Genomic DNA, 72,089 nt, shown 5'->3' on the forward strand with positions numbered 1-72,089 from the left:
TTTTTGAGGAGAAAAATAACTACCACTGAGTCACCAACAACAAAAAGAAGACTTCCCTTTCTTTAGCCTCCGAGAGTAGATGCAAATATCAGTGTCATTCATGAGCAGTTTTGTGCAGATATTAAAGCCACTGGCTAATATCCCGATTAAATTCCAAACATGATGTTGGTACATGTGGGGCTTTCCTAATTCTTAAAAGTCATTAATCATTAAATGTTGCCATGTATGGGCTAATGCAGGTTTCAAAATGCATTTTGTTGTGTGGATATATCTTCAACACCAAAATTATTTATATATACATATATATTCATAATATAATTTAAAAGAATGAATAAAGGAAGGCAAAATTCATCCTTAACCAATGAAAGCCACTGCATATATATTCATATTTACCTGTGTGTATATATGTAAATAGATATTTGCTTTATATATCTTAAATTATTTTATATACAGATAATATGTAAATATATTCTTGGAATTTTTCTGGGTATCTTTTTGCATTTCAAAAATGCCACTTATGTTATACATTCTGAATTTTAAACCATGGAGCTGTTTTAAAATAGCCTCAGTAAATTAAGGAATTCTTCCCATGACCTCAGGGTTTCTCTATGTTTTGGGGATTTGGTGGTCCCATCCACTCCTAAGGATTTATTCAGCAAGCCCTCCTCCGTCAGGTCCTTAATGCCTTGACTTTGTAAATGCTGCTGAGTGCAGGGTGCACAATGCCTTTATCAACTGGGGACTGTCTTTGTAGGCCGAATTCTTGCAAAAGTCATTGTATGGGTTTGTTTGGTTTTTTTTTTTTTTAAGCTTTTCTGTTAAATTTTTTTTCTTTCTGCTTTTTAACCCCTTTCTCTTTTCTCTTCCCACTCCCGGACATGAGTGATCTTGGGGAAGGGGGGTTGTTTCTTCTTCTTCTTCTTCTTCTTCTTCTTCTTCTTCTTCTTCTTCTTCTTCTTCTTCTTCTTCTTCTTCTTCTTCTTTTTCTTCTTCTTCTTCTTCTTCTTCTTCTTCTTCTTCTTCTTCTTCTTCTCCTCCTCCTCCTCCTCCTCCTCCTCCTCCTCCTCCTCCTCCTCCTTCTCCTTCTCCTTCTCCTTCTCCTCCTCCTCTCCCTCCTCCCCCTCCTCAACCAAAACAGTAATACGCTTATGGCTTTTTAAAAATCCAAGTACCCCCCCCAACACAGAGAGAGAGAGAGAGAGAGAGAGAGAGAGAGAGAGAGAGAGAGAGAAAGGGGGAGGGAAGGGAAGGGAAGGAGAGGGGAAAGAAGAGGAGAGGAGAGGAGAGGAGAGGAGAAGAGAGGAGAGAAGAGAAGAGAAGAGAAGAGAAGAGAAGAGAAGAGAAGAGAAGAGAAGAGAAGAGAAGAGAAGAGAAGAGAAGAGGAGGCAAGGTTTCCACACACCATACACCATACACCATACACCATACACCATACACCATACACCATACACCATACACCATACACCATACACCATACATACACCATACACCATACACCATACATACACCATACATCATACACCAGGTTCTTTCCTGGCCAGTTTAGCATAGTGTTTTGTTTTGTTCTATTTGTTTTGTGAGTTTTTTCCTTTTCCCTGTACAAATTTACAAGTAACACATATGCATACGTTGAAAAGGTAGTGGTCATAGATAGTAATAAAATAATTCAAGCTGCACACGTTCTTTATTATGATCTCTCAGATGAGCTGAAGGAAAGCAGGGAAGAGGGAGCAAAGGCTTTGGGGGGGGACAGAGAGAGGCGTGGCTAGATGTCCAGAAAGCGGCAGCCTGTGCTGTATAGTCCCTTCTTTTTTTCTTACTTCCTGCTTAGAATTTTTTTATTGAATGAAAAACAAAAACTATTATCCAAACAATATACTCTTTTTTTTTTTTTTGGTTCTTTTTTTCGGAGCTGGGGACCGAACCCAGGGCCTTGTGCTTCCTAGGTAAGCGCTCTACCACTGAGCTAAATCCCCAGCCCCCAAACAATATACTCTTAATATCGATGTTGGTCCCAAAGTCATTCCACAGCTGCTAGGGACCTTGGGCTTCCTGCGCTGGCTGAGCGGTCTAACTCCCTGCTGAGGAGACAAAGCCCTTCCTGCTCTGCATGTCAAAAGTTTCTCAGCTGAAGCCGAGCCTTTGATAAACAACTTTAGAACTAAGTAGAACTACGTCCGTAAATGCAAAAGGGGTCAGAAAGTAGATGTCAACGTTTCTGATTCTGTTTGTCCTTGATGCGAGTCTCTGGGCAAGAGATGTGCTCCAGCAGGGGTTTAGCATTGAGAGGTGCCGGCGCCTTGGGCTTACTAAGGTAGGCTTAACAAGATCCCCAGGGTGATCTTGTGGGGTGCGCCTCCCACCCTACACACAGGTGCAGTGCCCAATTCTGAGCCAGTCTGGAAGCTGGGGTATCGCCATCAGGGCGGCAGCTTATTCTCTGTGCACCTACCCACCATCCTTCCACAGAAACAAGTCTCCAGCTTCCTTCCTTCCACAGTCCTTCCCCACCTCCCGAGGAGGGCAGTTCTTTCCTAACAAAAAAGGCTACTTTGGTGGCAAAGGAGAATTAGGAGATGAGACACTACGGAAAACCCTGAGAATCAAGTATGGGTGCGTTCGTTTCTGTTTCTTTGGGGATTTTTCTCCCTACAGGTGAGTAAAGAAAATAACCGAGTCAAGGGATAACACAACAAAGGAACTGACCTTTCTCGTTTCTAAGTGTCAAGGTGGCGTCTACACAATCCGTGAAAACAAACTTCTTGTCAGTTAAGGAATGGGCTTCAACCGTTTGGAAAATACTTTGGAGACGCGCGCTAACCATCAAAAAAGTGCTTCAAACCACTCTGATATCCAAGTCTGGAAGTATCAGAAACAGATGGGCTCACTTCCTCTTTGTATTCCAACAAGCTCCAAAAATAAAGGAAGAGGTGGGAGGAAGAAAGCGTTTTTATTAATTCAACCCATGTTTGAAAATTCTGACTAACACCAGATCAATTCTAATTATATGGTTTATTACTTTAGAAAAAATAATTACTGTTCTCCATGAGAGGTGCTGATAATTGTTTTATTTTTCAGAAATGCCTGCCTCTTCTACACATAGTTTCTCTTACAAAGACTTGAAGCCTTTCCAGAAAAGAAACAAACAAACAAACAAAAACTTCGAGCTTCTGGCGGTGGTGGAGACCTTAGTCATAGCCTTCTGGCTGTGGCTGTCCATCTCCAGACACAGACAGGAGAGATTCATTACCTTGCTGATTGAGAGGAACAATACTGTTCCTAACCAGGGGAATCCCTTCTCTCAAAACAGCTACCAAAAGGTTTCTAATGTATTCCCCATCATATGTGTTAATAGCATTTTTCAAACTGCTGCTTCTTTCTGGACTTAAAGGAGACACAAGGACCAGTATCTATGCCTCTGAATGCATAGTAGTATGTCAGTATGTGGGTTCCTCATATGAAAATACTGGGAATGTGAAGTAGCTCCAGATTCCGTGTTACAAACACTAAGCCTGCAAAGTTAAATTTTGAGACAGACTTATTCTTAAAGGTCTCAGCCAATCGTCATCCACTGTCCTCTTTAATGGGCTATTTTGTTTTTTGGTTTAGGGAAATCCATCAAGGGCATCAAAGATGGAGAAGCCAAACTTAAGCTAGCCTCTTCTGCTTATTAAATTGGGAGCCAAGTTTAGGAGAATCCAACTGCTCCTCTCTAGGACACAGTGGTGTTTTGGAAGGCAGATCCTAAAGTCAACATAAGCTGAGCATCTGTTCATCTGGGAGGCTAGAGAACACGCCTGCCCAGGTTGTGCCAACTTCCAATCTTAACTGTGTTCTGGAGAGTGGAGCAGCAGGGCAGGCTGCCTGCTGTGCTGGCCCAGCCACTGACCACCTGTGCAAGTCTAGGCAGGTGAATTTCCGACCTATGGCTCAATTTCCCTCTGTGATTAGAGTAACTGTAATCTCTATCACTTCGTGGGACGAGTGAAAATTATTAGTATTCAAACAGCTCCTAGTGCCAGAGAACAAAAATCAAACATTTTGGGGGTTTGGGGTTTGGGGTTTTTTTGTCTTTTGTTTTTTTGGTTTTTGGTTTTTGTTTTTTGGTTGGTTGGTTGGTTGGTTGGTTTTATTTGAGAATGGGTTTCTCTGGCTCCTAGAGCTCACTGTGTAAAACAGGCTGGCCTCGAACTCAGATATCTGCCCATTTCTGCCTCCCCAGTTCCAGGATTAAAGGTATAAATCACCATATACTGTTATCATTTTTTAACTCAAATTTCATTATTAGTGTGTATGTTTGTATGTGTATGTGTGCATGTGTGCATATGTATGTGTGTATATGTGTGTGCATGTGTGTGTATGTGTGTATATATGTGTGTGTATATGTATGTGCATGTGTGTATGTGTATGTGCATGTGTGTGTATATGAATATGTGTGTATGCATGTGTGTATGTGTGTATATGTGTGTGCATGTGTGTGTATGTGTGTATGTGTGTATATGTGTGTATGCATGTGTGTATGTGTATGTGCATGTGTGTATGTGTGTATATATATGTGTGTGTGTGTGTGTGTGTCTGTGTGTGTGTTTGTATACTGATGGTGCTCATGCACTAAGACACTTGTGGAGATAAGAGGCCAACTTTGTGGAGTTGGTTCTTTCCTTCCACCTCTGTGTGGAATGAAGGGATTGAACTCATGTCACCATATTTCCAGGCAAGCGCCTTTACACACTGAGCCATCTCACCAGTCCCTAAAGAGTTTTTTGTTTGTTTGTTTGTTTTTATTTCCTGTCTTGTTTGTTCTTACTTTTATATTATGTATATTAGTGATAGGTAGCCCATTTCACTAAATAGAAAGTCCTTCTGCCTAGAATAGAGCATATTTCCCCTCTCTTTAGGGTATCTCACAGGGGTAATTTGATCGATATATGTTGGTGAATGGCATCCTCCAGAGGATCCGTGGATCTAGTGCTTCCCACTTGGTCATTTAGCTGAAGCTCTCTTTTTGCCTAACCCCCCTTCAATGCTTGCCTGCCCTTTGACTGTTTGTAGAATAGAAATTTTTGGAATGAATGAGTGGAAGAAGTGTAAGTCTGTGGCTTCATTTTGTAAGAACAGATGAGGCCAGTGCACATGGCAGGAGAGGGTAATATGTGCAGAGAGCTGAGCCTCAAGGACCCCTCTTACAGCCTTGCTAAGAGTTTGGAAGACTGCTGTGATGATGATCCTGATCCTGGACACCCTGGATTAAGAGGCTCTAAGAGAACTAGTAAAACTCTCTCTCTCTCTCTCTCTCTCTCTCTCTCTCTCTCTCTCTCTCTCTCTCTCCCCCCCGTGTGTGTGTGTGTGTGTGTGTGTGTGTGTGTGTGTGTGTGTGTGTGTGTACTTACAGACACCATTGGATCTTGAGGGCTCTGACTGCCATCCCATCGATACATTTGGAACTATTTGGAGGTGCAGAATGCCAAAATGTCAAACCTACTAGGACATCTACTGGGGTGCCCTTTAAGGACAGTATTTCAACAGTGACCCCACTTACTTCTCTCTTTCCTAGCTACCCCCCCCACACACACTGCTATCTTCTGCCACGATTTGCTGCACACCCAGAGACACGGCACCTCTGAACCCCAAACAAAGGCTGTTTGTTGTTTTATCTCATGTATGTGCCACATCAGGGGGAAACTGATTTATTTGATTTTGAGGACAGAAACAAAATTCTGGGTGTGGTGACCCAACAGGGAAGTCTTAGCATAAGAGCCAGAGATGGCTAATGGGTGAAGTGAGAAATCTAAACCTCCAAATGGGAGTGGACACGGTCATCCCATAACAGAGGCATCACCTCCAGTAGGCGGGGCTCTCCTCGGCTCTCCCACAGCTGTGTGATGCTCTCAGGCCCTGGGGCAGTTGGGTTAATACTTCCTAGCCAGGTTCTAATGTGCGGAGTCTGTACCGCGTTGAACCTCAGGCTTCTCTTCAGAAAACAAAAAGGAGAATGCACTGCAGCAAGTCCCGGAAGGCAAAGGTGCGAGTAAGAATGCACCAGAGTCTGCATCAAATAGAGAATGAGGAAGGAAAGATGGGATGTCCTAGTCGGAAGAAGAGAAGTTAGGGTTGCACCAGGAGAGACAGACGGTCCTGGGCAGGTTGATTATGTTTAACCAGACCAGGTGTCTAGAGGACACCGTGAAATCTCTACCTGAGGAGAATTTGAAAGAAAGGCAAGGAAGGCACCAGGGGTGTCAAAACCATAGGTTTGATCTTGAGCACTGTATAGACCAAGCCTTCCAGTGCACATCTGTAACCCTAGCACTGAGGAGGTAGAGGCAGGAGGATCAGAGGTTCAAGGTCCTGGTCTCCTTAATGAGTTCACGATCAGCCTGGATTACATGAGAGGAAGGAAAGAAGGGAATGAGGGAGAGAGGAAGAGAGGGAGAGGGAAAGAGAAAGATAGAAAAGGGAAGGAAGAAGCATTTGTTGTGAAAGGAACTAAGAAGGAGCCCCCCAGAGGCCTTGTCTCCTGGGTGTCTTAAGTGTGCGACACCTAAGCACATGCGCTGGGGTGCTGGGAAGCTGCTGGGTGCCCAAAGGGCTTTCTGAAACACAGGCTAGCACAGCCCACTGTGGAGGAAGGAGGCACAGCCATGACCAGGGCCATTGCACCCATGAGAAATTAGCAAGGCCTCTCCCCATGTGGGTCAGGTTTAGAATCAGCCCAAGGGTGAGTGTTTGTAGGCCTTGAGAGAGCAGCTGGTGATGCTCTCCATGAGCAGTAAAGAAGCCACATCTGTGGCTACAATCAAGGATGGGTATACATCATCGTATCAACATTGACAGTAAAGCCAGGAGATGTCATCACAGCAGAGATCCCATAATGGAGATGCTAGGGACCCAACCTACTCTCTCTCTCTCTGACTAAAGAGGGAAGCTACCCTAGATCTCACAACTTTCGGGGATGTAGTTGGAGCTGAATATCTGCTCTTAGACTAACACCCCTACTGAGGCTTTAATTGCAGAAAACATCACTTGCTTCCTCAAGAGGGACAGCAATTCTGCTTTCAACATATATTTTGAGTTCTACCTTACTTTCAGGTACTGTCTATGTTTAACCAGTCCCAGCACTGGTGTACAGAGAGCAACGCTCCCTGCCTTTCTCCTTGGTGTCAGGGAAGGGGTGGTTGCTGTGGGGCTTTTAACTTGACCTTCAAAACCTCACTGCCTCTGCCACACTTAATTGTAGTTAACGGACTAAATCCTTCCCATGATCTCCCCCTCCCCCCCCCCCCAGACTCAACGGTCTCTGGTGACTCAGGAACTAAAGCTTAAATCTTACTAAGTTTAAGTAATGATTTCAGCTAGTGGTAACAACTTCATCAGAAAGGCAAATATAAAACATTTCCAGTATTTTTCACTGAGATAAGCAGGAACCTTGAGAGTTTACTCTGTGACTGGCTCTGACTGGCCTTCCTCATTTAGACTGAGGGAAAAGAAAGCCTTCAAGGGGGCCTGGTGAGACGGTCCTGGAAGGTCAACTAAAATGGCCTAGGATAATGAGGAGAGGGATGTATTGGTCCCTTCATAATGAGACTTTGAAAATTCTGACTTTTGTGGGTTTCCCTTCTTCACACAGAGGAAAGCAGAGGTACAGGGAGTTAGGGACCGAGCACAAGTCAATAACTGAGCAGGATTTCCTAATTCCCAAGCATCTTCGTCCATGGTTTCATGCAGCCTGGTTCTGGAAGCCAATCTCCTCCTTCATCATGGCTTTAAGTCTCCCAGTCACAGCTTTCTCCACACCTCAGATCTTGTGTGGAGAGCAGATGACGCAGAAGACACTAGCTGCGTCAGGTGGGGGAATGACCTGCCTCTCTGTCCCCTGGAAGGATCTACACAGAGGGTGGGATAGGGTGGCCAGGTGCTGCCAGTGACTGTCCTAGTTTCAGCACTGAATGTCTCACAGCCCAGGACATAGCTGAGTCCAAGTTGAATCAGGATAACCGTTCGCTCCAAGTCCATTAACAGCATCATTGCCTGGTGCTCCAGAACCCAGAGGAAGCAAAGGATAAGGCAACACCACACCGCAGTGGCAGCTAATGCCTTCCTTGCATAGAGTCCAAGAGAAAGAAGTTGCCTGAAGTAGTAGGCAGAGATCTACCACTACCTCTGCTCTTAATAACCCTCCCGTAGCAGCAGCTTGCAAACAGCTCAGCTTTGAAATGGACCATGCCTCCTGGTGGAGCATTACATCTTTAAACACACCTTTAAAAGACCCATAACAGGGTTTTAAAACATAGATATGGAGTGATTAATCCACAATGCAGGACTGTGTTCTGGAACCCCAGGCAGGCTGTTACAAGGTGCAGGCATTTATACGGTCCTCAGTCATCTGTACCTCCTAAGGCGGAGGTCTGGAGGTTTCTAATGGCTTCTTTTAAGAATACCTTGTTTCCACTTGACTCACCCTAGACAGAGCATTATTCAGGTAACCTTTGAGCACCTGGCTGAAAACCCCAGGCTGGAGATAGCAGAACATACCAGAAGTTCAAAGTTAGAGAGTGGGAGTCTGGACTCTAGCCTAACTGTGTCACTAGCCTGGCTGTTAGCTACTTTAAATCACTTGGATTCTCTGAGCCTTGGTTTCTTCCTCTTCAACAAGGTGACAACAGTTCTCAAGGGAGGCTGTGGAAGTCAGGGAAGGGACAAATGTGGAAGAGCTTTGAAAGCTGCCAGGTGTTATGCGGAGGCAAGGAGTTCAGTGAAGAGACGCAAGAAACCGAGCTTTGCAAAAGCAACTCCTGAGTGGTGTTTATGCTTGGCCCTGAGATGACTGGCACCCAAATCACACAGAGGTGCGAAGGGTGAAGAAGAGAGCCAGAAAAGGACAGGACCTAAGCCATGGCACAGGGCCAAGGGAGACCCCAAAAGCCATTGTTTCCTCTGTCTCTGTTTTCTCTAACAGACATAACCTCAGACTGATCATTTAAAACAGAGCATTAGAACAAGAGCAAGACCTTCTACACACAAGGCATCCATTCTTCTGTGTGTGTTCATTATAGATTCCAGAGCCCCAGAATGCACGTGAAAATACCTCTTTTCTGCATAGAGTACATAGACAATATCAGGATGATCAGACGACCCTCATCTGAAAGCCAATCTGATCCCCTCTCTCACGTTGTGGCTTTCTGGGTCACAAATTGAGCCTGGCAGTGTGACTGACTTTGGCCAGGACAACACGTAATGGAATCTGAGCTGGCTTCACCGTGCTTTCTCTTGCTAGCTGTGGAAACAAGGCCCAGCCAGCCTGCGGGAGGGACGGGCTCTTTTTAAGTTGACAATCGTTATGTTAGCCCCATTGTCAAGACACTAAGAACCTGCCCTGTGGTAATATACGCCTTTAGTCCCATCACTCAGCAGGCAGAGGCAGGCAGATCTCTATGAACCAGAAGCCAGCCTCTTCTACATAGAGAGTTCCTGGCCCTTTCCAACAGTAAAACAAGGCAAAACAAAACAAACACCATGTAACAAAGAAACACACAGATTGTGTGTCATGTGCCAGTAAGTGTTTATTTTTGCTCATGAGTCTAAGAGCATTTCTGATGGCCTCCACTGGATAACTTTTTAAATCTTTTGTTTGTTTGAGATAGGATTTCACTATGTGGTTCAGGCTGGCATCAAATGCATAATCCTCCTGCCTTAACTTCCTGGATGCAAGTATTACAAGTGTTTACTGGCGTACCGGTACAACCTAGTGTGTGCCCTAAGATCCAGAACCTTGTGTGTGCCAAGAACTCCATACTTACCGCCCCACCTCACCCTTCATTGCGGTCATTCACACATCCGACTTCAGTCATGGTCTAGGCACGGGTCTTCTGCTCTTGGCCGGGCCCCGTGATGGGTTTGTGGCCAACAGACTGATACAGAATGGTGGAATCTTGGATCTCCTCAATGTGATGACTTACAGATGAAATTAAGGACTGTTAGTTTCAGATCAGCAAGAATTAATTCCTGGTATAATTATATTCCAAATATTTGCCCTTTCAGCCCTCCTGCAGGCCGGCTGGAGCCTGTTCCCATAGCTAGCAAGAGAGAACCCGGTGAAGCAGGCTCAGCCGCCATCACTGTGTTACGGGGGGGGGGGTTAATGTAAGTCATACTGCCCTCTCCCAAAAAGGAGGGCTAGAAAGCCACATTGAGAAAGACATGAACACAAGAACGGTAAAGGTGTCATTCTGACAGCCAGTGTACCCGAGTCCCCAGAGGGAACATCGCCAGCAAACGATGTCGAGAAAAATCTTTCATGAAAATGTATTCGAATGTCACCTGCCCCTTCTATTCGGATCCAGCAGTGTGCTCATGGAGTGCTTTGGAGAGCAGACCCAGGCTCTGGTCTGATTTTGTAAATCATTTTCTTTATTTTCTCGGCCAGGCCACATCTCCGGAGCTCAGTCTCTCCGTCTATAAACTGTTAAGTTTGCCCTCGTGGGGCCGCCTGACTCAATATTGTGAATATTTTAACTCAAGCAACCTCCTTCTTTCTGCCATGTCCCCACAGAAACCTCTTGCAGCCTAATGAGTTTTATGATGATATTAGCAATGCTATCACTTAAAACAGCCCATTATGGCCCTCATCGACTGCTCTCGAATTCAAAGTAAATTCAATCACCAATACATATCCAATAAAAAAAATGGAAATCTGCAGGCTAAAGGGACATCAGGCCTGGCAAAGGCTCGGGCCTCCTGAATAAATAAATCTGCTTTGCCCAATATTTTCCCCCCTTGATTTGAACAGAGACAGTAAGCCTTATTCGGTCATTGAATTAATTTGCCAGAAGTGGCTGTAATTTCTATATAAATCCTGAGATTGTTCCTAATTTGCATGTTATATATGAATGTTTATGCATGCAGTGCCATCCTAATGTTCTCTGGGGATGCGCTGGCAAACTATATGAATCATGTAAACAAAATTAAGACTGGAATAAAAAGAACGTATGATATTTTCCTCACTAGTACTAATTTTTTTTAAAGTTTGGTTTTCTCCTTAATGGTCTTCCTGCTGACTTTAATTATATTTATGGCACAATTATCCTGTCCTGGGCACATCCTTGTATGCCCAATGCTCATTTGGCGTCTGGTTTGGGGGTACGGCTGGCAGACAGGCAGGCAGTGTGATGGCTCTCTTGTTTGCTCCCTTCGGAACCAGTGAGGAGGGAAAGCGAAAGATGTTGCAGCATCTATGCGACTTTTTCCCCTCCACTTCACCTTCTTTCTTATGAGGACGAAATCAGATCGTGGGTAAAACTGAACCCAGGCCCAAGGCTTCTTCCACCTGCCGCCTCCCCGGAGAAGCCCCTTGCTGCTGTTAATTAATGGTTTGCCGGCTGTCTACGCCAATTTTATAGCATTTATGTATGCTCGTGCAGTGTTCTGTAACAAACAACAGTGCTTCTGTCTCGGCGGGGAAGCCGCCGCCATCACTTTCCGAGGTTTTGCTTCCAGAGCATTTCTTCAGGTGTCCACCAGGGAGGGGCTTCAACTCTTAGCCGGGCCACCTTTCTCTGGAGTCCTGGTGTGATGTCACCATTCTTTGTAAAAGACCAGGCTTTTCAAGTGTCTGCGCCATTGTGGCCCTCCCGGTCCGTCCGTCCGTCCGTCCGTCCGTCCGTCCGTGTTACCTCAGTCCTCTCTGAGCTGCTGACCACGCCCACGGTCCATCTTAGAGGTCTGCAGTTCCGTGGGCAACTGGGAAGTTTGTCATGGCATCCCCAAGCTCCTTCTCATCCTAGCATTTGGGATTTGGGCTTGTGGGGGTCTCGCCATCAGCAGCCAGATTCCCATCAATTCTCTTTCAGGCATCTGCTTCACAGGGTGAATCCATTTCCCATCAAGTCATCCCTGCCCAGAGGGGTGTTTGGTCATTCCTTCCCTGAAATGTCAAGGAAAATGTGAACTGCTGATTAGACAGTGCGACACACTAGTGACTCGGGTTTCAGTAATTAGAGGACACACTCTAATGTCTTTCCACACCGGATGGGAAGGAAGGGGCTGCAGGAGCACGACAGTCCCTTGTGAGGGAGAGGGTTTGGATGTTCGTGAAGCACAGGTTACGGGCCAGGCTTTGTGCTCTGTCTTGTGTCATCTACGCAATAATCCTGTGTGTGCTACCATTCTGAGACAGAGGGCACAAACCTCCAGCTAGAAACGCACCACACGGCTAAGCTAGGGAAGAAACCCAAGAGAGGGGAACACATCGCCACCAAGTCCCAAGGGGCGGAGGCAACAGAGAGCAGGCAAGGGGTGTGGAGTTCACGTCAGGAAAGGTCACATCAGGAACAGATCTGACAGGAGCTAAGTATCTGACAGGCAGGAGGAAACTTTCTACAAAGACTCCGAAAACCAGGCCAGATGGCACAGGACAGTAATCCCAGCTTCTTGGGAGACTGAGGCAGGAAGACAGAAAGTTCAGGGCCTTCCTAAACTATAGAATAGGTCCAAGGCTAGCCCGGGGAACAGTAAGAGTCTGCCTCAAATCTTCACAAAGTAGAACAGCTGTGGATGAGGATCAGCGGGAAGATGCAGCCCTGACTTACACAAGGCCAAGGTTCAAGCTGTCTGTGTCATAAAAAAGCAAAGGACTTGAGCAAAGTCCAGGGTGGGGGGAGGAACCTAGGAGAGTCCAAACCCACACTCCAGACCTCCGAGTGCACTTGATATTGGAAGATGGATCAATTTGGACAGAGGCTTGGCTCACTGGAAGAGTTCGAGAAGGAGGCCTGGGGCCTCTCAAGGCAACAAAGACAGGTTCCCCCTGCCTCTCACTAGAGGACCTCTCAAGGTTCACCTGAGGCTATTAAAATCAGTATTCAGGGGCTGTGGAGATGGCTCAGAGACTAAGAACACTGTCTGCTCTTGTAGAGGACCCCAGGAATCAGTTCCCAGCAGCCACCTGGCAGCTCACAACCATCCATAACTCTAGTTCCAGAGGATCTGATGCCCTCCCTGCCCTCCATTACTTCAGATGTAGCATGGTCACACCCAGCACCCCACATGTGACTCTATTTGTCCGTCTTTCTAAACAGGAAGGTTTGGTAAGAGAGAAGTCAGGCAGCGCCTTTGGGAATAGTAAGACAGAACGTTGTTGTAGAGAATTTTCCTTTTCCTTGTTGAATCCATTCGAAAAGACTTCAACCTTCAAGGTCAAAAGAAGGTCACGTATCCTAACTCCCTTGCACCCACAGCTTAATCATCTAAAATTAAAAATCAATTCTTGCCTGAGACTCGTGAAGAGCCCGTAATTGCTTTAGAGCGCAGCGCCAAATACCCACACCCTCTCCCAACTTCCATTTCTTAGAGACGAGAGCGTCATTTTTCAAGTCCAAGGCGTTGTCAGGATGAGATTGCACAGTAACCTGGTAGAACAATCCGGTAAAGATGAAATCATTTTCACCATTATGTTTTTCGGGCAGAAATGAGGCCTCCCTTCAATGCTGCCCCCGAAGATGGAAAAAAAAAAACCAAAAAGTCATATGAGCCGTTTATTAGCAATATTTTTCCTTTAAAGATGAAACGCCCCACCGCACTGGCTAGGACCTCCGTTCTGCCGGCAAGCGGGCGTCGGCAGCTTGCTTCCGTTTCTGTCGAAAACTGGTCACCATCTCCTAGCCACGAGATTTTCTCTTTTTCCTCAATATCCTGTTCCACCACGGCTACAAACTGCGTGTCCGTGTGTCTGTGTGTCTATCTGCCTGGACGTTTGTGATAAGGACAGCTTTATCTTTCCAACCACCCACGGTTGTCACAAAAAAAAAAAAAAAAAAAAAAAACCTGATTCCCAGAGTTTTCATGAAATTGTAAAGCACCCATCAGGAAACTTTTAATTGTAAAGATCAGTTCTGAGACGGAAATGAAGTAATCTGTTAAAATAGGATTACAGGAGACAGGATCCTTGGCTGCTTTTCAATTTTACTCAACAGGCATGGAACTGCCCCCACCCTCCCCCTGCTGACTTTGTCTAGTCGTGGGCCCCAGCAAACACCCAGAGGCTGACAGGAGGTGCGAGCGTGTCTCTCAGTCATGTCTCCCAGCCAGCTCTGACACAGGTACACACCTACTTTGGCATATGGGCGTCTGGAACCTTAGTCCAGAGTCATCGATCCATCACCATTGGAGCAGAGTGGGTCGTTCAACCCCGTCACTGTGCCTCCAAAAGGAATGACATTCACCCCAAGTCTCCTAGCTCCCGTCCTAATCACCATTTAGAAAGTCTACAACATGACTTCTTTCAGACCAAGCCAACTTTTCTTTTAAGCCCTGAGCGTGTTTTGTGAGGCTGGCTAATTAGCCTGCCTATACCAGAAGTACTGGCTTTTTATTACCTTTAGAAAACAAAACCAGGTTTGAGGAAGTGTTGGATGTAAGCTGTCTCCAAAACTTCAGGAAGGGAACCCCCACCTTCTAAGCGCCCCCTCCTCCCCAGGAAGATTTGTCGTCTGGTTAGAAGGACCATTTAGATGATGAAAGGAACCAGTGGACAGCCCCTGATTTATAACCAGTGTGATTTTTTTTAATATCCACCAAATTAATATTTTTATGTCTGTTCCCCCATCAAGTTGCTTAGGTTTGAATTTCAAGTAGGGTAACCTGCCAAGATGGTGTAGTAAAATACGAACTGGACCATAAATCCCAGCGGGGCGAGAGAACGTAAGACAGATTGCTAACACCTTATAGAAAAAAAAAACGCACATTTAAACAAAAAAGCAGAAATTTGCTTTAAAGTATACTGAGCCCAGCGGGGACTGGAAGAGACCAAAGGAGGCTGGATATGGGACTGTTTTGACTTTCCAACGTTGCTTTGCTGAGGAACCCAACTTGCAGGAAACCATTGTGGCAGGTAACCCAGGCCCCATGGGTATTTCTTTCACCCAGAGGCGGTGACGACTCTCTAAGATGTGTGTTTAGAGAGAAGGCAGAAGTGTCCTCAAACAAGCTCCTTAACAGTAGGTCTCTCAGTCTCCCCTCTGCTGGAGTGACCACTTGCAGCTCATCAAAGTCTCCATTAGTGCCCGGCCAAGGGAAATAAACGCAGTTGGCAAGAAGGCTGAGCTGTAAGAAGAAGGCCATGTGTTTCCTTCCTGAGACTAAAATCATTTCCCGAGAGGAATAAAGAGCGTTTACAAACCTGGATGGATAGGACTTGGCAGGAACACGTTGATTGCTCTCCTACCGTCCCCGGGAACCAGTGGGAACAACGGAAGCCCTTATTGGCTTGGTTTTATAACAAGTTTACTATACCGGAGCATATCCAGTTAAGCAAATGTTCTTACAATCTAGCTTATTACTACAGCGATCTGGATAAACCACAGGTCAGATCATGTCCCTGAAACATAGTTGCTGCCTGGGAGAGGTCTGATAGAATTCACGCGATAGCTTATAAAACAGTCTCGAGTCCTGTCTGTCAACACCATCATACCAATCCTTCTGTGGTCAGCTGTCAATCCTTGACCAATGTTGCCTTTTCCTCTTATGACTGGTCAGTGCCTGGCTCTCAGGACCCGAGATGTACTCGTGGGAGCCGGCTCTAATGAGGGTCACCCCAGTGTCACAGTTCAGCAGGCACCATGTTTCACCGAGACACGTTTTCAAACCAACTCACCAGGTCCCACAACACTTTGCAAACACACCCTTAGACTTCCATTTCACTCACGCCAGGCTCAGAGGCGAAGTCATGGCCAAGGCTTTCGGAATCTGTGAGTGGCCCACAGGAAGGTACAGCTTCTAATCAAACGGTTGTTTAACAGACTGGCTAGACTTCAATCACGTGGATTCCACAATCTGCCGTTGTTTTGGCCCAAGGATGTATAAAGATTTTGCCAACCATGGACATGTAATTATAGCTATAATATCAAGAAAGATGGACATAGTTATAGTTCATACATAAATGCAGTAATACACAGACTCAGTAGTACAAAGCCACAGTGCCTACATTAGATAGAGTAAGACACAGACGCAGTAGTGTGGCTACTGTACGTACAGACTCAGTAATACACATTTTAAGAGTAAAGCTGATTTGTAACTTTAATATACTAACACTTCAACATTCTCCACCTTTTCAAAGAGGTCCTAGAAAAAAAAAAACAGAATTCTCCCAAAGTGAAAACACTTCTTTTTTCTAGAAAGGGAAGTGGTTGCATATGATTGAACGTTGTCTGCACATAATGCCCAGGAGATTTTTAATTTCTTGGATTGCTAGCTGCACTGTAGATATGCAGATAGATTTGGGAAATAGATACAGAAGTATTTTGGGGTGGAATAGCAGTATATCTACAACTTATCCCCCAACCTATTCAGCAAAGAAATCACACTTTCTCTCTCTCTCTCTCTCTCTCTCTCTCTCTCTCTCTCTCTCTCTCTCTCACACACACACACACACACACACACACACAGAGAGAGAGAGAGAGAGAGAGAGAGAGAGAGAGAGAGAGAGAGCAAATATCAAGGTATTTACCATCTGAGGAACGGTTCTTGCAGAAAATTTTATATAGATCTGAAATTATTTTTAGGTTGTTTTTTTAAGTCATCCCATTTAGGCATTTGGGGTCATTCTTGATTATTTGTTTATATTTTGTATTGTTCAGAATTCAACCCAGGGCCTTGCAAATACTTGCCAAATGTTCTACCACCGAGCCTGCCTCTTTTTGACCTTTTATTTTGGGGCCAGGGTCTCATTAAGTTGCCTAGGCAGGCCTTCAACTTGTGATCCTCCTGCCTCAGCTTCTGAAGTACATTGTTACGTTGTCACTCATTCAAAATAAAATTCTAACAGACTGTACTCGTAAGCAATTTGTAGTTTGCTTGCCAACATTGGTCTACAAAGAACTTGAAGTAGATTCCATTTAGGGTATCACTAAATCAGACCTTTAGATGTCTGTGTCTCAACCGGAGTAAGTCATGAAGCCAGAAAACTAGTAAGGAGTGGGGATGGGGGTGTCCAAGGGAAGGGATAGGGAATACTGGTGTATGAGGGGGGAGGGGAATAAGAGGGAAGATTGAGGCAGGAGGAGGGAAAGGCACCTGAATAAGGGTGAAGAGTTCGCTAACACCGAAGACCTTTGTAAATGCTAACTGGAAGCCTAGAACTATAGAAGTTTCCCAAAATATCTACAAAATCATGTATGAAAGGGGTTTAAATTGAGTTGCCCTCTTAACAGGGGACAATGCCTTCCCCAAACTCCAAGGACTTTCAGACCAAAGGCCCCGTGCCAGTTATAAGTTGCCTTAGTTGGGTTTGTTGGTCGATGGGGTGTCAGAGAGCCTCCCAAACATGACAGACTGTCACCATCGCTCTCAGTGACCATCCAGAACTCGATGGTAAGGCCCTATTGCTGAAGATACCACACACTTGGGTCATAGCACACGGAAAAATCGTTCTATCATGTGGAAGCCTCACCCCTACTTCACCCCTCCATAGAGACAGAAAGGTCATTGTCCACTACCTGCAGAGAAAACAATCGACAGACTTTTCTAGATCTGCAACCTTGCTGTAAACCTTGCAAACTACAATAAACACTGACCCGGAAAGATATGCCCACTGGCGCAATTCTGGCCCAAATACTATGATTTTAGCTAACCACTTTCTGACTAGAAGATATAACCCACGCCTGGTACCATTCTGGGTTAAAAACTCATGGCTGTTTAACTCATGGGGAGTCATTAGGAGAACTTAATACTATTATTCTGCAAGGACACATAGCAATAAACTGTCTCCAGCTTTAACTGCAAGGCTCAGAGATCCTTGCAAAAGAAGGGATAGGGAGATTGTAAGCACCAGAGGCAGTGGACATCCACAACTAAATAATATTTGCTGGCTCCGCAGTGCTGTTACATATGTGAACCGACGGTGCCTGTGACTGCAGACAGAAGACAAGGTCAGGAACCAGCCAGCCACGAAGCCACGCCCCCTAGCTGAGTAGCTATTGGCCATGCAACGAGGGGAGGGAATGTTCTTTTCACAGATACAAGCTCCTGTGGAGTGGATGGCCCTATATCCTTGCACCTACAGTCAGCACAAAGTAGACTCATTAGGTTTAAAAACAAAGCAAAAGTTGTGAGAGGAAAGTGGAGAGGGGAGAGTGAAAGCGTTGTGGGGAGAGACCGAGGAGGATTTGCTCCAAATGCATTCTATGCACGCATGAAACCCAAAGACCACAAGGCACAAGATCTATCTCACTGTGAACCCTCACTGTGAGGGAAAAAGAACTCAGGGGCAACGGGAGCTGGCTCTGGAGTACTTATGGAAACCCTTGGAAAAGGCTCTCGTGGGCTGTTGGGAGGGCCATCCTCACCCCATCAGACAAGCCCTTCCCTTCGGTAATGGAAACATCCCAAGCACACACCTTCCATGAGTCACATCTCATTTAGGCTGAAAGCCCGCTGACACTCATTATCCTAAACCTGCCTTTCAAGAGCTTTCTATTCAGTTTGAGCCAAACATGTGGGCCCCAGCCCTGCCCCAATACAGATCATACTTTCTTCTTTTTCTTTTGACCAGAAACGTCTTCCCGGTGCCGGAAACTGGTACAACTGCTTCAAAGCATGTGTTCCCTGAGCCCTTCAAAGGAAGTGGGGCCAGCTTTCGCACATTTGTTCACACATGCAGATGCACATGTGTACACATGTGTACACACACACACACACACACACACACACACTCAGTTCATAAAGTTAAACACACCACTGAACAGCCAAAGCTCACCTCTCAGTAAATATTGTCTCCTTTCTGGAACTTCCGGGGCTGTGGACAATGTCCTGTCATTGACCATGTGTGTATCTTGAACTGGCAATAAATTAAGGCACTAATCCTGAGGCCCGACAGCACCTGCAGAAGCAGAGAAGGACATCTCAACAGACGACATGTGTATAAATCACATTTATTTTCATAGCACATTTAAATAACATTTCAGCCTTGGGGATTTTCCATCAAGTAATGAAGCATTGCCCAATGAGAGTGTGCAACGTCACTCTAATCTGCACAGCCCTTAGCAGCTCGGGAATAAGGCCCGTGATTTATACGGGTGTCAGCAGTGGCACCAGGGGCTTCCTTTCCTTTGGACAAGACATTGCTGTGCATTGGATTAGAAGTGAGATTTATCTGCAAACTAAACAAAGAAAGGCCTCCCCATTTTCTCCCTTAATCACACCCAACAAGACATCAAGTATTCACACACATGCACTGGCCCATACATACTTCCCTCCACACCTACACACACACATGCACACACATGCACACGCAGCACAGACAAGTTTGTTACAAGCTAGGAGAGAGAGCCGACCCCATAAAATACGGTCCTCTGCAGCTTGGTGAAGACCTGCTTTAGGCAGTCCCCTGTCTCAGCTGGCAATCCCCTGTGGTGCTCAGGCCTTGTAAGTGTGACATCAACCTGGGGCCAGGCTTGGGTACTTGAGATCTGACATACACAGGAAGGATACAAATCAAATGGCTCCCACACATGGAAAGATGGGGGTGCAATTCCAACTCACCTGCCACTTTATATCTTACTTGGAGGGAAAATCTGAGGCCACCCTCAGGGTGATGTGGCAGTTACACTCCTTGTTCAGGGGACTGAAAAGCATTCTGTTTGGAAGCCCTAGAAATTCTCAAGCTTCATATCTTTCTGCACCTTCTTTCTCCCCCTTTTGCTGGCCTCGTTCCTATCATTCTTTCCTCCCTCCCTCCCTTCCTCCCTCCCTCCCTTCCTGTTTTCCTTCTTTTTAAATAGTTTATTTTTACTTTATGTGTATTGGTACTTTGCCTGCACGTATGTCTGTGTGAAGTCAGGTCCCTGGACCTGGAATTATAGTCAAGGATGAGTCACCATGTGGTTGTTGGGAATTGAACCTGGGTCCTCTAGAAGAGCAGCCAGTGCTCTTAATCACTGAGCCATCTCTCTACTCCCCTCTCCTGTTTTCTTTCTTTTCCCTCCCCTCCTGTTTCCTTTCTTTTTTTTTATTTTTTTAGGTTTCTTTATTTTATGTATATGAGTACACTGTAGCTGTCTTCAGACACACCAGAAGAGGGAACCAGATCCTATTATAGATGATTGTGAGCCACCATGTGGTTGATGGGAATTGAACTCAGAATGTCTGGAAGAGCAGTCATTGCTCTTAACCACTGAGCCATCATCTCTCCAGTCCTCCTGTTTCCTTTCTTTTCCACTTGCTTCCCTTCCTCTCTTGCTGGCCATTCACTCCATCAAATATATATATATATATATATATATATATATATATATATATATATATATATATATATATACACCCATATATGCTTATGTGCTCTATCTGCATTGCATGTCAGAAAAGGGCATCAGAATCGATGATACCACCACGTGGTTGCTGGGAATTGAACTCAGGGCCTCTAGAGGAGCAGCCAGTGCTCATAACCGCTGAGTCATCTCTCCAGCCCCCTCCATTTATGTTTTAACTTGAAGCCACCGCCCTCCTGTATACGTGTAGGCTGCTGTTGGCGTCAGCTATGCACAAACCACACCTGAGTTCAGGGCATCCACAGCTAACAAAGTCAGCCCCTGTGAACCTCTGGGTATGGGACAGCTCAAGCCGCAACTGCCAACCTGTTCAGTGCGTCCCATCCACACTGAGGCTCACACCGTTTGGGGGCTTTAGAAGTAGCAAAATTCACTCCACTGCTGTGCGTGATCGCAGTTGGACTTCACACAACCCTGTGTGCCCAGAGAAATCTTACATACGTGAACAGCAGTCCTCCTGCTGGGACAATGGTTCTTGCATTGAGGCCCTTACCACTTGCCTCAGGATTACTGGGGAAACCAAAATCAGAGCATCGTGATTTGCTGCTGACAGCCATCCTGTGGCCATCCATGACTGGATAGTGGGTAGCTGGTGGCAAGGCTGTTGACTAGTCAGTACCACTGGGATCCAGGTCAGGATTCCTGGCCACTACCTGGACATTTCTAAATGAGGCTATGTCCCAGACACGTATGTTCCATTCTGATGTCAAAGAATGCGCTTTTTATTTTTATTTCAGAAAAAGTGAAGGATTCTGTTGGTCACATGCTTACTACCTAGGCAAAGATGGCTTTGAACTTTAAATCCTCCTGCCTCCACTTCCACGGAGCTAGGATTACAGGTGTGTGTCACCAGCAGTGTTTTATATGGTGTTGAGGATCAAGCCCAGGGCCTCACACATGTGAGGCAAGCACTCTGTCAACTGCACTTTGCCCCAGCCCTAAGGGTGGACTTTCTGTTGGGCTAAATATGACTTTCATGGAGGGGGAGACTCTGGTGTTACCTATCAAATCTTCCCCACGTCTGAAGGGAGAGTGGGGACCTTTCCACATTTAGGTTAAGATCACAAATTTGGCTTGAAGAATTACCAGCCCAGATTTCCCTTTGAAGTCAGTGGTCACATCAAAGGATGTCCCTGGCAATCTCCTGTGCCTGGATATAAATATTCCCGTCTCTCGTCTTTTTAACTCCTCGAGCTCGTTCTGAAGTTGTACAATAGCCGGATGTGGCACAAGGAGAAACTCTAAGTTTACAAAGATGACTGCCCCAAATTAACAGTTTAAGAGGTGGAAGGGGCAGGTAAAGAAATTAAGAAAGCAGCATTGCCTAGTGGGACGGCTGGAGAGGGTCAGCCTGGACTAAAAAAAGGACTGCCACCTGTGGGGGTGGCTGCAGCCTGCTGCTATATGCTCTTGTCCCAGCTTAATTATTAATAGGCAGCCTTTTGCCCTCGCAACTGTCCCAGTTTGGATGTTGAATTACATAGCCACCCTACCTAGGAACTATTTTAAAAAAAAATCCAGTTGAAATAGGTTTTGTTCTTTTAAAGGATTCACAAACAACCTAAAAATGGGAAAGAGATAAAGGAGGAGGAGAAGAGGAGGAGGAGGGGGAAGAGAAGGAGGAGAAGAAGAAGGAAAAGAAGAGGGAGAAGGAGGGAAAGAAGAGAGGAGGAGGAAAGGAGAAGGGAGGAGAAGGGAGGAGGAAGGGGAGGAGGGGGAGGAAGGGGGAGGGGGAGGAGGAGAAGCTATGCACTCAGTTCAGTTGCTCAGACACAGAAGGCTCAGCAAGATTGTATCAGTTTTGTTCATGAAGTTCTAATTATGAGCCAATAATGTGGACTAGAACTAATTTTATTATAACCACCAGTCTACAACAAAACACATGCAGAATGCAATTTGTTGAGTCACGAGGCTCAGGTGCCGATTAACTCCAGTGCTCTGGTGCCTGGGAGGAAGGTCCACGGCCTCCACTTCCATTCCAGGGGGGGGGGGTGCGGCTTCTAAAGAGAATGCTACCCCAGATTCCCAGCAGTGCGAGTGAGGGTCAGGCCCACAGTGACAGGCAGAGTCACATCATTCTTCCTGCACGGCATGGCACAGGTGTCCCACAGACAGGGGAGTGTGACCAGATGCCCCCTTGTCAAGGACTTCTGGCTTCTATGGAAGAATGGCAGTGGGGTGGGTCTTCTCTAGTCTTGCCCCTGCACTCCTGGCAGGTCTGCCACCCCCTTGAAGGTACAGGGTCTGTTTTTGGTTTTTGGGTTTTGGTTTCTTTTTTTTTAAAATAATTTGTTTATTTCCATTCTTGTGTGCATTGGTGTTTTGACTGCATGCATGTCTGTGGAAAGGTGTCAGATCTTGAAGTTACAGACAGTTGCCAACTGACATGTGGGTGCTGGAATTTGAACGTGGGTCCTCTGGAAGAGCAATCAGTGCGCTCAACCGCTGAACCATTTCTGCAGCCTGACGGTGTAGAGTTTTAACCACCTTCATTGTAACGAAATCGTACAGCCAGGGCCTACCTTCCCAGCACACAGTCAGAGAACTCATAATATGCTATCTCTACCTTCCCAGCACCACTGTGTCCCCCAGGACGTGGTTCAGTGCCCCGACCCCACTGCAGCCATTTCTGACCTGTCTTCATCACAGAATCACACAGGGAGTGGAAAATAGTTCTTCCCACCCTGCTGACCCTGTCCCTGCAATGCCCTTGCTGCCCTCAGGGCAGATTCTAGTCCCCACTCCCTTCTACAGGGGCCTCCTAGGGCAGCAATGATGCTCTTCTCTGTAAATCCTTGACCAGCATCCCTGAAAGACAAAATAAATACTGCGCTGGGTACGTATTAAATTCTTGCTGGATACATATGTGTGTATACACACACGCATTGCAATCTGATATTTAAAACTGTGATGAAAACACATGGCATAAATGTATATCAAATTTAATATTTTTTTAATGTGCAGGTGACTAATGTGAAATATATTCACTTTGTTATGCAAATTGTTCGCTAAATCATTTTCATCTGGCACAACCTACAGCAAGATATGCTTACCTGCTGAGGAATCATTATCTCACTTAAATCTCATACTGTTGGTGGGAGGGATAATTATTATTCTCATCTTGAGACAAGATAATAAATATCTATTTCAAGGTCGCATGACAAACAGTCCGCGGCCATATTTGCGACTCATAAATCTTTGCAATTTTTCCAATAAGTAAAAATCGAATAAGATTGAAGGTTTATAAAAACCACCGATCCTTCTATAACCTTCTGTCTGGCTTTCATTTTTTTAAAGGCGCTCGTGGAAGCTGAGAGATGAATCCTTGGGTAACGTGCTTGCTCGGCAAGCCTAAGAACCCCAGTTCAGACCCCAGCAACCGTGTCAAAAGCCGCCCGTTGGAGGTAAGTGGAGGATCCTGGGACTCTAACCCTGGGGTTTTAGGAAAGAAAGACCCAACGGTCTCATGGAAGCAAGCCTTGCTATTTCTTGGCTGAGCGAAATCAAGACATGAGGAAGTTAGATCTGGGAGGGGCGGGGCTTACTGTCCGATGCTGTAAAAGATCCTCAGCGTGGGTGCCTATCATCCCTTTCTCTGCTGGTTCACTTGTGTGCCAACCGAACTTTGCATAAAGTTGGGTCGGCCCGCAGGTGCCTCTGTGTTCACGGAGCCTGGCAGGACCCGCGTTCTAGTCCCACCCCCAGCGCGAAGCCCTCCTTTGTTTCACCTCTTATAGCTGACACAGTGCAGGACTCGCCTCTCTATGGAAGCCAAGCACAGGGATAACCTGCACAGACTCAGAATGCTCTATCTGTGGCATAAAGGAAAAAAATGGAAAATTTGACTCCCATGATGCCAGCCAGCGTTCGCTGCGATGCCTGGCCCCAGTACTGGGCAGTAGCCCAAAGTCTGCACACAGCGACGAAGTCCAACTTTCTCTTGATTTTTCACGAAGAAGTTTTCAGAGTAACAAAGGGAGAAAATAAAACTCATTAGACTTTTCTGTTTAATCATAAAATGGGTGCAGGCACTTTACTCCACGGAGATTCCTGCTGCAACACTTGACCGCTGCACAGAAGGCAGAGTGGTCTTCTTTTTATCACCTCGGGCATATGGTTGATTCCGTGACACTGGCCTCTATGCAGAGCATTTTTATTGCCGAATCTATTCCTCTGACCACCTAAAACCGCCCAGTTTTAAAACATAGGCCTAGAGTGGAAACCTACACCCCTCTACGGGCCTCAGCTCAGACCTCAGCCTCTTCAGAACTGTACTTCTCTTTGCAGCTGGTGTACTGAGATGGTCTGCTGCCTGCTGTGTGAGCCCTTAGGCTTGTTTGATGTCAGAAGGAAATAGATCGCTGGAAGACACTGTAAAAGAACTAAATTGTACTCCATCTCAATATGTCTCAAGATGGCGGCCAATGTGGGATCGATGTTTCAATATTGGAAGCGCTTTGATTTACAGCAGCTGCAGAGAGAACTTGATGCCACCGCAACAGTATTGGCAAACAGGCAAGATGAGAGCGAACAGTCCAGAAAGCGGCTCATTGAGCAGAGCCGAGAATTCAAGAAGAACACTCCAGAGGATTTACGCAAGCAGGTAGCACCACTGCTCAAGAGCTTCCAAGGGGAGATTGATGCACTGAGTAAAAGGAGCAAAGAAGCAGAAGCAGCCTTCTTGACTGTGTACAAGAGACTAATTGATGTTCCAGATCCCGTACCAGCCCTGGACCTCGGGCAACAGCTGGAAATAAAAGTGCAGCGTCTACACGACATTGAAACAGAGAACCAGAAACTTAGGGAAACACTAGAAGAGTACAACAAGGAGTTTGCTGAAGTGAAAAACCAAGAGGTTACGGTAAATGCACTTAAGGAGAAAATCCGAGAATACGAGCAGACCCTGAAGAGTCAGGCCGAGACCACCGCTCTGGAGAAGGAGCAGAAGCTACAAAATGATTTTGCAGAGAAGGAGAGAAAGCTGCAAGAGACACAGATGTCCACCACCTCAAAGCTGGAGGAAGCTGAGCACAAACTCCAGACTCTGCAAACAGCCCTGGAAAAAACTCGAACAGAATTATTTGACCTGAAAACCAAATACGATGAAGAAACCACTGCAAAGGCCGACGAGATCGAGATGATCATGACTGACCTTGAACGAGCCAACCAGAGGGCAGAGGTGGCACAGAGAGAGGCAGAGACTTTAAGGGAACAGCTTTCATCGGCCAACCACTCTCTCCAACTGGCCTCGCAGATCCAGAAGGCTCCAGATGTGGCCATAGAGGTGCTGACCCGATCCAGCCTGGAAGTAGAGTTGGCTGCCAAAGAGCGGGAGATTGCCCAGCTGGTGGAAGATGTGCAGCGACTCCAGGCCAGCCTCACCAAGCTGCGTGAGAATTCCGCCAGCCAGATCTCACAGCTGGAGCAGCAGCTGAACGCCAAGAATAGCACACTCAAACAACTGGAAGAAAAACTCAAAGGCCAGGCTGACTATGAAGATGTGAAGAAAGAGTTGACCACTCTGAAGTCCATGGAGTTTGCACCATCGGAGGGAGCAGGGACACAGGACTCAACCAAGCCCCTGGAGGTTTTACTCCTGGAGAAGAACCGCTCGCTGCAGTCCGAGAATGCCACGCTGCGCATCTCCAACAGTGACCTGAGCGGGCGCTGTGCGGAGCTGCAGATCCATCTCACTGAGGCCACAGCCAAGGCCGTTGAGCAGAAGGAGCTGATCGCTCGCTTGGAGCAGGACCTCAGCACCATCCAGTCCATCCAACGCCCTGATGCTGAGGGAGCTTCCGAGCAAGGCCTAGAGAAGATTCCAGAGCCCATCAAGGAGGCCACAGCTCTGTTTTATGGACCCTCAGTGTCATCCAGTGGGACCCTCCCAGAAGGTCAGGTGGACTCCCTACTTTCCATCATCTCCAGCCAAAGGGAACGTTTCCGCACCCGGAACCAAGAGCTGGAGGCTGAGAGCCGTATGGCCCAGCACACCATCCAGGCCCTGCAGAGCGAGCTGGACAGCCTGCGTGCCGACAACATCAAGCTTTTTGAGAAGATCAAGTTCTTGCAGAGTTACCCTGGCCGGGGTATCGGCAGTGACGACACGGAGCTGCGGTACTCCTCCCAGTACGAGGAACGCCTGGACCCTTTCTCCTCCTTCAGCAAGAGGGAGCGGCAGAGAAAATACCTGGGCCTGAGCCCCTGGGACAAGGCCACACTTGGCATGGGGCATCTGATTCTCTCCAACAAAATGGCCCGCACCATTGGCTTCTTCTACACCTTGTTCCTGCACTGTCTGGTCTTTCTGGTACTGTACAAGCTGGCATGGAGTGAGAGCGTGGAGAGAGACTGTGCTGCCACCTGCGCCAAGAAGTTCGCCGATCATCTGCACAAATTCCATGAGAGTGACAATGGAGCAGCAGCTGGCGACTTATGGCAGTGACCCCCAGGCTCACCGGAGATGTATTGGCTGCTACCCCGTCCCTTGCTTGATCAGCTGCTTCTAATGACATAGCCTTCCCCTTCCCCCCACAAAAAAATCCCCCACGGATTTGTCTCTGTCCTCATCCAACAGCTGCCGGAAGCCCAGAGCCTCTAGAACCCCTTTCAAAGGTTGTCACAACCCCATTGGAGCCCCAAGGTTCAAACAACCCCTAGCAACCAGCTAGGGTGGACTCCCTGAGTCTCTGCCCTCGGTCTAGTCACCTGACCTGGGCTCCACCCACATCAGAACCTCTAGCCCTGGTGGCAGAGCTTTCTGACTGTGATACATATTGTCAGCACCCACTCCGGCATTCCTATAGGCTCTCGTAGGACCCTGCCACATAATAAAATAGGTGGGAGTCTTCTGGGCCCCAGCTTCTCATCCGCCCTCTTCCCCGGCAGGGCGGGAGGTGGCTTTGATACAACCCTAACCACAGTCTCCAAGTCAGGGAGCCCCAGAGGGCGGGATGGTTTCCACTACCCCTTCCCTGCACCCAGTCCATGATTTGAGTTCTGCTTGCTTCTTTGGCAAAATATTTTGGTTTCTAGAAGAGGAAGTCTCTCCAATGAGGCCCCTGTGCCTCAGGCACCACAGACATGGTCCCAGAGGCCCCAGCAAAACTTGTCCTGGGCCATGATAGCAAGGCCAACTCTCAGGACCTCAGATCTTCCTCCGCTGGATTTGATCTTTTTCTTCAGCTTCGCATGAAATAAAGAATCATTGCAGCCACAAAAAAAAAAAAAAAAAAAAAAAAAAAAAAAAAAGAACTAAATTGTACCAGGACGCTCCATGTATTACTCAGCATTCTGACGCTATAACAAAATACCGAGGCAATGAATGTGTAAAGAGAAGAAATATTTATTGACTCGTAGTTATGAAGGTTCCAGTCTATGATTGGGTGGCCCCATTGTTTGGGCCTCTGTTTAGTGTCTCATGACAGAAATATGTTACAGCAAAGCTGGTCATCTCAGAATGTAGGGTCATGTCACTGGTGTGTGGTGTGTGGTGTGTGTGGTGTGTGTGTGTGTGTGGTGTGTGTGTGTGTGTGGTGTGTGTGGTGTGTGTGTGTGGTGTGTGATGTGTGTGTATGGTGTGTGTGTGGTGTGTTGGTGTGTGGTGTGTGTGTGGTGTGTGTGTATGGGTGTGTGTGTAGTGTGTTGGTGTGTGGTGTGTGTGTATGGGTGTGTGTGTGTGGTGTGTGTGTGGTGTGTGTGTATGGGTGTGTGTGTGTGGTGTGTGTGTGTGGTGTGTGTGTATGGGTGTGTGTGTGGTGTGTTGGTGTGTGGTGTGTGTGTGTATGGGTTGTGTGGTGTATGTGTGGTGTGTGTGGTGTGTGTGTGTGGTGTGTGTGTGTATGGGTGTGTGTGTGGTGTGTGTGTATGGGTGTGTGTGTGGTGTGTGTGTGTATGGGTGTGTGTGTGGTGTGTGTGTGTATGGGTGTGTGTGGTGTGTGTGTATGGGTTGTGTGGTGTATGTGTGGTGTGTGTGGTGTGTGTGTGTGGTGTGTGTGTGTATGGGTGTGTGTGTGGTGTGTGTGTGTGTGGTGTGTGTGTGTATGGGTGTGTGTGTGGTGTGTGTGTGTATGGGTGTGTGTGTGGTGTGTGTGTATGGGTGTGTGTGGTGTGTGTGTGGTATATGTGTGTGTGGTGTATGTGTGTGTGTATGTGGTGTGTGTGTGGTGTGTGTGTGTGGTGTGTGTGTATGGGTGTGTGGTGTATGTGTGTGTGTTTGTGGTGTGTGTGTGGTGTGTTGGTGTGTGTGTGGTGTATGTGTGGTGTGTGTGGTGTGTTGGTGTGTGGTGTGTGTGGTGTATGTGTGTTGGTGTGTGGTGTGTGTGTATGGGTGTGTGTGTGTGGTGTGTTGGTGTGTGGTGTGTGTGATGTATGTGTGGTGTGTGGTTTGTGTGTGGTGTGCATGTCTGTGGTGTGTTGGTGTGTGGTGTGTGTGTATGGGTGTGTTGGTGTGTGGTGTGTGTGTATGGGTGTGTGTGTGTGGTGTGTGTGTATGGGTGTGTGTGTATGGGTGTGTGTGTGTGATGTGATGTGTATGGGTTGTGTGGCGTATGTGCGGTGTGTGTGTGTGTATGGGTGTGTGTGTGGTGTATGTGTGTGTGGTGTATGTGTGTGTGTATGGTGTGTGTGTGGTGTGTTGGTGTGTGGTGTGTGTGTGTGGTGTGTGTGTATGTGTATGTGTGTGTGTATGTGGTGTGTGTGTGGTGTGTTGGTGTGTGGTGTGTGTGTGGTGTGTGTGTGTATGGGTGTGTGTGGTGTGTGTGTGTATGGGTGTGTGTGGTGTGTGTGTGTGGTGTATGTGTGTGTGGTGTGTGTGTGTATGTGGTGTGTGTGTGGTGTATTGGTGTGTGGTGTGTGTGGTGTATGTGTGGTGTGTGGTTTGTGTGTGGTGTGCGTGTGTGTGGTGTGTGTGTGTGTGTGGTGTTGGGTTTATGGATGGCTGATCACTGGTCTTTTGTTTTCATATTTGTATAAAAGTAAATCTTTTCGTACTGCATGTGAGGAGAGTTTCAGTCTTCATTTTATGAAAACACATGTACATCATAATTACAGCTACCTACAGCTTCTGCTGTGCACAGAAAAGCATTGTGTGGTTTTAATGAGGGAAATGTTACTGGGGGCTTGCTTTTAATTTAAAATAATTTATTCATTTTAATTTTATGTGTATTTTGCCTGCATGTGTCAAGTGCATGCAATGCCCATGGCGGCCAGAAGAGGGCATCAGATCACACAGAGGCCAGAGGAGGGCAAAGGATCCTCTGGAACTGGGATTACAGATAGTGATGAGCTGCCGTGTGTGTGTGTGTGTGTGTGTGTGTGTGTGTGTGTGTGTGTGTGTGTGTGTGTGTGTGTGTGTGTGTGTGTGTGCTGGGAATCAAACCCACACTCCATGGAAGAGCAACCAGTGCCTTTAACCACTGAGCCACCCTTCCAGCTCTGCTTTTGGTTTGGAGACAGAGCGTTGTGTAACTCAGACTGACCTCAAATTCACCATGTAGCAAGGGCTGGCTTTGAATTTCTGATCCTTCGGCCTCTGGCTCCTGAGTGCTGGGATTCCAGGCATGTGTCACCATGCCCAAATTATCTGCTAGAGATCAAATTCGGGGAATCTGTGCGCTCTAGGCAAGCATTCTACTGAGTCACATCCTTACTTCTGGAAGGTTCTTCTTAAATCTTAAATGCAATAATCAATAATAACTCCCACAGAGAGCAGGGGGAAAGCTCTGTGGAGGGTCTGTCTTGTGACTCACAGAGAAGTCACTGCCCCACTGTTTTCCCCCTGAGTGAACAGACACGGAGTCAGAGAAACGAGTTCCAATCCGGGGCTTTCCAACCTCTCAGCCTGTCTTTCAGCCATGTCTTTGCCCATCTACCACTATTCAAATGGGCTTCCCTAAACGGGGATCAGGCTGGACACACGGAGCTATGGGAAAGATTCCTCCGGCTTTTAGCTTCCTTCACTGAACCTAGGTGTGGCAGACACACGCCAGACCGTTCTCTGACCTTCCCTTCACAATGACCATTTCCCTGCACCCACCTGTGAGCCCTGCCTTACAGGACGCTTCCAGCCTAGAAGCCCATGCTGTAGTCACATAAGAACACAGAGCCAAGCAAGGTATTTTTTATAATGAAATCCCTTACAAGGACTCCCCGCTTATGGGAAGTAACTGCCTCAGCTCCTTTGTCATGCACACCCTCCAAGCCTTCCCCAGTCTCATAAAGAAGAGATTGTCGTGTCCGTCTTACAGGAGAAAGGACTGAGGCTCAGAGAAGTCAGAAAGCATGCCTGAGGTTAGCATCGTCCAAACAGAGCTTTGTCTGAGGACAGGACAGTGTCCAACGCTCTGTCCTCTTCCCTGATACACAAGCTCTTTATCTCCCTGTTCCTGGAAAGCCAGGAGAGGGAATTTGAGACTCATCTCACTGATAATCTGGTGTCAGTTCCAGCTGGTACCCGGGGTGGGGGTGGGGGGGACGGGGAGTTGGGGGTGGTGGGAGAGCGGGGTAGGGCATAGGCTGCTGCTCATGCCTCTCTCCCCCCTAACTCCTTGGAACACTCCTGGGCTCTTTGTAGGACCCTCTAGAGGCTTGCCCCTGCTTGCCCACACTCCCGTGCTGTGCCGGCTCTTTGCTCTGTACCACTCTACCGCTATAATGTCCTCCGCCCCCCTTGCCTCCTCTGCCGCCGCAGCCCTCCAAAGTCATGGCTGCTGGGGAAGTCTCCCCTCCTTCCTCGAAGCCTGGGTGCTTCCTCTTATATTACATTTGCTCCGTAGAGTGAGTCCTGCCAATGTGAGTTCGTCAGAGGTCCGGAGCTCCCGAAGGGCATGGATAACGTTCGGCCCTTTAAAAATAAAACCTGTCAATTGCACTAAATTGACTGTCATCATCATAGAAGGGTGTGGAAGGAGGAATTACTTCCCCCCTCTTAAATAATTTTAAGAGCAATTTTAGTGACAGTGTTTAGCAATCAGAGTACTGCCGTTAGGATTATTGTGTATTTATCTGATCTATTTATTCTCACAAAATAGACTGGCTCTGTATATCTTTTATTTAAATGAATGGGTCTCAGCCAAAAAAAAAAATAAGAATGGCTTAATTATTACATGTGACAATAAATCTCTAAAATTAAAATTAAAACTGTCTTCTGTTAGACCGATTTATAAAGAATATCTTTATGGACAAAAGAAACTGCTTAATAATCTGCCTTGTAAAAAATAATTTTTTAAAGCCATTAATATTTTTTTGAGGTGAAAAGGCTTCTTTCTAATGTAATACTGCTTTCAGTTTAAATCTTATGCTAGCGTTGATGTACAATTACTTTCACATTGTGGTAGTGTGCCAGTTGAAAAGGGGGAGGGAGGAAGAGAGAGAGGGAGGGAGGAAGGGAGGGAGGTTGATGCAGCAAGTAAGGACTTTCCCCTCTAAATGAACCTAGCTCAGGCTCATAAATAAGTCAAGATTATGCTAATGACTAGGGCGGAACACAATTCACAATTCAGGCCTTAACAATTCCATAAAACAGACACCAGGGGGCACTACAGGACCACGTTTTGCAATTTCAGGCGCCATTTTTTTCCTCCTCAAATTGGACAACCATTTCTTGAAGAAAAACCAACAAATAAAAACGAACCAAGACAAAATAAGAATTGTTAACCTTCTGAGCACCAGACATTATTTTGTTTATTGTTTTCGATATCCCATTATTACAAAGTTTAACCAAGAAGGCTTGCAAGGTTGTTTGAAAAGACAATGTGCTTAGAGACAGTTTGTCTTCCTCTTTATGTTGCTTTGTGTCGAACATGACGTGTGTGTGTGTGTGTGTGTGTGTGTGTGTGTGTGTGTGTGTACGTTGTGTGTTGTTTACTAGGGGAGAAACCATTTAGGAAACATCACATTTATTCTGCCGTGCTTCCCCCATATAGCCTCAATGTTTCCAGCATTATCTTAATTGTTATTACCCAGGTAACAGCTTTCATTCATCCATCGCCTAACCCAATCGGTAAATATTTGTGGGAGCCCTTCATGGCAGCCGCTCTGCCAGACTGGATACACCCCATGCCCAGGATCTCAAACAGTCCTAGGAGTCAATTCTCTTTACCCTTTCAGTACCAAAATCTGTAAGTACAAAAAAGATTTTTAAAACAGATTATTTCTGTTTATTGTCTCTAGTAAAAGCCAGTAAAATCACTGCTTTCTATATGTGATACAGATATATGATGATTCGCTGGAGCTAAGTGACTGGATTTCTATTGATCAGAGAAAATGGATGCTGTGGGCTGGGGGATTTTGCTTTTCTTTTCCAAATCCCATGTTCATCAAAGCACATAACTGAAATTTCGCAAGGCACTGAGAAAACTAAAGCCTTTCTTGCTGTCTCGCTGAAGTTGGTCTCTGGACCCAGCTGGGCAATGCTGGCACCCACGGCTGGTCAAGACAGGACAAAGGGAGTGTTCCCGCCTTCCTCCCCGCCAGCCCCAGTGGCTCCCACAAGGAAGCATGCACCGTCACCTGGGCACTGGAGTCTATTGTTTCATCTCACGGTCACAGTGACCCCATGAAAGAGCCCCATTTCTCACAGAACAACCGGAGGCTTAATTCTTAGCCCAGGATCACACAACAACATCCAAACCCAAGTCCTCTGGCCTCTGAAGATCAAAAGACCTGAATTGCCTAAGATCAGCTCCATGTTCGGGTCAGCAATGCAAATGGCTGACCCACCTACAAATGGCTGACCCATCTCTATGCGTGCCCAAGCCCAACCCATCTTCTTCCTGTGCCATAGCAGGATGAGAGGCCAGCCTCTCTCCAGGTGAGCGTTGGATGCAACAAAGGCTTCGAGCCAAAGGAATGTGAGCAGGCCAGCCTGTCACCTGCAAGGTCCTCTATCCGTGTCACCAGAATGCAGAGACCCAGCGGCAAGCAAGCCCTTGGGTCCATAGGGGCCACAGCATGGAAGGCACCAGGTACCCCTGAGTTGCTGTGTGAGAGGTGCCCTATCAGGGCACTGACAAACTCCACGAGGAGGTCCACGAGGAGGTCCATGAGCAAGGTGTGACTTCAACTGTGCTAAGCCACTGTGATTGGCGGGGACATTACTAGTCAGCGCTCACTAAGAAACATAATAAGAAGACTATGGTTTCCATGAAAACAGAAATGGAGATGTGACCTTTAGTATCTTGGAGTCTCACCTGGTTCTCGGCAGTAATAGACTCCTTGGGGTTGGGACGTGTCAAAGCCAGGGTGTCCTCTTCACTGAGCAAACCTTGGGATCCTGCGACATTCTTTGTTCCCCACTGCAGCCCCCACCCTCACCACTCAGATTTACAGGTAGGACCAAGCTGTCCCTGCCTAGAGGCTCCTTGTCCACAGTTTTACCCATCCAACCCCCGCCCCCTACCACGATGCCTCTCCCGTGTGTTCTAGACAGCTCTAAGCAGACACACACTGCCTTAACCTCAGCAGCACCGCAGTGAGGGAGGAAAATGGCGTGGGCAGCCTCTGGGGCTCTGTCCAGCTGGCTACAACCTCCCCACCCCACTTCTGCCCACCTAGTGGCCTTCGTGGGAACTTAGACACAGAAAATTCTTCCACCAAGAGAGGGGCTGAGGACAGACCTAGATCTTGAGGAATTTATCAGGAAGAAAAGAGAAAGGCTTGGTTCTTTGGAAAGTACTGACTTCTGAACGATCCCCCCTTGATCTCTGTAAAGTGTCATTCTTAAGAAGCACAGATGGTAAATTCGTCTTCTGCGGCTCAGGTGTTAACTCAGAAATGACGGGGGTGCCCTCACAGGAAGTAAAGATGAACAGCAACACAGACCCTGAACCACTAGAGAAAAGAATTTGTGTGCTATGTCGTTTTCTGTACGGAAACTGACTTCGCCCCCTTCCGGCTTGCCAAGGCACTTCAGGGAAAAGCTGTATCTGTCAGCTCACAAGTGCCATGTCCTTGGGGGTTGGAGCCTGACCTCCATACCTCCCTGTCTGTGGCCTCACAGTGCCCTAGCAGGGGATTGTGAATCACACACACAGTATTTTTAGGAATAAACAGAACAAAACAGACAGTAGGGGTTGAAATTGTGTGTGTGTGTGTGTGTGTGTGTGTGTGCTGTGTGCTGTGTGTGTGTGCTGTGTGCTGTGTGTGTGTATGTGTGTGTGTGTGTGTGTGTGTGTGTGTGTGTGTGCGCGCGCATGCTGTGACCAGAGTGCAGATGTAAAGGCAAGTACTCAGCTATATATGATAGAAGTATTTAGTTATTTACATATGGTAGAAGTATTTGGTTATTTACGGTAGAGGTACTTGGGAGAGAGGGAAAGACAAGGATACTCACAGAATAGGGGCACACTATTCCTAATATTACAGTAGATTTGGTTGACTATTCGAGTGGAACTGTTTGGGACTGGCATTATTCCTCCCCTTCAACAAATGACCCCTTTCCTCTGACGTTAGTAAGAGTAGCTGGGAAGTGGCTTGAGAGCCCTGCCCCAGCCTGGGCTATTCCAAAAATCCACATCCTGTGCTGGAGACTAGGGTCCACCCTCAGAGAATCTGGGGCTGAGCATTGCTCCCTCTCTCTCCATCCCTCCAGCTCCTACTTCTGTCTCCTACAATCTACAGAATCCTAACCACCGAGGGCAGGGCTGCTGGGTACCACAGTACCATTGTTCTAACACCTGACTCACAATATAAATTACCATCAATTCCAAGGGCAAAAGTCAAGGTTAATGATGAAACAAACGGATGCACAGTTAACAAATAAAAGTGTCTGAACGCTACCCAAGAAGAAATAAGGTTAATTAAAGTAATTTTCAAAACACTAGCAGGACAAAAGTTCTAGGGAATGAGTGGGCAAGGCCAGCACATTTGCATCATTAAGGGATTTAACTGACCCGGGCAGACATAGAGGGGGCATCTGCAGCCATGGAGGTCAAAAACTAGTTAGCTTGATTTTTGCAAGCCTCTTCTGTTTTTTTTACATACAGAGGCACTATTATGTCTAAAAGTCCGTGCTCCGAATACTATATGCTGATTACTATTTCTAAACACTGAACTATCGTACCATAAGAAAAGTAATTGATTAAGTCTAGCCGTACATTTGTAGGTGCTTAAGCACGAAGATCTACGGGGCCCGGCACTTGGTCATTTTGAGTAATTATTGCACAGCCTATAAGAATACAACATGGCCCTGTTTCCGTGGCGCAGCTGCGACTTTGACAGATCATGAGAAGGCATGGCTACCATTTTTAATCCTGAAAATGTAAGCTTTTCTGGAGTAAATTAACCTAATCCATGGCACGAGTAAATTAATGTCAGTTCACTATCTAATTGCAAAAATAATATTAACCTGAAGAATCTAAATCTACTGGCGACACATACTCAATTTTTATAGTGTGTCCCTGACAGTTTTTCTGGGTTATATGTGGTCCTCTGCAGCCGTGGCACCTCTGCTAATTAAAAATGCTGAGAACAGAAATACCAGTGGCCACGTGGCAGGAAGTCGTCCAGAGCGGCCATTAGGCTGTTACACATCGGATATTACTAGGTAGGCATGGCTGAGTCGGTGAGAATTTCTCCAGACTTATTCCTTAAGTCATAAGGGGGCTCCCCCCCGAAGCAGACTTGCTGCTTCCTGCCTACGGTGGGAAACACAGACACTGTGTGAGCTGTCTAGCCCTTCAGCAGTATCCTGGGCACTGGTGCCCTGGGATCTCTGAGGTGGGAGGAGACCTGACTCCAGCAATCAGGAAGAGAGAAGTCCTGAACTCACGAAAGTCCTGGGCCTCAGCCTCAGAGCTTTCCAAGTTTGGAGAGTGATGTGGCAACCTTGGGGGCCAAGGCAAAGTAAACGTAGAGCACAACAGCCAGTAGAGCGCTGGAGCCGTTTGTTTTCCTGTTGATCATGGAAGCCCTCCAAAGACTGAAGCCTCAGCCTCTGCAGCGGGACCTTCGCAGCCTCCTCCTGCGCTAGAAAGTTAGTTCTAAATCTTCTTTGAGCCTTTCTTGCTGAGTCCACGGCCGTGCGTTGACTGTTCTTTACTGCACAGAACGAGCCAAGGCCCCGGACAGAAGAGAACAAATGAAGGAAAGTCCTGGGACCTTCCTGCGCTCTTGCCCAAGACTTCCCAGAGCTCCCTGTGGGTTAGGGACTCTGGCTTAGGCGGTGGGAGGCTCCCAGCCAAACTCATCCTGGCTTAAATATTTGCCACATGCTCTACCGCAACTGTGGTTTGATCTCTAAATCGTGAATCTTCATCTCAACCTTCTCCTTGGGCGCGTGGCAGTAGCTTAGATAGCTACTTTCCCGTGAACGTAAGGCTATAGAATTAGAGACCAATATAGGTAAAAATGGCCCTTTAAAGATCCCTAATCACTTCTTATCTTTAGTTTGCTGTAACTGGCTGCTTTTGCCACTTAAACAATTAAAAATAGAATCACGTTTCTATTTATCAGATGGCCACATTCTTTTATAAAAAAGGGGATATAATTTTTAAAATCTATACTCTGAGCATTTTAAGTCTGGGTATATTTCTTTTTCTTCCCCAGTCATACTTGGGGGGAAACAGGCCTTTGTCATTTACCTTGATGCAGAAGTATTTTCCCCGACATTGAGTTATTAATCCGTGTCCTCCAAAGAGCTGTAAAAATGATGCTCGCTGTCCCTGTGGGGGTTTGAATATGCTTGGCCTATAGGAAGAGGCGCTATTAGCAGGCGTACTTTGCTGGAGGAAGTGCGTCACTGTGGGCTTGGGCTTGAAGCTCCACCCCGTGTGAAAGAGACCCTCCCACTGGCTGTCTGTGGAAGAGCCTGCTTCCTCCTGGCTGCTTTTGGATTAAGAAGTAGAACTCTCAGCTCCTTCTCCAGACACTGCCGTGCTTCTCACTGTGATGATCATGGACTGAACCTCTGAACCTGTAAACCAACCCCAATTAAATGTTGTCCTTTATAAGAGCTGCCTTGGTCATGGTGTCTCTTCACAGCAGTGAAACCCTAAGACAGTCCCCTTAGAGCATCCACAACTAATCTTCTCATTGATCATTATGAATAGTATCCCCATAAGTGTGATCCTATCGAAGTTTGCCACGTAGCCTTTGTTCCTGCATCTCCCCACTGCTTAGGTGTTGGTGAAACACAAGGGATCTGGTGTATAAATCGCAAACAAAAATCAATTTTTATGGAGGTACTGATTTGAAGTCACCTTTTAAAATCTAAGAGAAGGGTTCTTTTTCGTGTATTTTCTTGCGTCTCTGACTTTCTCAGAGAAACAAGCCATTCCCTTATCTGTGTAGATGTTCTCGTGTGGGAGGGCTCCCTGACTTTAGCCTGAGAAATGGCTGCCTGCTTGTCCTATACAGCCTCAGTCAGGCTTTTCCCCTTTTTTGTGAAGGGTGGGTTCTGGACAATCTAAGTGAGAAGAGCATACAGGAGAGACTTTGTGTGTGTGTGTGTGTGTGTGTGTGTGTGTGTGTGTGTGTGTGTGTGTGTGTGTGTGTGTAGCCCTAGTTGTTCTGGAACTAGATCTCTAGACCAGGCTAATCTCAAACTCATCAAGATCCCCCTACCTAGCGCTGGGATTAAAGGTGTGCATTACCACTGCCCGGCGGTTTTTCCGTTTTGACTGCCACAACTCACTACAAAGACTTCCTGTTCTTACATTCTAACGCCTCTTTCCCATTCTCCTCTCCCCTGTATCAGTCTCCTCCAAGGCTTTCCAGGTTCTGCCTTCTCCTGACATCTTTCCCAGTGATCCAGCTGACAGTTCTGCCTGCAAAGGGCCCCGCCTGCCGCATCCCTAGGTTGGCTTTGCCCAGCAGGGCTCCACATTGTCTCCAAGTGTAGGTGATCTTCCCCGTCCCAACTGTGAAGCCTTCCAGAAGGTTCTTCCTCTGCCTTGAAGCTCTGTGTATGCTTTGACCCTAGGCTGCTTGCCCCTGAGGTCGATGAGTGTTTACCAAGAGCCAAAGAATTGTTTTCCCAGTAACCCTCACTGGGGAAATTTTCCCTAGACTTTGTCCCTCTTGGCGGGAGAGGATGGAGGGTAGGTCAGTGCCTCTGGCCACATTTCTTCTGGGGACTGTTTTCCCCTCATTAATCCTGCTGTCAAGATTAAGAATAGCTCGAGACCCTGCAGCAAAGGCTAACGCAGATGGTTTTGTTCTTTTTCTTCCCCCTCACCCTGTCCCTCTCGCATCACCTTCCTCCCTCCTTGCTAAATATATATCTCCTTCTGGGTTGGGTGGCACACTTTTCAAAACAAAAGTATGCAGGAGTTCGCCTTAAGCACAAGCAGGGAAATCTCCAAGGAAAACTCGAGGTTCTGAGACCAACAATGTCACATCCACGTGACAATTGTCCTCTACAGCCTCAGTCAGGCTTTTCCCCTTTTTGTGAAGGGTGGGTTCACGCTCCTATTTGTTTTAAAGATATCAGAATCCTAGCGGTATCCAAATGTCCAGAGGTTTAATGACAGCGTATGTTCTCAGAAACAGAAACTCACCCAAACTACGCAAGTTAGAGGGACAGGATAAATGTTCATGGGGCCAGCCGTATCGGCCTTTCCAAACATAGTAGACATGAGGGTTTTAAATTTATATTTATAAAGGGATCACTGCTTTTAAGGTTCCAGACTATAGAGTCGCTACAGCTGTAGAAAGGGTAAATTCTCTGCTCCCCCAATGCCTAATTTCAGCTCTATAAGGAATATGAAGATTGTGACCTATGTGTCCACAATTGGGGCATCAGGCCCTGGGCGATGACCCAAAACAGCTTTCCTCAGACTTACAACACAGTTACATGGAGAGTTATTGGCAACTGGCCTGAGAGAGGCTCTGAGAAGGCGCTCAGCAACCCAGCCAAATATAACCTCCTTCCAGAATGAGGTCAAAGTTGTTTGCAGAAGTCGAGGACGTAAAGCAAAAGTCAGAGTTCTGACCAAGCAGTAAGTGAAGTCATTGTTGCTCACGTCTGGAGCCAGCCATAGGTTTGTCTGCCCCACTGGCAATCCTGTCTTATGAGAATGTAGGAGCAAGGCCGTGGCGCTCAATGCTTGTGTCCACCGACCACCAAGGGAGGTCATTCAATAGTCCAGAACGTTCAGCGACAAACTTTCATGCCATTTCAAGTCCACATCCACCTTCTTTTACCATTGGTTTTAGAATTGTCTCGTGACTGATAATAAATAGATAATAAATCCTAGTACCTAAGTTACAGTGTGGAGAGCTCCCAGCACCAGGCTCTCTGTGTTTGAGGAATGGCATAGCTTAGCCATCTGTGCTCGGTCTCAGGCTTGGCAGCTCTGTCTCATCTTCCTTCCTCTTTCTCCCTCCTCTCTCCTCCCTCCTCCCCCCCTCTCCATTCTGTCTTTTTAGTCTATCCACATCCAGACAGGGTGGGGCCAAGACCATCATTGATTCACTATTTTTAGGAAAGAAAGAAGGAAGGAAAGAAGGAAGGAAGGAAGGAAGGAAGGAAGGAAGGAAGGAAGGAGGAGAAACACAAAGAGGGGAGGGAGGGAGAGAGGAGAGAGAAGAGAGAAGACAGAGACAGAGACAGAGAGAGACGGAGAAAGGGAAAGAGGGAGAAGAAGAACAAGGTGGTGAGAGGGAGGGAGGGAGCACAGAAAGAGGAAAAGAGATGACAGAAAGCAAAGGATGAGGTTTTATATTTGGCCAGGACAGAACCAGTGGTGTGGTACGTGCCACCTTCTGACTTCAGTCCTCTATGACAGTCGAATCCAGGGGCTGAGCTATCATGATGTACCCGTGAGCAGGAGATTTCGCTTCCCAGCTTCCATAGCTGTTGAACCTAAGCAAATGAAATGGAGGGACACTGGTCCCCTTGACCATCAGAGATTCCTTTGCTCTCCAGAAGCAAATGAGATGAGCCGTATGAAAGGACTTTGGAGATAATACGGTGATAAGAAAATGTGAGACCACAACATATTTAAGGGGTGACAAATCGTCTATTCCAAACAAGAGTTGGGCAGAACTCCCACTAACATTTTAATTCAAAACTCAAAAGAAAGACTGTAAAATCAACCTGAAGCCAGTCTTGGAATAGGGGACGGTGCTCTGCAAATGAAACAAGGGCCGCTGTGGGTCTGGTGTAGACTCCATGGGGCAATGCCCTTAGAGAGAAGGCCTGACGGACAGCACAGTAACCTGGTTCAGTGCTGAGGAAGACGGCCTGGCTCCCACATCTGGGGTACTCGGACCTACCCGTACGCCGAGGAGGACCCGATCCTGCGTGCCCTCCTCCCTGGACTGTCCTCAGTCTGTGGACTGAGTTACAGCCCTAGCAATGGTGCTTTGCAAACACAGTGGCTTGGCCTTTTCAATAAATCCTACCAGGAATTTAGCTTTCTTCCAAAGTTCTGTAAAATTACCCAACAGTGAAACTTATTTAGTCTGTTCTGTGTTGCTGACAGCACAATACCAGCAGACTGGGCAAATCAGAAAGAAAAGAGGGCTCTTTGTGGCTTGTACTTCTAGCTCCGAGTTGAGGGACTGCGTCTGGTGATGGCCCTCTTCCTGAGTGAGCCTGGTCTGCTGAAAGATACTGCATGGCCAGAGAGAGGAAGAGAGCTGGCCTAACTTGCTCACAGGAGACACATGCTCAAGATAACAATTTTACCCTCTTAATCGTAGGATTGAGAGCCACTCTTTGATGAAGGCAGAGCCTCCTTCACCTCTTGTGAGTCCTGTCTCTTAGAGTCTTTTAATGGGGACTAAATCTCAACACTTTCCCTTCAGAAGCAACATTGTCAAACCACAGCGGTGATTCACATACAAGGTCTAAGCCCACATTAAGTAACATTTTATACAGTGAATAAATTTCTAACATAATGGCTGAGTAGATTAAAACAGCTGCCTTTATCACTGAGGTCTCACTCTGGTCCACTCATTTATTCTCTCTAAAACCTAAGTAATTTAATCTCCTCTCTGTGCTTTGGTTTAAGATGTAGAGAAGGGCCTGCCTCAGAGGGGTTTGCTGGGCTATAAAAATAACTGTAAAGCACATTTCCAGCACACAGCACTGTGCAAATGCTCTAATGATTTCCTATAATGACAGCGTGGATGGGGACATTGTGCTTTTAAGTGGAATATTTTCATTTGAGTTATAGCGTGTACTACCCTAGAAGTCAACTCTGGGTGGATGGCTGAAATCGGGAGCCTTTGTTTTGTTCGGGACCAGATAATTTGATATTTTTCCTTCATTTCCAAAAATTACTTCTAATTAAATACATTCAAAACTCACCGAGAGGCCAATGGAAGCCTCTCTGAAGAGAAGAGTCTTCATCAGATGGTGAAGAACTAGTCATAAGGCCATCGGTTTTGCTCATAAAGTCTGCTTTGAAGGAAGAACACTCAGTTGGACTTTTGGTTTCTTTAACTCAATATATATATATTTTTTTTAAAAGCATAGTTTTCTATTATACCAAATCCTTGGTGGTATTGACCACTGACCGAGGGTCAGCGGTGGGCATTCGCCTTTTAGTACAAATGGGCCTTTGCTCTAAAACAGGCAATGGCTTTGGTCAAACACATCTGTCCCCTGTGAAAAGGCCCGGTTCTTCATAATAGCCAGGGCTAGCGAGTAACCAGGGGAAAGCGGGGCAGTCTTGAGAGGAAATGTCTTCGGCTTATCTGACTGTTCTGAAGTGTGGCTGTAGCCCTCTTACACACCTTTCCGAGTGCATCCTAAAATATAAGCACTTGAGATCTGTCCTGCTGGTCATCTCCCAAGCAATATACCCCCTCCACACCCATGGCTCTCCCAGGAGGTTTCCCTACTGCCCTTTGCGGCCGATGGCCACGCCCCTTCCGCTGGCCCCAATACAGCAGCTGCACAGTGTGGGATGCCATGGATGTGAGCTCGTGTCACTCAGCCAGGGTCGGAATCACGGCTCCATTTACCAGATAAGGAAATGGTGCTCAGTGGAGTTGCTGTTCACCCTAAGCCATGCTGAGGGACTGTCTCCATCCACACTTTCCAGGAAACAGATTGCTCAGATAAGTGAGATGCGTCCTCCGGCACCCACAGTGTGCCCAGGCCTGGCTGCCAGGATCCCCACTTCTCAGGTGTACCCTCTCCACCACGCCCCAGCACCCATCTTCAAAGCTCTTTTGAACGAGTTTTTATTGTATGTTTATGTGTTTGCCTGTGTATATGTCTGAATACCACATGTGTGCCTGGTGCTCACAGAGGCCAGAAGAGGGTGTGTGAGGTCCTCTGGAACTGGAGTTTCAGTTGTGAGCCACTGCAAGCGTGGCACCCACTCTAACCACTGAGCCACTCCCACACTCCCAGTCTTTGTGGTTTTGGGTTGTTTGTTTGGTTGGTTGGTTGGTTGGTTTGGCTTTATTAAGACTGGGTCTCATTATGTGGCCCTGGCTGTACTTGAACTCACAGATCCACATGCTTCAGTGTCCTGAGTCCTGGGATTAAAAACCACCACCCCCAAATAACTTTTTATTTCATTTTATGTGTATAAGTGTTCTGCCTGCCTGTATGCATGTGTGTGGAGCACTGTATACATCACATGTATGCAGTACCACCGGAGGCCTGCAGGGGGCGACAGATCCCCTGGATAGCTGCAGATGGTTGTGAACCACCCTGTGGGTACTGGAAATGGAACCCAAGTTCTCCGGAAGAGCAGCCAGTGAGTGCTCTTAAGTGGTGACCCATCTCTTCAGCTCCCCTACTTCAAAATGGCCACCAATGTGGCTCTTGGTAATCAAGCACACTGATAATTTAAACTGTGCCAGTGGCCTGAAATGGCAATGTGTCAGAAGGCAAGGCCCGCCCTTAAATGTGTCATCGTGCATTCCGTCAAAGCGGCTGCATATCAGCGTTTGCAGGGCTGTGTGTCAGGGGTCAGCATACAGTGCCGAACTGGCCCGACTGGTTCCTGTAAACACCGAGTGGTTTCCTGCCTGACGAACCTGGCAATCCAATCGATTCTTATTCTTCTAATCACACATTATTGGGTCATGAAGGAGAAATTGATCAAAGACATTGATTCTTCTATTAATACCCTTTGTCTACTCAAATTCTTCAATGGTTCCCAGAGCACGTTCAAGCATTTTAAATATAGAGAAGAAGACTTTATTCATTCATCAAATCCATACACCAGCTATGGGCAGGAGCATCTGCGTTCATGGGGAGCACATCACTAAGGCTGACAGACATCGTGGCTATTCTCATCGAGTTAGCATTCTAGTTGTGACAGACAGACAACAAATAATAGCCACAGAAAGTAACTGCATTATTGTTTTAGGAGATGATGTGGGTGAGAGAGAGCAAAGGCTAAAGAGATTGAGCATGGGGTGAGGGTGGGGGGCTGATGGTCCTTGTAAGAGAATACCCAGATCTAGTCTCCCTGGAACTATTTAAGCTTCTGGCAGGTGAGGGAGCTAGCCCACAGTAGACACAAGTTGGAAGACCACAGTCAGTTCAAGGATCTTCAGGAGGGACTGTCAGAGCGCCAACATCACTGATGCAGAGGGAGCAGGAGGGAGACTAGGAATCAGCAGCAGAAGTGGAAGGAACGATGCTCACACCATGTAAGGCCATGGAGTGAGATGCTCACACCATGCTGGGCCTTGATATGCAGCCCTGTATGTCCTTGTACAAAGATAAGAGCCCTGGCTTTGCTCGATTGAAATGTCGAACCCTGAAATGGTCATGGATGAGGGTGGGGGTGGATTTGATGGGATTTCAGTTCTCAGTGGAGCATTTCAACCTTTGGGCTGTAAACATACCTCAGAAGACTAGTGAGGAGGCAAAAGACACACCAGCAAATGCCGAAGTCTCTGTGTAAGGTAATCCAGGCGTGAGACAGCAGAAACCCTGACCTCGGTAGTAGCAGAGACAGTTGGGAGAAACAGTTGCATCATGGGATTAGGGACTCCCTAGTTTTCTGGATTAGGGTGGTGGGGGAGAGCCAGGAGGAATGAGGTCCGGGGTGAGTCTAAGGTTCTAAGTTGGAACTGCAAAGATGGGACTATAAATACAGCTAGCACACAGCTGTCAAGGTGGGAGTTCAGTGTGGCCAGGTTTTAGTCCCCTCCTCCCATTAAATACAAACCCTTATTATTCCTTTAAGTGCTCAATATGGTGGGGGTCGCATTTGCTGCACTTAGGAGATCGTGCCTGTGTCTTCAACAGTTGCATAATGTTGTTAATTAGAATGTACTTCACTGAGGGTTATAGACAGAAAGACTAAAGAATTTACAATTATCCCAGGGTAGCAGATGGGGCCAGGATTGGGAATGAATACAGACAGAGTTAGAGAGTAGGCAGAATTATGAAGCTTTTCAATATTTAAAAAAATAGTTTTTTATTAATTAATGTATTTACTTTACATCCTTCTCCTCTCTCCTCTTTTCCCAGTCCCTCCCTCTCATCTCACCTCTTAGTCAGGCCTCCTCCCCCTCCCCTTAATCCCCACCATCCCCACCAAAAAGGCTCAGAAAAAGGGAGGTCTCCTGTGGATTCCAACCTTCCTTGACATATCAAGTTGCTACAGGACTAGACACATCTTCTATTATGGCTCAGCAAAGCAGCCCAGTTAGGGCAAAGGGATCCAAAGGCAGGAGACAGAGTCAAAGCGGCCTCCGCTCCAACTGTTAGGAGTCCCACATGTAGACCGAGCTGCACACTGTTTCATATGTGCCAAGGGCCTGTCAGTCCCATGTATGACCTCTGTTTGGTGTTTCTGTCTCTTATGAGCCCAGGTTAGCTGGCTCTGTAGGTTTTCCTGTGGGAGCCTTGATCTCTCTGCCTCCTTCAATCCTTCCTCTGCTTCTTCAGTAGGATTCCCCAAGCTCTACCTAACGTTTGGCTGTGGGTCTCTGCATCTGTTCCCATCAACCACTGGGTGAAGCCTCTCAGATGACAGTTAGGACCTTTCTAGAAGTGCCTAGAGCAGAATGTCATTTATGGTGTCAGGGCTGGGGTTTTTAAGCTGGGCCAGTCATTGGTTGCCCATTCCTTGAACTTCTGTCCCATCTTTACCCCTGCACATCTTGTTAGGAGGAGAAATTGCGGATCTTGAATTTTGTTGCTGGGTTGGTGTTCCAGTCCCTCCGTTGGAAGTCTTGCCTGGTTACAGGAGGTGGCCATTTCAGGCTCCATATCCCCCATTGCTAGTCTTTGCTATGGTCCCCCTCATAGATTCTTGGGAGTTTCCATTGTCCTAGGTTTTTAGCTCATCCCAGAGATGTCCACACCCCCACTGATTTCAATTCTCTCCCAGTACCCTCTCCCTCCACCCTCCCCAACTTGATCACTCCTGCTTCCCTCCCAAGCCCTCCCCACCCTGTTCCTTCCCTCTACCCCCAATGTCTACTCTATTTCTCCTTCTCAGTAAGATTCAAGGATACCCCCTTGGGCCCTCCTTGTTGTCCACTTTCTTTGGGTCTGTGGATTGTAGCATGGTTATCTTGTCCTTTATAGCTACTGTCCACTTATAAGTGAGTGTATCAAGTGGGCCCAGGTTTAATGAAAGTAGCCAGCCAGTGGAGCCGGAGAGAGGACTCGGAGCCCTTGATACTCTTGCAGAGGACTCTGGTTAAATTCCCAGCACTCGTTCTCTCTCTCTCTCTCTCTCTCTCTCTCTCTCTCTCTCTCTCTCTCTCACACACACACACACACACACACACACACACACACACACACACAGTGTAGCTGGAAACTATCCGTAACTCCAGTTCCAGGGGATCTAACAGCGCCCCCTTCTGACGTCTATGGGTACTGCTTGTGGTGATGCTGGAGGAGCCATCTAAGGGGAGGTATTGAGTGGGTGGGTAGAGACAGTCAGGACTAGAGGTGGCAACTTGGGCATTTGCCTCCTCTGGAAGCTGTATGACTGGTGGAGACCATTCTGAGGTTCCACTGGCTGGTGAAAGTTGGTGAAACCTGTCCACTTATCCAGATAATCTCATTTCTCCAAGATTCGGAAAGACGAAATTGCTAGACGTAATGGAGTTGCTTGATAAGTATTTTTTTTTTTTGGTTCTTTTTTTCGGAGCTGGGGACCGAACCCAGGGCCTTGCGCTTCCTAGGCAAGCACTCTACCACTGAGCTAAATCCCCAACCCCTTGATAAGTATTTTTAAAAAGTCCTCAAATGTTCTTTTTAACTCAAGGGCTCAAATTACATTTTTAAATCTTACTTTCCACAGCCATGATGTGAGCTTTTGTTCAGGAGACACGTGCCTCCGTACAAAGAAATCACGGGTGAGCAGCAAGCGTAGACTTTCTTGCGTGACTATGTAAGTGCATTCAAAACAAAAGCAAAACGCAAATAAAATAAAATAAAAAAGGGAAAACGCAGACAGAGCTGCTGAGTCCTGAGGTCACAGTCTCTAGGACTGTCCCCAGAAGCCAGGCTTCAGTTCCACAGGGCTGGCCCTGTATCCAAGAACAAAAGAAAGGGATTATTACCCCTTGGTGAGAGGGACCCCAGCCAACATGGATGTCACCAGCCGACCTCTGTTTGCAGTGTCTAGCGATTACCTCACAACAGAAAAGGTGTTTGAATTGCAGGAGAGCAGAGCCAGGCACGGTGGGTGGGTACCGCAGTCTGGAAGCTGTGGAAGGTCATTACTGCTCCATCCATATTTAAAGGAAGGCAGCCGCCCTGCAGGAGGCAGCAGGTTGTAGGTTTCTGCAAGTCTCCCGCTTCTTGGCTCCTCAGTGGAGCCTCCTTCCTCTGCCCTCTACAGCTCTAACCAATAGGTTAGAAGGTTTTGTCGAGGAATTCAGCAGTATTCAGTTGGCCCTCGGAAAGTAAACACTTGCAGTGGAATTTGCCCTGCTGCTGGTTGGTCTGCAGCTGCAGCCACTGCACAGGTTTGCTGCACTCCCTGGGCTCAGGAGCAAGGTGGTCTAAAGCCAGTCAGGACCAAGGGCTAGAAACCTGCTCTCTCCAGCTCCAGCCCTTTGTTCTTTAAGGCTGTCCTTGAGGCCCAAAAGAGGAGGACTCTTTCTCCCTTCCCCCTCAATATCTCTCTCTCTCTCTCTCTCTCTCTCTCTCTCTCTCTCTCTCTCTCTCACACACACACACACACACACACACACACACACACACACACACACACACGACAGTCTATGAAATCACAGATGCTGTATGATGGTGAACCAATTATTTCCTTGACTTCAACCTCTCTTATAAGTAGAGGGTGCAAGCCCGTGTGCCTCTGATCTTTTTGAGCCGTCTTCCAAGGAAACTCTGCTGCCACTGGCATCTGTGTGGCTGTTGTGACTGCTCACTAAGCCATTCATGGGACAGGACAGCAGGTGCCTTCACAAAACTCTGTAATTAACTCTTAGAAAGCCACAGGAGGGTCTTGTTCAGAGTGCTGTTAAATCAAAAGCAGTCTTCCTGCTGGCCTGCTTGGATGGAGCCCTGATCATGTCTACCAGATAATGAGCCAGGCTTAAGAAAGTGCCTACTAACCCTTCTTTCCTCCAGTATCAGTACCTAGGGTCAGACAAGGTACAGATACTTTGTGTGCACCAATGCAGGTGCAGGGGCCACTGCTCCTCTGTGACAGGGAAACTTGGGACCTGAGATTTAACTACTCACTGGTCAAAACATGGCTTCCTTTGATCCTTATGTTGGCTGGCTTGTGGTGTGTTTATGAAGAGATAAAGAGAGGGGGGATTATGTTCTATGGAGGTGTGGTGAGGTATGGGGAAAAGGGGTGCCTCAGCGGGCCCATGCAGAGACATTCCCTTCCCCCTGAGGGACCAGGGCATGGGGAGGGGAGTTAAGAGGTTAATAGAGGCAGAGAAAGGCAGGCAGGCAGGCAGGCAGACAGACAGATAGACAGAAGAGAAGTAGAGACTGGCCATGAGCACGTGGAGAGAAAGTGGGGAAGAGAATGGAAAGAGAGTAAGAGCTTAGACAAAATGCTAACAGCTTGTCCCCACAAACACATTCAGAAAGAAATGAGCAGCATACCACAGAGCCAGGGGAAGAACAGTCAAGTTGGTGGATGAGCCTTGCTCTCTCTGTACAAGTGCAGTTTGGACAATAACGAAAGTGCCTCGTGACACTTGTTTCAGTAGGACTTGGCCTTTTCACGCCTATCCTCCCAAGAACTCTAAGGGAACAGAGTGTTTGTGGAGCCCACTGCTAGGTTGTCCCTACAAACCGTGCTTTTTCCCCTCTGGGTCTTAGTAAAGCTGCTTCTATAAAAGCATGGTGCCTTGAGTGCAGTAAGACTAAATCAATGTGATTCTTGTCTCAGTGACACGAACGCGCAGCTCTAAAGGGAAACATGTCATTTCCTTATTGTGGGGATTCTCAACTGGAGGTGATACCCCATCCCCCACCCCATCCCCTGGACAGATTCTGCACACTCGGGAGACATTTTTAATTATCGCCATTTGGGAAGGAGGTGTGTGGTGCCGGTTTGCATCCAATGGGCAGATGCTAAAGATCCAGCCAAACTTCCTACGGTGCCCCCAACAGCAGCTGACTTCAAGAAAACATCGTTCATCTCAGCGTTAATTACGTGAGGCTGGGAAACCATGGTCTCTGCATAATGAAGGCCAATCAATAGATCACCGTTTGCTGATTGGCCTTCGTTTAAAAGAAATATGAGCCCATAAAAGAAAATTGCGAGTCCCACAGGATATGGTAGTCGATTGCATACTAAAGCTGGCAGAGATGTGCTTTGTTTATTCCCTAATCCAGACACAGGTCTAGATAAACACCACACACTTTGAATTGAGAGGCCTGAGATAGTCTGGGTTGCCAACCTCAATCAAATGCACGAGTTAACTTGCATTATAATATGACACAGGAGTGAAAATCAGTCAGTTCTGAAAGCTAGTTTCCCCTTCAGGTGGGGAGACAGCTCAGTAACTTCCCAATATGGAGTCTCAGAGCCCATGCTCATGTGAGATGCAGCCTCATGTGGGTCTACGTGAGGTTGTCACATGCCAACCATGAGATCTCATGGCCTAAGTAAACAGGAAAACTCAGATCCAAGGACCTGAGGCAAAGAGGTAGTGTAGAGAAGAGAGACACGCAAACACATGGACAGAAAAGCTGGGATCAGGCTGGTCGAGCTCACTCTCATGGAGGGGACGGACAACATAACCTGGAAAGCCAGAGCATCTATTATGTGCAGCCCAGGAGGAAGGCTAGTGAGTCTTACTAGGTGAGCGGTTGCTCATGTCAGCCATCAGTCACCTGGAGGAGCACAGTTCACATCAGTCTGGTGGCTGCCATCCGGAGGAGGGAGCACAGCTGCTAGTTCATGCACATACTGGTCAGTCATCTTAAACTCTCACACTGGGACCAGAGGAATGGTTTGCCAGTTGTTGAGCCTGATCTGGAAAAGGCTTTGCCATTTCCAAAGGTCTGAGGCACTGGGGTCTTGGACAGAGCCAGGACCCTATCAATAATATATGCACCCAGGACTTCATCCACCCCCACTATGTGCACATTAATATGCGAGTCCTCATAGAAGTAAAATCTAGAGCTCTTTGTACATGTGCACACATGTGCAGATCATATTTCATACTGTTGTATGTACACATACATGTATAACACCAGGTACCAAATGAATAGAAGGCATGTTTCCCTCACGAGGAAAATTTGAACCAGTACCAAAACCAAGAAATTACAACAAATTCCAAAGGATTAATATCATACAGAACATGCCCTATGTCTACAACAAGATAAAAATTATTCAAGAGTAGAAAAATGAGAGCAATTAGAAATGAAAGAATTTATACTAATTCTCAGATTAGGGAATAGTATTAATTGCTTTTAACACCTTTATAATCTATCATCAGCATTTCTCCCATTCTCTCTCTCTCTCTCTCTCTCTCTCTCTCTCTCTCTCTCTCTCTCTCCCTCTCTCCCTCTCTCCTTACTTACTTATTTGAGATAGGTTTCTTAGTGTGGCCCTGGCTATCCTGTAACTCATTCTTTGGACGAGGTTGGCTTCGAATTCAGAGATCCACCTGGCTCTGCATCCCATGTATTGGATCTCCTATATCTCTGAATATGATATTATTTTTAATTTTTTGAAAAGCCTCCCACTGACTTCCATAGTAGCTGAACTATTGTAGTCCCCGGCCATAAGTATGGCTCTCCTGTTCCGTATCCTTGCCAGCAATCGTTAGCCTTTGTGTTCTCCCTGGTAGGGGCTAAGTGGACTCTCAGAGTAGTTTTCATTTTCATTTCCTTGGTGACTGGGCATTCTCAGCTTAACACTGTACTATCACCCGCCTGGCTGAGGCCCTAGAGCCCTGATCAGTGGTAATGAAGGAATAAAGAAAGGTGAGTCTTGGGCTGGAGGGATGGCTCAGGGGTTAAGAGCACCGGCTGCTCTTCCAGAGGACCTGAGTTCAATTCCCAGCCACCACATGGTGGCTCACAACCATCTGTAACGGGATCTGATGCTTTCTTCTGGTGTGTCTGAAGACAGTGACAGTGTACTCACATACCTAAAATAAATCTTTAAAAAAAAAAAAAAGAAGAAGAAAGGTCAGTCTTGTACTCACCTGAGGATGGCTTCTCTTTCCCTCTGAGCCTCACCTGGAGAAGGCTTTGCCATTCCCCTGGGGCTGAGGCACTGGGGTCCTTGGCATGGCTGTGCCCATACCTACAGGGCATATTCAGTCAGGATTTGGCTCATTCAAGAGTACACTTGCTCAGGATTTCATTGGCTCCCACAACTTTAAAAAGTATTTATTGGCCATTTCATTTACTTTTGAGAACCATCGGTTCCATTCATTGGCCAGTTTGTTGATTGACAACAAACTGTTTTGTTTTGGTTTTGGTTTTCCCTTTGTTTTAATCATCTGTAGAACTCCTGGGCATATACCCAAAGATTCCTGGGTTACCGCAGGGGCTGTTTGTATATCCATGTTTGTTAATACTGTTTTCACAAGACCCAGGAAATGGTATTGGTGTAGGTGCCGACAATAAAAATGTGATGTATATGCACAATAGAATTTTATTCATTTATAAAAATATGAAATTTGCAGGGAAATGTGTCAAGCTAGAGTATCACATTAAACAAGATAATCCAGGATCATGCTGACAAATTTTGCATGCTCTCTAATATGATATATATATGTATATATATGTAGTAATACAGTAACATATATAGCAATATTAGTATATATAGTACTGTTAGTATAGATAGTAATATATTAGTATGTATATTATATACAGTATATAATATACTAGTATATATGTATATATAAATAAAACTATATGTATGCATTTAAGCTGGGAATATGTGTGGGTAGAGGCCAGGAAATTAAACTTAAGGGGAGAGGGCTTCAGAGGTCAATAGCACAGTGTGATATGAGGTAAACAGGAAATGCTGTAAGGGTAGAGTAGGGATGGAAGCCAAGGGAGGTAGGGGAGGGGAGCAGCCAAAACCAAGCGTGTATTAGAATAAGATAAACCTCTTACTTCATAAGCTAAAAATTGTTTCAAAAAATGTAAGTAGTCATTTTTATTATACAAATGCAACAGTGGATATAAGCAATCGGTATTTCTAGTTCTTTGCTCACTAACCCAATATATTTTATACATATAAGTCCTCCCTCCTTCCCTTCATTCCTTCCTTCTTTCCTCCCTCCCTCTGTTGCAGGCTGGGTCTTGAGCCCAGGCAAGCACTCAGTCACAGACCTTCAGACCTTTCTGTATTGTAAGTAGTGCTGGGACTCGTGTTTTTCAATTAGAATGTTCCAAGGTGGAACTCAGTTATACATATCATCTGAAGGAAGAATTCTCATTTTAAAAGGGAATAAGGGAGATGCCTAATTTAGGTCTTTTTAGAAATATCAGGTTGCTTCAGGAATAATCAAGTCACGTAATACAATTTTGTATCAGGTTTTCAAAAGTTACAGGAAAAGGATACAGTATCTGCCGTCTCCATGCTGCATTATCGCCACCACTGCCATTCTAGGTCTCACACATGGATGAAAATGGCAGGTTGTCCCTGAACTGAAGTAGACACTGTATATAGAGAGCCAGGAAGGCTAGAGCAACAAGGGTAATAAATCAAATATGACACAAGTTTCATTTAACACCGAGAAAACAACTGTTTCCAGATAACTCCACATCCCGCGAGATAAACAGGGCTATAAATGGAGGGAGGATGAGTGAAGTAAAATTCACAGGAAGAAAATGGGGTGGTGTTTATCGGGACTGAAAATACCAGCAGTGCCAGATCAGGGACATTAGCCAAATAAAGAGGTGAGATGCTGTGAACACCACCTGTGGGTCTGCCTGAGGAGATAGCCAGGGTGTTCACAGCCCAGCCTGCTGCTGAGAGGGAGACCGTAGAGCTGAATGGTCTAAGTCAAGTGCTCTTAGCTTTAGTTTGCTTGCCTTTAAGATGGATACAATGTAGCTAACTATATAAAGTAAGTTCGAGCTTGCTCTCTGTTCCTGTGATAAACGCCATGACCAAATGCACCTTGGGAAGGAAAGAGTTTATTTTACCTCGCAGGTTACCGTCCCTTACTGAAGGAAGCCAGAGCTCAAGACCGGAGCTTGAAGCAGAAACCCGGGGGAACGCTTGTGACTGGCTTGTTCTCAGGCTCATGTTCCGCTACCTTTTTCATATGGTGAGATCTCCCTGCCTAGGATGGTGCTATCCACAGCCGGGTGGGCTTCTTCTTCTACCTCAATTAACAATCACGAAAAGGCCCCACAGATGTGCTCTTGGCGGGTTTGATGAAGGCAACTCTTCAGCTGAGGCTCCCTCCTCCCAGGTGTGTCAAAATGGCCCAAGAGTAGGCACCACAATTATATGTTACATTTCCAGGATACATATTCTAAATACATATGTAATGAGTATAATATAATCTCAATAAGTTTCTGCTTCGTTAGGATGCTTTAAAATGTAACTGTAAAAACTAATGTAAGCTAAAAGTTTAACGTGGTCTGGCAATATGGCCCAGTGCATGCTGCCTAGTCTTTTGTCAAGTTGACACAAACTGGAGTGATCCGAGAGATGGGAACCTCAACTGAGAAAACGCCTCCGTAAGACCAGGCTATAGCCAATCATGTAGCATTTTCTGAAATTATCAGCTGGTGTAGGAGAGCCCAGCCCATTGTAAGTGGGGCAACCTTTGGTCTGGTGGTCCTGGGTCCTAAGAAAGCATGGTGAGCAAGCCATGAGGACTACGTCATAAACAGAGCGCCTCCATGGCCTCTGTCTCAACTTCTAACTCCGGGTTCCTGCCCTGATTTTCTTGGACGATGTTGAACTATAAATGGCGAGCTTAGTTGCTTTTGGTCATGGTGATTATCACACCAATAGAAACCTAGCTAAGACAAGGGCTACATGTGTTTGCCAGAGAAGCCTACAACCAATATTTTAGCTTCCTGACTGTATTAGTTACTTTTGCACAGCTCTGACCAAAATACCCAAGAGAATAGCTTACCAGGAGGAAAGATTCCTCTTGCCTCATGGATCCGGAGGAGTCTTCCCTTTCAGATGAGAATAACTGGAGAAAGGCCTGCCCTGAAAGCCCATTGGACCGTCCCATGCAGAAGGGACCCAGAAAGAACAGAAGAGAAACAAGGAGAAACTAGCTAGGTTCCAGCACCCCTTTCCTCTGGATGAAGAGACTGGCTCTTCCCCTCTGAGTCCTGTCTGCCATGAAGGACTGAACCATTCAAAGCCATAGTCATAATGGAAGCTGGTCTGTTTGAGATTTTGATCAGAACTCCACGAAAATAATGAATACAGCACGCATACTAAAATATCGTTTCCTGGGCTTTCTTAAAATAAGACTTTGACTGTAAGTACAGAGATGCCCATGGTAATCTGCCTGGCAAGCACTCAGTAACGATCAGCATCCAACCATTCCTTCCTGCCTTTCGAGTAGCGACGGGTCCCTCAGCCGTCCAGGCAGAACCCTTCCATGTGCCATTTCTCCGGGTTGTTTTAAAGGGTCTTACCTATGGAGGGAGCCAATAGAGTCATCTCTCCGTGTTTGACAGCAAGCACTGTCTCTTTGTTCTCAAGCTTAAAATGCATCCTACGGGTCTAGGAAACAAAGAAGGTTTGGATTGTATCCACAGCTCTGGCTATGGTCAGGGGAGGGGAGGTCCCTGGCTCCCAACGCTGCTCTTGGAGCAAGCATCTCCCTGGGGAAGGAAACTCTTCTGAGAACAGAGTGCGGTAGGAGCCCTGTGGCATTCTCCTCCACCGCCCTCTGTGCTGGACTCTGCTTTTGTACCCCCGATTAGACCTTTGCCTTGGGCGAGAACAGTGTCATCTGCTTTAACGCTGACCTGTGATATTTTATTCACGTCTTCAATCTTTTATCATCTGTGGCGCCTGCGAGGATTTCTCCTATTCATTCATTCTTTCTTTCTTTTCCCTGATGAGTATTGATTCTCCATTTTACAGAAAGGTTAGGAACCCTCCCTCCCTGTCGGCATGTTTGCAGAGAATCTGACTGTCATTTTCTTCCCCACAAAAGAAGTAACTATAGGCATTTAATTATATAGTTTATTTTTAATGGATCATCTTTTGCTTAAATTAAGCTTAGCATGCTCTCAGAGTGTCTGCTTTCTCATCCCTTCAGTTACTGAAATGGGCGGCCTCATCTCAGAGAAAATGAATGCACTTGGTTTCCCTCAATATAATGTCATAGATTTTTATGGTGCACTGTTTTCTTTTGTCCGACAGAAATAGAGTCCATAACCTCAAACTCTGTCAAAGGGAAATAAATATGCTCTGTGGGAAAAAATAGCAATCCTCAGACAGTTCGGTTGCAGAATAAATTCTGTATCTTCCGCCAGACACAGCCTGCACACACAAGACCCCAGCAGTGCCTCAGTGACTAACAGAAGCTGTTCCTGCATTTATGTTTAGAAGAAATGGAAGTGTTCTCTGCCAACTGAATTTAAATGCACTAGAAAAAAACTTTTACTCATTGGTAAGATTTGAAAAACAGAAGAAGGAATGTATGTGACAACCATGTTGCCAAAAGCCAAGATAAATGAGTATATCCAGAGAAAGTAAGCATCTAGATTAGAAGGGAGGGCTTCTCGAAGCAGAAGAACTGTCCTGGAGCATCCAGAGGTCCAGAGCTCAGTAAGTCTCCTGCTTCGCAGAAGCGCACACACACACACACACACACACACACACACACACACACACAGATTATACACAGAGAGACATATACACAGCGACACACATATGCATGTATACACATGTACACACACATACACATGCACACACACGAAGACTTGATCTTCTAGGAGCCCCCATCTAAATGCATAAAGCTCTAGCATACTGCTGTCGATTTAAAAGCCTTCTTGAGGGGTTGGGGATTTAGCTCAGTGGTAGAGCGCTTGCCTAGGAAGCGCAAGGCCCTGGGTTCGGTCCCCAGCTCCGGAAAAAAAGAACCAAAAAAAAAAAAAAAAGCCTTCTTGAATTGCAGATGGAGGCTGAATCCCACCGGAGTGGTGTTCCCTTCCCATACAATAAAAGGGTGGTGTCAGTCCAGCTTCCTCTTATTCTACTCTACCCTAAGGACATATGCATATCTTGAAATCCTGGAAATTTTACACAGTGGGCAATGGCTCTTCAACCCTTCTGGGAGACTCCCACACTCTTGTATTTTCCATTTTACAAAGCCATAACAGAAATGGAGGTTTGGTGCCTATGCTGGCTATGGGCACAGCATTGCCTCAGATGCCCAGTCCGCATCCCAGTACTGTCTGAGTGGCAGCAAATGCCGGGGCACTCCCAGTGGCTCTTCCAACTTGAAAGTGTTCCATCCCCCACTAGAAGGGGAAACCATGTGTGTGATTTAGAGACACACAGATAGGACAGAGCTGGCAAAACAGCAAGACATCTGTCCTCATGACAACCAGGCAGAAGTGGTTCCAGATGCACAGACTGCAGTGTGGAAATGCCGACACAAGGATTGGAGAGGCTTTCCTCTTGGCTTGTGAGTTTCTTGGAAATGATAGTAACTTACTGCAGGCTACTACACCTGGAGCAGTCACCGTCCTGGGATCGCCTGTCTCATTGAAGGTTCTCGTGCTCTCCTGCCTCCAAAGCTATTTCTGGAAAGCATCATGAGTACCATATTTACCCACTACAAGTACTTCTGGGAGCCTGGGAGCCACTGAGAATCACTCCACACCCTACCCTGGGTTTCTGTAAGCTGGATAGAGAAACGTTTTTCTGTCATGCATGCTAAGTTTCACTGTCACTCTTCACTCTGCTGGAAGGCTGTCCCTATTTTCCTCACAGAGATGGAGATGCCAGTTCTCCCTTAGGACTTAACCCTCACAAGGTGCCACACGGTCAAAGAGAAGCCTTTTGAGTCCACCTGCACCATCTTTCTCAAGGAGTCTCTGAGCCGTCGAGCTCCTTCCAGAAAAGAAATTACCTTCTTGTAAGAGTTCAGGTCTTGTTTGTAAGAACTCAGGTGCAGGGGGCTGGGAAATGGCTCAGCTGGTAAAATGCTTGCAACACAGGAAGACCTGAGTGACATCTTCAGAAGACTTCAGAAAAGCAGGCTATACATGCCCATGTATCCCAGCACACACACACACACACACACACACACACACACACACACACACACACATGAGAGGGGGAGGAGGGAGAGAGGGAGAGGGAGAGGGAGAGGGGGAGAGAGAGAGAGAGAAAGAGAGAGAGAGGGAGAGAGGGAGAGAGGGAGAGAGGGAGAGAGGAAGGGGGAGAGAGAGAACAAGCCCCTAGGCCTACCCTCAGCGATGCTGGTTCATATCTTTGATGGAAGGCCATGGACTCTACCTTGAAAGAAGCCCCAGGAACGATGCTGAAGAAGGTGGTTTGGGTGGGAAGAGAGCAGTACATGGTGATGAATAACACAGCAATGTTTCATATAACAGAGAAGTTACAGTGTTCAGGAAAATCTGTTGAAGGGGATTTTTCTGGTTTCTTTGGAGATTCAGTGTGTCATGTTATCATGTTTTCTGGGAACTGTCTTATGAGAGGATGCTTGGCTGAAGCAGACACATGGGAGGATGTTTTGCTGAGAACAGACACATGGCATGTTTTCTGAAGTGGCCTGGTGAGAGGGCATGTGATATTTTGCTGGAGCAGATGCTTGAGAGGACACGTGATGTTTGGAGAAAGCACAAGTATAACCCAACACACAGCAGACAAGGCTACTGCATTGGTCTGCCTTGCGACTCTGCTGGTCATCACAGGGCTTTGCTGACGCTGGCCTCGATGCTGTGTGGTACTGGTTCACCTTGCCTTCTTCTCTGACCATTGTTTGTTGTGACGTCATAGAGAGAAGCACACCAAAGAATTTCTGTTGGTGCTCCGACCACTTCTCACTGCTTCTCTGCCGATTGGCAGAGCCTCGGGGTTTCTTCTGGAGCAAATGCTGTTACTGATTCATGAATGGTGTTTGTGAGTGGATCAAGCTGGCACTGCTGATTCCTGTGAACTGAACTACTGATATCCTGACATCGAAGACTGGAATCACCCCCAAATTCTAAACATGCCCCCTCCCCATTAACCTTTCCTTTCCACTACCTCTGGTGGGTAGTGGACTAGAAGGGAGATTAAAGCATAGAAGAACCCTTATTAAAAGTGGGTTTTGAAAAATACAAACCTACAGTCTGTAATAAAGAGTGTAAAAGTAGCTGGTACATGTAGGGCCAAGACCATAGGGTGAAAAGTATTAATATAGCCGTGGAAGGAACAAAATAATAAGGATCATAGCAAAATAGTGACCAGAAAGCCCAGAAAGATCAGTGGAACCAAAATGACAACATCAACAAAACTGATGAAATTTCAGCTTGATTGGAAACAAAGTAAATTGTTCAAATAACTGGGATATACGTGAAGGTATAGTCTATGTGATTTTCCAAAAATATGGAGGCTTATAAGAGAGTACCACAAATGGAACAGCCAGATGAAGTGACTTGATATCTGTAGGACCATAAAAATACTGAGCTGGGAAGAGATGATCTCAACAGACTGTAACTGTGGAGGAGAATAGTAGGGTGATTCAAGCCTCCCCCAAAAAAAGAAAGGCCCATGGCCTTATGGCTTTACTGGTGAATTCTATTAAACCTTAGGAAGAGAACTGACACCAACTTCTCAACTTCCAGAGCTCGAGTGAGAGAGACCATTTCCAAACCGTCCATTGGTGCACAATCCTGACAAACACATGTGAAAGTCAAGTAACCACAAAAGTAGCAGAAGGAATGAGAAAACAATGAGGATTAGAGAAACAAATCTCTAGGCCAATACCCTTGATGAGTACTACACATAAATCCTCAAAACAATGCTGGAAACCACTTTAACAGGGCCTTAAAAGACTGGCTTCCACAAGTAATTAGCATTTATTACTTTGGTTACTTTTTGAATGAAAAATCTCATAATATAATACATCACATAAACATGCTGAAGTGAAAAAAATAATTTTTGTCCCAGTAAACATGGAAAGAGCATTTAACAAAGTTCAACACATTATTATGGCAAAAATTTATCAACAAACTACCAACAGAACATAACGTATAAAATATTTAAAGCCAAGAGCATGCTCAGTGGGGAAAGGCTGGAGCTTCTGCCCCACCCCACCCCACTCCACCCCCAAAGATAGGCCTCCCCTCTGGTGCTGCATCTGTTCCGTACACTGCTTGAAGCTTTGGCCAGGAAGTGAGTCAAGTAAGTTGAGGGCATAAAGTTACCTCAGATCACAGATGATACAGCTAACCCACAGAACATTCTGAAGATGCCACCCACATACACAAAATGATGCAACCTGTCAGCTGAAGAACACACTCATCAGACTGTGTACACAAAACCAACCACAAAAGTCAACAGCCTTTCTACATATACACTAGCAACAATCAGTCTGAAAAAAACATAAAGCATTAAGAAGAATAAAATATTTAGGATAAACTTAGCCATACAGACAAAAGACTTATACATGGAAAAGTATAAAACATTATCGAGGGGCTAGAGAGATAACCCCCAGCACCTATGTGAAAACTCAGATGTCATTGTGTGCATGTCTGCAACTCCAGTGCTGAAACAGGGAGTGCAGAGACAGGAGGATTGCTAGATCTTGGTAGTTGCCAGCTTAGCTCATGTGAGAGTCCCTGTCTCCAAGGAATAATGTAGACAGTGACAGGGCAGACACATGATATGCACAGATGCATAATACACACACATATACTCACTCACATGAAAATGCACACACACACACACACACACACACACACACACAAAGAAAAATAAGCATTGTTGGAAGAGATTGAAAGCACAATAAATGGAAAAACCTTCCACATTCATGAATTAAAATGTTAATATACTTAGTAAAGAGTTTGGTACTGTCCAAAGCAATCTATATAACATAACATAAATAGCATCTAGCCCCTACCCCTATGGTCTCAAAGACAAACTACGGTATGATTCCACCAAAGTTCTCTCTGGGAAATCAGTGGATTTATTAGACATTATTACAGAGCAGTGGGTTCTCTTAAAGCAGCCACACTGCTAGGTCTGACCCAGCATGAATGATGACCCCTCCCCCACTATGTAGATGGAGTCACCTCCCCTAATCTTTCCCCACAGTAAGGGCACAACTGAACACAGCTGGTGGAAGGGGTGGCTAGGTGAGGGTCCCATGACTTTCCCCAGCCCTTCTTTCCAAGAGAGATGACTGTTGACTAGCACTCATCAAGCATGGCTTGTGGTGATTTCTGGTGAACAGCAGAGCTGAAAGCCTGGTGTTTGGCTGGTTGGACAGTCCTGTACTATAGATGTGGCCAACTGCTTCATGCTCCTGCTGCCTTGACTTTCCTGTCATGACGAACCATGCCTTGAACCGTGAGCTAAAACAAACCCTTTCTCCCTTAAGTTGCTTTTGTCCCAGTGCTTCATGCAGCTATTGGAAAGATCACACCCCCAGTCCCTCAGGAGCTAGCTCATCCCTTCCACTGTATGAAGCCACCCTCTGTGAGAAAGTCTTTTCTGAAAGATGCACACACAGGTAGCTTGCTTTGGAGTCCCCAGCCTCCAGACTGAAAAACAAACTTGTGATGATCTTAAGCTACCAGCTTATGTCATTGTAGCCCAAATGGATCAATGACTGGAGACATGACTAAGTGGTTAAGAGCACTGACCGCTCTTCCAGAGGTCCTGAGTTCAATTCCTAGCAGCCACATGATGGCTCATGACCATCTGTAATGGGATCCGATGCCCTCTTCTGGTGTGTCTGAAGACAGCTACACTGTACTCAGTGTATTAGGCACATTGCTGCTGCACATATGCAAATCATCATGCATGAGGCATTATTTTTATTATTTTATCTTGCACTTGCCTGCATGCTCCTCGCCATGATAATGGACTATTCATCCCTCGGAAACTGCAAACAAGCCTCCAATCAAATGCTACCTTCTGTAAGAGTTGCGGAGACTGTGGTGTCTCCGTAGTAGCACAATGACTAGGACACCTGTCTTCTTCTTTATGACATGTTTTATTATAGTTGAATTATTTTTTGATTCTTTGTGTGTCTATGTGTCTGCATGTATGTGTGCATGTATGTGTGTTTGGAGGTGGGGCTGTGTGTGTGTGTACAAGCACTTAGGTGCATGTGCTGTGGCAGTCAGAGGACCACCTCAAGTGCCCTGGGGTGCTTTGGGTCTTTTTATTTGAGACAGAATCAGTTATAGGGTGTCTTCCTGGAACTATACAAACTAGACTATGCTTGCTGGACAGCATGTTCTGTAGCTTTAATTATTTCAAACGTTATTTTTAATGATGGTTCTTAAACACTTTAACCTTTCTTGTAGCCCACCACCCATCAGAGGTAGTGGGAAAGCAAGAATATAGGCAAGCGGACTGTTTAGAAAGGTTCTTTGGAGTAGTAACTCCTGTCTGTGTTGTCTGGAAATTGGCAGTTCAGTTCACAGGTTAGCAGCAGCAGCTAATCCACTCTCAAACACTTCATGGATACACCAGCAATCCAGTTTGGTAGAGTCAGGTCAGCAACAGCAGTGACATGACCTAGCAGAGATAGCCAGGCCTCAGCCTGGGCTCAAGTCAGCAAGAGGGACCGGCAGGAACACCAGGAAAAGTTCTCTGCTGTGCTTCTCTCAGGAAAGCAAAAATCAGCAAAGACTTGAGACCCACAAGTGTTGCACAGCTAGCTGTACCAGCAAGCCAAGCTCTGTCTCCAGCACTCTGTGGAGTCCTATTTATACCCTCCAAACATCACATGTTCTCCATGTGCCTTACCTCAGCACGGGCCTTGCCTCAGCATGTGTATCCAATCAGCCTGAGTTCTTGGAAGAGGCAAGAAACTGCAGCACACCACCAGAAGTTTTTTTTACGAATTTCTCTCTATGGAGTCCTGACAAATACGGCTCAATTACCCAATGTAAGGCAGACCAATACAGGCATGTTGTTAGCAAAGAATCCTTGATCACGTGTCCTTTGATGTGCTTTCTTTAGCAGAACATCTTCTCTCTTGTGTCAGCTTCAGTGAAAGGTTCCTTCAAGAGTCTGCCTTAGCCTTTCACACCTGTATCCACTTTAACCAAACATTCCTTCATGTGTTTGCCCCAGCAAAACACCATCTGACTAACTTTCCAAAGATCCCTCAAGTTTCCACTTCAATGTTCCAGGGATCCACCTGTCTCTACCTTCAGTCTCAGAGTATGGGTGTACAACCATGACCAGTTTCTTACAGTATATAAACCCATGGTCCCAGGATTGCAAGGAATTAGCTTTACATCTCTCTGGCTTCTGTTTATAATTTTCAAAACATTTGCCATGTATTTCTAAGGAGGACTAAACCAATATAAAACCTTGAATTATTTCCAACGGATCTTAAAATTCCCATTATGCATAAGTATTTACCACCACAAATAAATAAATAAATGCACCTCTCAACATCTTTTCCTATTCAGTATGAATGAGTTAATGTGAATTTGGCAAGACTGCAATACAACTCATATTATTTCCCCTTAGGGCTTCAAGAGTGAATATTTTCCACTACTAAGATCTGTATTTACAAATGAAATCCGGGAATCACTAAATCCTCATTTCAAAGCCTGTTCCAACACACCAATGAAAGAAGAAAATGGATTTTGCCACAGAGATGTGCATGTTATACAATACAGGAGTCAAAATGATAAATGGGAGTTTGTAAGTTCATGTTAAACCCAACGGCACTTAGAGTGGATTCTCTCAGGGTCACAGGAGGTACCGTGAACCGAGACAAGAAGGCTCATTCTGGTCCCCACTCTAGGTCTTCTGGTCTGTGTGGCTTTGTATTCTGTTCAGTAAAACTGGGGTGACTGCGTGCTTGCCTCTCACTTCATGGAACTGTTATGAAGAGGAGATGAGAAGGCAGTGCATGGTACATGTCCTGAAAACAGCACACTGCCCTGTCAACGGCAGGGCTGGCCTTGCAAAGGCTGCTAGCATTTTCAGTGCATTAAGGAATGTAGAACTTTATCCATTCAATCGATCTGTTAATAGCTTGCCACCAGACCACCATTGTCTCAACTTAGATGTTGAGAGGCTATGGAAGGAAAGTCACAAATAAACTGAAAATTAAATTTCTACATCCCATGGATTCAGGACCTACAACCACCCCAAACAACATTTTGTCTATCATCTATCTATCTATCTATCTATCTATCTATCTATCTATCTATCTATCTATCTATCTATCCATCTGTGTGTATGTATGTATGTATGTATGTATGTATGTGTACATGCATGCAGATGCACCCTACAGAATGTATGGAGGTCAGATGGCAGCCTTCAGGGGTCAGTTATCTCCTTCCACTGTGAACTGTAGGGATTGAATTCGGGTCTGGGTTATGGGGCTTGGATGCTACTCAGTCATCTCAACATCCTGAAACCATATTTTAAATATATAGTGTATATGTTAATTCATTTTTGTTGCTGTGATAAACCACCATAACCAAAGCAAATTACAGAAGAAAGAGTGTTTGGGAGTGCTCTCACAGTTGCAATGGGAGAATCCATAGGTCAGCAGGTGGTCAGAGCAGGAAGCTGTGAGATCATATCACCATCCATACCCAGGAAGCAGAATGAACTGGAGGTAGGTGAGGCTGTAAATTATCAAAGCCCTCCCTCAGTGATCCTGCCTATAGCAAGGTTCTGCATCCTAAAAGTTCCATAACCCCCATGTAGTATCACCAGCTGGGTGGGGGGCAGGAGATGCACCAAGTGTTCAAACACAGGAGCCTGCAGGGAGCATTTCTCATCAAATCACCACACAGGGCTAGTTCACTTCAAAGGGATATACTGTGGTCCATCCTGGAAAATGAATCTTCGTCCTTATCTTTTGTGTAGTGCGGACTTTTGTATCCTTCGTCTACCTGAACTCTAGACATCCTTGAGCTGAGTAAGCCCAGGGAATCACTTGCCTCTCACTTTCAACTAATATTCTCTGCTTCTCAAAGGACGATTGCTTCTCCAGCAGCATCTGCTAAGGAAGAGGGCAGTGGACCAGGTCCTATGCCTCAGTGGGGTGGGAAACATGAGGGGACCTTCAGTGTTCAAACACTCATGAAGATTTATTTCCCTCAAGTCAGATGTTCTTGGTTATAACCACCCAGGGTACTGTATTAATTCTAACAGGTTTTTTTAACTGCAGGTATCTGGGGGCAGAAATTTTATTTCATATTAAGTATATTATTTATATGTGTAAAAACACAACATGTACATTATAAATGCTACATAACCATGAATTGCTGGACAACTTTTCAGAGAAAGGAAGGAATACACATGTCTTAATTATGGTTTCCACTGTGATAAACACCGTGGCCGAAAGCAACTTGGGGAAGGAAAGGGTCAATTTCAGTATATACCTCTCACTCCATTACTGGGTAATGTGGGGCCATGAGGTTCAAGGAACCTGGAGGTGAGGAGTGAAGCAAAGGCCATGAAGAACCATGGCTTACTGGTTTGCCTTCTTGACCCTCAGCCTGTTGTTTCTTACATCTTAGGACCACCCACCCACTCACATCAATCATCAGTCAAGACAGTGCCCCACAGACTTTCCTATAAACCATTTTTTCTTATTAAACATAGATTCTTTACAAACAATATATTCTGGTGACAGTTTCCCCTCTCTGCTCCTCCCCACCCTTTCTGTCTCTCATTAGAAAACAATCAACCATCTAAGGAATAATACTAAAATGCAAGGAAGTAAACCAAAACCAACTTGAAATAGGACAAACCAAACGTGAAAAAGAGCCAAAGGAAAAGGACAAGAAACCTACATAGACACAGAGACATGTGTGGTTGTACACATGGGAATCCTATAAAAATACAAATCTAAGCCTGGTGGTGGCTGTACACACCTTTAGTCCCAGCACTCAGGAGGCAGAGGCAGGTGGATCACTTTAAGTTCAAGGCCAGCCTGGTCTACAGAGAGTTCCAGTACAGCCAAGGCTTCACAGAGAAGCCCTGTCTTAAAACAAAACAAAACAAAACAAAAACAAACAAAACTCCCACAAAACTGGAAGCCATCGTACATACTCAAAGGACCTATAAGGTTAAAAAGCAAAAGCAAGGGGTTGAGGATTTAGCTCAGTGGTAGAGTGCTTGCCTAGGAAGCGCAAGGCCCTGGGTTCGGTCCCCAGCTCCGAAAAAAAGAACAAAAAAAAAAAAAAAAAAAAAAAAGCAAAAACCATAAACACAAGTGTCCCAACAACATTATGAGACAAAGACTCACCGAAGAGAACTGAGTAATTCATTTTGTGTTGGCATCTGCTGCTTAGCATAGGGCCACCCCTAAGATGGTGTCCCCCACCCACCCACCCAGTGAGTCTCCATTGGAAAAAACTAATTTTTCATTTGCAAGTGGCTATCAATTGGAGATAGTTTCTGGGTTAGGCCTAACCACTTCTCCTTTTAACTCAGCCTACTACAGACCCTTGTAGGTCCTGTGTGTGCTGCCATAGTCTCTGTGAGACCATGCATGCCAGCCCTTTTAAGCGAGGTCATGATTCCTTGCTGTCCTCTGTCCCCTCTAACTCTTTATACTTTGTCTGCCTCGTCTCCCAGAGTTCCCTGATTCCCAAGGGGAGGGATTTGATGAGACATCCCATTTAGGGCTGAGTATTACAAGGTCTCTCATCCTGTGAATTGTCTGGCTGTGGGTTTTGTTCCCATCTGCTGGAGAAGGCGGCTTCTCTGATGGTGGCTGAGCAAGGATCTATGAGTAGAGTAGAATGTCATCAAAAGTCATCTTATTGCTGTATTCCTTTAGCAGAGCAGCAGTATTTGGTTTTCCCCTAGGTCTCTGCCTTGTCTAGTCTCAGGTTCATGGCCACCTAAGTGTTCTATCTCATAGACTGAGACTTAATTCAAATCAGAGAGTGGTTGGTTACTCCCATAAGCTTGGTGCGACCATTGCACAACAAAGGGATGGTATCTAATTTTTACCTTTTCCCTTTGGTAGTATGGAGAAGAGCTTCCAGTGCAATGAGCACTACTCCATAGGGGTGAAAGCTCTAGGTAGGCGTTAGCTCAACTTCTCTATGTTCAAGGAGTTGTGCAGGTGTTATCTCCAGGATGCAGCCTTACCATCAGTTTGTGGAGAGTCACAATAGCCCTGGCTATACCTGGGTTGTTGGGGGTTTCCAAAGAGACCCCTTTGTCCAATGACTCAATTAGATGTAACCTATCCCCGGTACTGGAAGCTTCATTTGATGATAAGAGATATCCAGTTAGGGCCCTGCCTCTCCTGTTATTTGATGATTCCATTTAGATCACCTTCACACATGTATATATTTTAGGAAGTTTCTACTGTATTAGGTTTCCATATAACCCCTCAAATGGCCCTTAGTTTTAGTTATCTCTCTCTGTATTCTCTTCCTAACCTCATTTTTCTCCCCTTTCCTGTTTAATCCATCCATAATTATCTATTCTAGTCCCCCCTCTGGTGGTTTTGTGTGTCAACTAGACACAAGGTGGACTTATCACAGAGAAAGAAGCCTCCCTTGAGGAAATGCCTCCATGAGATCCAGCTGTAAGGCGTTTTCTCAATTAGTGATCAAGGGTTGGGGGGCCCACTGTGGGTGGTGTCATCCCTGGGCTGGTAGACCTGAGTTCTATAAGAAAGCAAGCTGAGCAAGTCAGTAAAAAGCACCCCTCCATGGCCTTTGCATCAGTTCCTGCCTCCAGGTTCTTGCCATGTATGAGTTCCTGTCCTCACTCCCTTTAGTGATAAACAGCAATGTGGAAGAGTAAGCCCTTTCCTCCCCAGCTTCCTTCTTGGTCATGATATTTTGTCCAGAAATAGAAACCCTGACCAAGACAAACTAGTACTGGGAGTGGGGTAGTCCTGTAATAGCCTGACCATGTTTTGCGACTATGGAAGGACTTTGGAATTTTGAACTAGAAAAGCCATTGGGTGTTAAGAGCTCTATGGGATGTTCTGTAGGAACTTGGAAGATAATGTTGAGAACAGTGCAAAACGATGGAGGCCTGGCTGTGAAATTTCAGAGGGAAGATTAAAGACTCTTCTCAGGGCCATTGCTGTTTTTATAGTGAAGATTCTGTGGTTTTGGTTAGCTGGGACTGAAGAATCAGCTGTGATTAACAAGATACCAGAACTACTAAAGTGAAACCTTTGTATTACTAGGATGATTAATGCTGGTTAGCTAGAGCTAAGAAATTAACAGTGATTGAGAAGAGACCAGCATCACTAAGGTGAAATCTTCTGGGAAGCATTTTTTGAGAGCACGGAGAAGCTGTGTTCCAGAGGTAGCCACAGTTGCACCTCATGTTGGCAGCCAGACTTGGTAATGTATAAGAGTCATCCAAGTAGTATTGGTTTTGAAACATGAAGCAACTTATACTTGGCATTGTGAGAGGCTAGGAGAGCCCACTGGTGAAGGTGCATCCTCAGTGGCAGTTGAAGGCCCAGGACTGAAGAGGTCATGCAGAGAAGTTGAGGCTTAGCACCATGAAAAGAGCCTATGTGAGGCTAATTGTGAAAGTGCAGTCCAGTTGCAGTGGAAGACAGCAGTGCTTTGGTGATGGCCATTACCATGAGATGACCACCAAGAACAGCATCAATAGTGGAGTACAGGCATCTGGAGCCTAGAAGACAAACTGTGTGCTACAGAGGGCAGAGCTGGAGAAGTGACCCAAGCCGGTGGAGGAGCCTAGGAGATCATGAGTGGATCCCAGGCATTGGACAGTTAGAGTTCGATTTTGCTTTTGATTGTGACTGTGCTCTGATATTTTTCCCTTTTGAAGTACGAAAGTATTTTAGTGGATCCCACAGTTAGACTTTGAATTATAAAAAGACTTTGAATTTCAAAAGAGATTGGGTATTTTAAAGGGATTGAAATTTTAATATGTAAGAATTTGTAAAGACTGTAGAAAATTTAAACTTATTTAGATCTTAGGGATTGAGTAAGGGTTGAGGTTTAATAGCGATATGTTTATGTGTCAAGTTGACAAGGGGTCACTTCTACTGGCTGGTTTTGTGTGTCAACTTGACACAAGCTGGAGTTATCACAGAGAAAGGAGCCTCCCTTGAGGAAATGCCTCCATGAGATCCAGCTGTAAGGCATTTTCTCAATTAGTGATCAAGGGGGAGGACCCATTGTGGGTGGTGCCATCCCTGGGCCGGTTGTCCTGGATTCTATAAAAAAGCAAACTGAGCAAGCCAGGAGAAGCAAGCCAGTAACATCCCTCCATGGGCTCTGCATCAGCTCCTGCCTCAAGGTTCCTGTCATTTGTGAATTCCTGTACTGACTTCCTTTTGTGATGAACAGCAATGTGGAAGTGTAAGCTGAATAAACCCTTTCTTCCCCAACTTGCTCCTTGGTCATTATGTTTTGTGCAGGAATAGAAACCATGACGAAGACACCCTCCTCAGGGGATCCATCCTTCCCTCCAGTTCTTTCCTTTCTACCTAACTTCTGTGGTTTTATGGTTACCAATGACTTAACAGCTAACCTCCATATAAATTAATACATACCCTTTTGTCTTAGTTAGGCTTACTGTTGCTACAATGAAAATCCATGACCAACGCAACTAGGGCGGAAAGGGTTTGTTTGACTTATGCTTATGTCTACATCATCATCAAAGGAAGTCAAGACAGGAACTAAAGGAGGACAGGACCATGGAGGCAGGAGCTGATGCAGAGGCCATGGAGGGGTGCTGCTGACTGGCTTGCTCAGCCTGCTTTCTTAGACAACTCAGAACCAACAGCCCAGGGAATTCCCTACCCACAATGGGACAGGTCCTCTCCTATAGATCACTAATTAAGAAAGTTCCATACAGGATTGCCTAGCTTCTGGAGGCATTTTCTCAACTGAAGCTCCTTCCTTTCTGATGACTCTAGCTTGTGCCAAGTTGATATGAAACTAGGCAGAACATTTGTCTTTAGACCAATCTAATGAAGACATTTTTCTCAGTTAGGAGTCCTTCTTCCCAGATAACTTCGCCAAGTTTGTGTCATGTTGACAAAACCACCCAGCACAAAGCACTTAGAGGGTTATCTACCATTCCAAGGATTACATAATATACCTTTATTAACAGCCAGTTGTGCATTAATTCAGTACCATTAATGCTTAGAAGTGCTAAGTCCTAACTTTGGTAAATTAATGCCATAAATATGAAGAGATACCATTATATTGGCCAGAAAATAGAAACACGGTTCTAGTCCATTTGAAATCTGCTATTACAGAGAGTTTAGGGTAAACAAGAAATTCAAGTTAGTAGTCAAGCAATCAAATTCACAGTCATGTTAGATACTAGTCTATAGTTTGTTGGAAAAATATGTTTACAAAGTTAAACAGATAGTGCATACATAAAACAAACCATTCAGATATGCTATAGGCAGAATATATAGTCTTCAAAAATGTCAGAAATCTATAGACTGTGGGCTTTAAAGACGTTTTATTAATAGTCCGCTCCTGGCAGCACCCTCGTTCCACTTCAGTGAAGATGGTAAGCATCAAAGAACCTCCATGGAGTTTACTTCAAATGTGGCAAGATGCCCCGGGGCAAGAAAATGTCCTTACCTCCACTGCTGACAGAACAGTCTCCAAACTGGACAGACAAGGTGCAGTGAAGCCGACTGCCCGGCTTTATAAGGACACGATAGGCAAATCCACCATAATTCCTGTTTCACAAAATGTCTCTCGAGTACTGGGCCAGGAGGCTGAAGATGATGCTCCAATGTTATAGAGACGATTTGTGGGGGTCTCTCCAGGCAGCCAGAAACTTCTGTCCTTTCAGTAGTTTTGGAAGCCGCTTGCTTTGCACTTCCCACATAGTCGAGCAGTTTTTATTCCTTCTCAGGTCTCTAATGGGGTTGAAAACTACATAATCTCACAATTGAGTTTAAATTGTTAGGATTTAGGAAAACGTTTTAAGGTCTATGCAAGTTAAATAGAAAATGATTTAAGTACAGAATTCTAACTCACCGAGATAGTATAGAGTACTTTCTCCACAATTTCCAAGTATAAGTGGACTAAACAATGTGAATGTAATTCTTATCTGATATTTTTCAAAATTGTTAACATCGTATCTAATATATTAATATACAAAAAAGAGACTTTTATTGGACTAAGGGAAATGTTGAGAGAACCTCTTGTAAACATCACCTGTCAATAAAAAAAGCCAATGGCCAATGAGCTGAGGCAAGAAAAAGGAGGTGGGACACTGGCAGGAAGAGAGAGGATCCTGGAAAAATAGTAAGAGATAAAAGAGAGATGTGTGGAGAACTGAGAGAGACAAGACAGGTAATAGACTAAGAAGATGGAGGGAAAGCACCAGGGAGATAGGATAGGCTAAGGAAAGAAGCAGGCCAGAGCTGAAGGAGAGGTAACTAACCACATGGTAGACATCGAGTAGTTTAAATGGATTAAATGAGTTACAAGCCAGTCAGGAATTGGCCTCAGCATTTAATAATAACAACTAATTAGTCTCTGAGTTATTGATGGGAACTAAGGGACAGGAATAAAACACAGATTTTAAAATATTTTTACACGTGGTTACATATAAGCAACCCTGAAAAAGATGTTGCTACTTAACTAAATAAAAGGCTCTCAGGATCAGATTTTGGAGATTATTTATGGCTCAGATCACATACTGTGCTTTGAGTTTCTATCACCTTCAATCCTTCCTCTCCCCCCCCCTCCTTCTTTTATGCCACCAGTTCCTACCAAGGCCAGATACTTTTCAAGCCAGAATTTGTCATCTTAAACCTTTACTTCTCTTATTCCCCAACGTCAGGGCAAGCCTCAAGTGTGGTTCATTCTACTTCATTAATATCCCTTGAGAAATGTCAGACAGGAGTTCTGACTTCTGGTCTACCATCATCCTAACTTGTTGCCTCCTCCCCCGCCCCCCAATACCACACATACCCCTTTCAGATCATGTCCTTTTCTGGAGCAGGAGCCTTTTCCTGAATGCTCACCTGGCTATGTCTTTTGCTGTCTAGAGCCCTACAGGGCTATTCCTGGCTTTCAGCATAAAGTCCAAGGCACAGGCACAATGCAGCATGGCCTCCATGGTGTGTGGTCCCTGACTTTTTCTTTCAGCTTACCCCCCGGTCCCCATTCTGACACATTTAAGTCCACATGACCACAACTGTATAAGATCTCCTGTCACAGAGCTCAGTGACCCCATGCATTTGGGCATGCTGAGCTATCTAGAACATTCTTCTCTGATTTCCAGGAAGCATTTGAAGATTCCTGTCATCGTTCAAGACCCATGTCTGTAAAGCTTTTCTTCACCCTGGCTTCTGGCACCAGATGGGCACTACCTCCTAGGTGCCATCCCAGCCTTGTCCCCATATGCTACAATGATTCATCCACTTTACACATTCGTCCATCCCACCAGGGCCTGAGTTTCTGCAGGAACCACACCTCACTCATCTTTGCACAACTAATACTGATTGTATCTGCCAAGTAACAAGCCAGAAGAAATCAGCCACAAAGCGAAGCCCTGACTGGGAGAAGGTGCCCTCTGAACCTCTTGCCTTGGGGCACACAGGCAAGCCCACGCCTGCCGTCCCTCTGCCCTTGAGTAGCAACTGGCAGGTATTTCTGGCTAGAATCTCAATTGTCAACTGGGTTATGCACTACTTGACCACAGTTCTGGCATCGGAGATGGCTTCGGGGAGGCACAGCTATGTCCTTGTATACTCATAGGTAAAACAAAAGCAAAAGCAAAGCAGGTTCCTATCTAAATCCCAGAGGAGCTCCTTGCAGTGTGCAGCCAAGGGCCAGAGAGTTGGTGGCCAGGTAGGGTGGGGTGGGGGGCGGAAGGGGGAGTAGCCAGACCCAATCCACCATCAGTAGCAGGGTTCCATCCTTGGGTCCATCCTGGGCCACCTTTACTCTATCACTGCATCGCTGTCAGAAGCCACCACAGCACTGCAACATGCCGTGTGAGCCACTTCCAACTACCTTCACCGGGGGGACATTCAGCAGAAAGCCACCATTTCATACCAAACTTTTCAAAGTCAAATGACGAGGCATAAGGATGAAAGGCTTAGTCTTTGTTCACAGTGTAGTCAGATGGTGGCCCGACCTTAAACACCCCACAGTGATAACATCGTCATATCATTTTTTTATATGATCTCCTGTTAAGTTATCCAACAATGACAAAACAAAGGGGTTTTGAATAGCTATGGACACAGAAGTATTAAGTATATTACTTCAAACAGAAATAAGGCTAGGGTCCCCCTCAGCTGTGCAGTGTCTGCCTGGTCCAAATGGGATTG

The 72,089-nt window shown here is 46.0% G+C and overlaps 1 pseudogene across 1 annotated transcript; it reads left to right on the forward strand.

Annotated features, from left to right (window-relative positions):
• Positions 1-24,706: 24,706 nt before the first annotated feature.
• On the forward strand, positions 24,707-27,551 carry Cux1-ps1 (cut-like homeobox 1, pseudogene 1; annotated as a pseudogene). Its single transcript, NR_176814.1, is given in 1 exon segment — positions 24,707-27,551. The product of NR_176814.1 is annotated as a cut-like homeobox 1, pseudogene 1 (transcript).
• Positions 27,552-72,089: the final 44,538 nt, after the last annotated feature.

The sequence above is a fragment of the Rattus norvegicus genome, chromosome 4 (assembly GCF_021556685.1).
Source record: "Rattus norvegicus strain SHRSP/BbbUtx chromosome 4, alternate assembly SHRSP_T2T, whole genome shotgun sequence".
In the NCBI taxonomy this organism is placed as follows: domain Eukaryota; kingdom Metazoa; phylum Chordata; class Mammalia; order Rodentia; family Muridae; genus Rattus; species Rattus norvegicus.